Here is a 53,340-nt window from a genome sequence, read left to right on the forward strand (position 1 = left end):
ATCCAAATCGCTTACCACCGAGCCATTTTTTCAGGTTGGGAAACAAAAATAAATCGCATGGGGTCAAATCTGGAGAATACGGGGGGTAAGGCAATAGGGCGTAGCGTAATTGTGTTAATTTAGCCATCACAACTCTAGACGAATGAGCTGGTGCGTTGTCGTGATGAGACAGTACTTTTTTATTTTTTAAATGGGGTCGTTTGACCTTCAACCCAGCGTCAAATTCATCCAATAAATTGGCATAGTACTGCCCTGTTATCGTTTTCCCCTTTTCTAAGAACTCAATATGTATAATACCCTGCGAATCCCAAAAAACGGTCGCCATGACCTTTCCAGCCGATGGAACGATTTTTGCTATCTTTCGCGCAGGTTCACCCGGTAAAATCCACTGCTTCGACTGCCCTTTCATTTCCGGGGGGTAGTGGTGACCCACGTTTCGTCTACGGTCACGAAACGACGCAGAAACTCCTTCGGGTTACGTTTGAACACGGCCAAACACTGCTCCGAAGTAGTCAGTCGGTTCCGTTTTTGCTCCTCCGTGAGTAAACGCGGCACCCACCTCGCCGATACTGTCTTCATACCCAATTTTTCTTCTAATATGTTTTGTACCCGCTCGATTGGAACATTTACAGCATCAACGATTTCTCGAAGTTCAATTCGGCGGTCGGCTAAAACGATATTTTCAATTTTCTTAACCATATCGTCTGTAGTCACCTCAATTGGGCGGCCTGGGCGATCCTCATCAAAGACGGTTGTTCTCCCCCGCTTAAACACGTTAAACCAGTATCTGACGGTTGTCATAGAAGGAGCACATTCATGGTAAACCGCTAGCATTCTTACTTTTATTTCATCACATGTTTTTCCTTCCAAAAACAAGAATCTAATTACAGACCGATACTGCTCTTTCTCCATTTTCACAATTTTAAGTTCACGCTTTCACTGAATCGCTGTCAAATGAGAAAAAACCAAAAGAATGCTGTTTTTTTTTTAAATTTTCCCACCTCTGAAAAATGGCTTAAAACGATTGTATACATATTTTCGGCCCGTGATATTAATACATTTGGAAAACGGGTACTTATCAAACAGCCCTCGTATAGTAACGGCTGGTGAGAACCAAATTTCTCGGGTATTCTTAATAAATATTTTTATTTTTGGTATTATCAAAGGCCAAGCTGTTAATAAAAACACTCGGTATTTTACATCTAGCATAAAGCAGACGCAAAAATATAACCGGGCTTTGTTTTATGTACCTATATCCTATATGCTATTTTTTTATTGACACGAAATTTACGTACCGTAATGGAAAACAGATGTGGTAATTTTCATGGTATTTTGCTGAAACGCAACGAGTGTTCAAGATAAGACATTAATTTTGCTGTTAAATGCCAATAGAGCTATATAAACACAGACTCTACCCTCTTGATTGCACTTTAGTGTCAACAATTAGTGCAATTAACGTCTTCCCAATGCCATCATTTCATTAAGCCCGACGTTTGTATTGCAATCAAGGGAAATTGACTTCCTTTATATGGTTTGAAGAAAACGACAATCGTTTTGTTGCGCTTTTGTGGCAGAGAAGATTAGTCATGGAACGACAGACCTGGGTGTTCCTTATGGTACTTGCTTTTTTAGCTAATGGATGCGATGCTGTAAGTTTATTCAACTACATTTCCTAAAATTGCTTTTATAATCATTTGTAAGAGGTAAATAAACTTGAACTTTAAGAGGAAATAGTAAACAATATTCACAGTCAAGTATTTAGACGATATCTATTTTTTAATGTACCTATTGAGCGTAATTGGTCTCAAATAGGTATATTAAGTAGGTACTTTTACACACACACAGCTTTTAAAACAACATTGTCACTCCTGTGTACAATATACAGCTTATATGCGTATATATTTTTATGATGATGGTGATGATGATACTGATACGGAACCCTAATAAAAAATGAGTTTCCACTACCTATGTTGATAAGGGTAGAATTAGGGCCTTAGTAAGCCTTTACGATGTCTAATTTATGTTTGTGATTCCATTAAACACACTAATAAGTTTTTATTAGAAATTATTTAGAATACAAGTCTATAATTACAGTTAACCAAAGCGCAAATGAAAAAATCTGCAGCAGCGTTCAAAAAGAAGTGTATGGCCAAAGAAAATGTCTCAGAAGGTATTTTTTTGAGTGATATGTTAATTTTAACTTTATTGTGCAATAAAACTAAGTAAAACAAGCTACGATTTATTCAAACGGTCGTAGTCGAATGCGATGCTTATAGTATTTATTTCACACGGTCATTCAAGTACCTAAATATTTTTGTATTTTTCAAATGCAGTAAAATAATATGGATTTCCTTTACAGATATGATCGGAGACATAGAAAAAGGAAAGTTTATCGAGGACAAAGGAGTCATGTGCTATATTGCGTGCATTTATCAAATGGCTAATGTCGTAAGTAAGGCTCATAATTAACCTTTTCACCGCCACTTTATTAAAGTGTCATCAACGCCATGTCAAAAAATTGCACGTAAACAACCCGTATAACATATCAAGTCGTGGCGCGTGGGGCACGAAATGTACCGTCTTTATATCAAGTCAATGGCGGCAAAAAGGTTATACCCGATTGGGGATATGCACAAAAATACAACAACTCAATTCATCACTTAAATATTGGTTTCAAAAATAGCGCAAATCAATATTGCTCATTATTTAGAACCTTACTGCGGTTAACCGCAATTTCGAACCTTAAATTGACTGAATATTGCGTGAAAATTGCGCGGAAGCTACATGCACATAGCGCTTCACAGAAATATGTGCAATTGTGCGTTATCTCAATGAGAAATATGTAGGTACTGTAGGTAGGTTAACTAAAGTGTCATTCAATAGAACTTGCTAACTATGTAAACAAACCGCCATACTAAAATTGACACTGAATGTCAAATTACTAGTAACTTTTGTTTACATAGTTAGCAAGTTCTATTGAATGACACTTTACATAGTCTTACTCTTAACTGCATCTCTCCCTGTGTTTAGACGAAGGTAGTGAAGGTACGCATATATACGACTCAGAGTTATTCATAGGAGAAACATCGTCCTTTGCCAGCGCGATAAAAAATAAAAAGTTATCCAAATATCGTCATGTCATCCCATGTTATTGAATATCCAAATTAAACAACTAAATAACCTCATAGATATAATACAGACAAACTTTTTTGGGTACTAATTGTAGGTACGTTAATTACAGGTTAAAAATAACAAACTAAGCTATGAAGCATCCATAAAACAGATCGATATAATGTATCCCGCCGAGTTGAAGGAACCTGCCAAAAAATCGGTGGAAGCATGTAAGGACGTATGTGAGTATCTCTACCTAATGATTCATGTTGTAGTATTAAATACGATCAACCGGGGTGAATAGGGATGGCTAGGGTGAATAGGCACAAAACTTAAAATGTGGTTTGCCTGACACTATCTTAAGATATACCCACACATATTATATCGTAAAATAGCTACAATTATTTTCAATCGAATGATACAATTTGCGTAAGTATTTTTTGAGAAATTGTCAGGTAAATCACGTTTCAAGTTTTGTCGACGGTATATAATATTATTATTTAGATACAAAACAATGCTTCGTAAAGTGTGTTATTCGATTTTCATGTTATTGATTTGTGTTTCGAAGTTCACTATGCATATCCAATTGTCCAGTGAACTTCCAAAATTCACTTCTGATATCATGCCACGATGCTGTTATGATTATGACGCTTATGACTAAACCCTCAAATTGTTAGTGCATAGCATATAATTATTTATAAAGTTAGTTTTGATATATACCTACCTACTTATTTATTTAACTGTAGATTAACCTGGAGATAAAAAACGCACCTATCATATTTGTAATAAATGTTGTGCCTTGAATTTTGGTCTGGGCTTGGACAAGGTCGAACTTAGGTCGACATTTATAATAAATACATCCAATGTTATGACCAAATTATTATTGTATTTTAATAGGTGTTCAACTCTAAAGCTACTCGAACTGAATAAGCACATTTCCATTAAATGCATCCACCGTGAAATTCATGAATATGGATAATGTAATTTTATTAGTTTCATTTAAGTATTACATTATATTTTTCCTGATTGTCTTTTTATGACATACGTTCTTATACTTAGGTATGTAATGCTCGTAACGTATGCAGGCCCCTTTAAACCCGCTGCATGGCCATGGCCGTACATAAGATACAGTCAGATAAAAAGGTTCCAAGTTACGCTATAGCAGTGGTTGCTAACCTGGGGGTAATTACCCTCGTGGGGGTAAAACAGGTATTTTACGGGGGTAATAAAAGCTAACCTAATATTACAACAAACGTACACGTTTTATTTTTTATTACCATTGGGAGGAGGGGTAAAATCAGGTAAATAGTTAGTCATAGGGGTGATCAGACTGAAAAGGTTAGGAACCACTGCGCTATAGCCAACCATTTTGACCCTTAGGATAATTTAGTTATTTCCAGCGATTTGTCACTCTTATTTAACTTAGAAAACATAAGATATAGGTAGCTAATTGAAGAAATTAGGAACATTAGGTATATTTTGAGAACAGAAGCTACATAGTTTTAAAAAAGCGGCCAAGTGCGAGTCGGACTCGCCCATGAAGGGTTCCGTATTTAGGCGATTTATGACGTATTAAAAAAAAACTACTTACTAGATCTCGTTCAAACCAATTTTCGGTGGAAGTTTACATGGTAATGTACATCGTATATTTTTTTTAGTTTTATCATTCTCTTATTTTAGAAGTTACAGGGGGGGGGGACACACATTTTACCACTTTGGAAGTGTCTCTCGCGCAAACTATTCAGTTTAGAAAAAAATGATATTAGAAACTTCAATATCATTTTTGAAGACCTATCCATAGATACACCACACGTATGGGTTTGATGAAAAAAAAATTTTTGAGTTTCAGTTCGAAGTATGGGGAACCCCAAAAAATTATTGTTTTTTTCTATTTCTGTGTGAAAATCTTAATGCGGTTCACAGAATACGTCTACTTACCAAGTTTCAACAGTATAGTTCTTATAGTTTCGGAGAAAAGTGGCTGTGACATACGGACGGACAGACAGACGGACAGACGGACAGACAGACAGACAGACATGACGAATCTATAAGGGTTCCGTTTTTTGCCATTTGGCTACGGAACCCTAAAAATAAACGTATGTTTTGGGGGCACTCTATAGATACCTATAGGTCAAAATATTTATAAACAGGCATCAACATTTACCGCTCCGAATTTCGCAGAAAATTTAGAACTCGCCTTAATTATTTACTTTTCGTTTACAGCGAAGAAATATAAGGATTTGTGCGAGGCCTCCTTCTGGACTGCGAAGTGTATTTACGAGGATGATCCTAAAAACTTTGTATTCGCTTAGAACGACTGTCAATAAAAACTTGAATATAATATTCCGTGTTTCATTATCCTTATGCATGCGCACTATGCAAATATTCATATAGTAAGCACCAATCATGAAACGTTTAACTCGTTTAAGAGAAAATTTGGAGTAGGTGCCTACCTAATTTTTATATTTCACTGTAAAAATCATTATCAAGTCTCAATCTTCTCCAATCTAGCATTTTCCCGGTCTAGTGCAAGGGTCCGTTTTCCTCAGGTGTGAGATTGTTCTCTTCCATATCCGCTCTCACGACGTCCAGCCAGCGCTTCTCAAGGGGCCCACAGATTACCTGTTCACCGAACGATATCAGGCTGTCAGTTAAACGCAAAAGGTGACAGTTCCGAACAATTGACAGGCTGATATCGTCCTGCGAACTGGTAATCTGTGGGCTCCTTTAATGTGACAGTCCATATCCAACGGCAGCTGCACTGCTGTTCATTTTACTATAGAAATTGATAGTAACAGCGACGCGTTCAGTACCAGTAGTGCAGCTGCGGTCAGAAATGGAATTACCCTTAAGCCTAGCGCGTGATCTAGGGCCTTGGACAGTGAGGTCGAGGCATCTATTTCCTACGTACATCAACATTTACCATCAAATCGTTTTATCATCAAATCTCAGTAAATAAATTATTCACAATGTCAAATAATAGTAGGTATAATGATCACTACGGAAAAATTACAAATATGGTTACAATTATACCTAGGTATCTCGTAATGATCGTCAAATGAAACAAGGTATATTGCAAAATAAGAATAAAATAACAATTATAACTAATATATTAAAATAAGTCAGCAGAGTAAGGCTGGAAAAAACTGGAGAGGAAATACCAATAAGAAAGGGAGTAAGACAAGGAGACCCCTTATCACCTAAACTTTTCATAGCTGTACTTGAAGAAATCTTCAAAAAAATGAACTGGAGTAACCAAGGACTGTGGATACGGGGCAAATATCTCAGCCATCTCAGATTTGCAGATGACATTGTCATCTTCGCTGAGTCATCAAATAAACTGGAAGAAATGATGCAATCTCTGGCAAATGAGAGCATGCGCGTTGGACTGTACATAAACATAGAAAAGACCAAAGTGATGACCAACTCTAAAGCACGGATAATAAAAGTAGATGGAAACGAAGTGGAATACGTAAACGATTATATTTATCTAGGCAAACAGGTGTCCTTCAACAAAAAACATAATGAAGAAGAAGTCGACAGACGAATAAACAACACATGGAAAAAATACTGGTCTCAAAAAGAAGTACTTAAAGGCGACTACCATCCAAAGTTAAAAAAGATAATAATGGACACTTGCATACTACCTTGCCTGACATATGGTTGTCAAACATGGACATACACAAGTACAATAAAAAATAAAATTTCCACATGTCAGCATGCCATGGAAAGGAGTATGTTGAAGCTAAGACGAATACATAAAGTCAGAAATGAAGAGATCAGGAAAAAAACCAAGCTTGTGGACGCCCTAAAACAGACACTGCGTCTAAAATGGCAATGGGCTGGCCATGTGTCAAGATACACGGACAAAAGGTGGACTAAAATTGTGACTGAATGGACAGGACCACCAGGAAAAAGATATAAGGGTAGGCCACAAAAGCGCTGGTCAGACGACATAGTTGAAGTAGTTGAAAAAACGGGAAAAAATTGGATGAAACTAGCTACAGACAGAGAACAATGGAAGGGACTCGAGGAGGCTTTTACCCAACAGGGATCAGTGAAATGAAGTAATAAAACAACATAATAAAATAAACAAAAATTATATTATATTAAAAAAAAAAACAAAAAAAAAACTGCTATATTACAAACTGTACACTTTTCGCTGAAATAAATAAAGCTGTAATAATAATAATATTAAAATAAATCCATAACATATATTCATTCACAGAATATAATGGATTGTCGCATCATAAAAAGGATCTTAGGTCTTTTTGTCTATGCGAGCGACTGCGTGCCTTTTATCATATTTCGAATATGTGACCTCCTAGTGTTGGCCGAACGTTAATTGCAATTGACCATTAACCAGTACAAATTGAACTCATACAACTTGCAGGGTGGGGCATCGATTTAAATCGTTAGCAAAAAACGTTGCAATGCTTAGGAAGATTTGATTTACGTAAAAAGAAGCTATTAATCTGTCTTTTCTTATATATTTGCGTTACGAGGATCTTATACGCTTATTTTTAAAATAAATATTATATTCGACCTTTATTTAGTTATGAACGGCTATTTTGCAGTTTGAGGTTTTTTAGGGTTCCGAACCCAAAGGGTAAAAACGGGACCCTATTACTAAGACTCCGCTGTCCGTCCGTCCGTCCGTCTGTCCCCAGGCTGTATCTCACGAACCGTAATAGCTAGACAGTAGAAATTTTCACAGATGATGTATTTCTGTTGCCGCTATAACAACAAATACTAAAAACAGAATAAAATAAAGATTTAAGTGGGGCTCCCATACAACAAACGTGATTTTTGACCGAAGTTAAGCAACGTCGAGCGGGGTCAGTACTTGGATGGGTGGTCGTTTTTTTGCTTGTTTTGCTCTATTTTTTGTTGATGGTGCGGAACCCTCCGTGCGCGAGTCCGACTCGCACTTGGCCGGTTTTTTTAAAGATGCGGCCGTGTTTAAGTAATGAAGACAAAATGAGGAGAAAAAGCATATTCAATAAACTATAAAATTTTGGATGTAGGTACTAATTAATATAATGAGATTACCTATTTTTATACGACACAAAGGAATAAAATTCATTGCTATAAACTTGCTCGTCATGCAGATTTGCACATAAAGTAATTACCTAGGAAGGCACAACGTCATGGCCGGCAATTATGCTCCGTTTAGGCATTAAACAATGCATTTTTCTCGGGTATCTCTGCTGAATATGTTATTACGTGACGGGCGCTACAAAATCGTAAATAGTCATTTACGTAGTAAAGGTACACCTTTACCTACAGGTATACAGATTAAAAAAATATCTTCATTTCTTGATCTCAGTGCATTACACTTTGTTTAATTAAGGTGCAGTAGCAGCAGTAGGTGTTATTAACCCTTCGGCCGCGCTCGCAACCAGAGCTTCGTAACTACATAGTTGAAATGGAAAACTTTTTCGTTTTATACGTAACCAGTTACGATCGATTATTTTTTTGTTTTTTTACGAAATCTCTCGACCGTTCATAAAACCAGCAGACTTTCTTATCATACGACTAGTACTTAATGTACACGCTAAACCTATACAGGTACTAGACGTATTCCTGGTTGTGATTGAGGAGCTAAAATGCAAGTTGAAACAAACTTGACCCCTTGTCTGGCTAAAAATCTATAGTTTCCAAGATTTTTAATTTTTGTATGAATTTTATGAGTATTAGGTAGGTATTTAAACGTCATTAATTCAATAGAAGTTTGACGTTTAAAATAATACTTGCACAGTTGGGCTATCAAAATACCTGCCAACTTAGTTTGGTCTAACTCTAGACGTTTGCTGAAGATTCACGTCATAGTACGTAAAATATTTTTACAGTACCCATTTTAGTTTGTCAGTGACAATAGTATGAGGTCTCTAGTTATACTACTTTCATATTGATTGTCACTGTGACAAGGTACGAAATGGGTCGGAAATTAAATTATTTGACTGTACCTATATGTGTAAGTTTCCTAGGGCAGTCAGTTGAAAATATTTTTGTATGTAGATACAATTGCAACAATTTACAAGACCCAATCAACCACAAACTTAACGTAGCGCTTCGTTTAATTTCATTATGTAAGCTAAATGTGTACAAAGGAATAACTACTTATTTACTGAAATTGACGAGAATCATTCATGTACATACTAATATTCAAGGACAACATACAATGTTACAATAAATTGCTTTACTCATTAGTCTGAGTGTCAGGAAATAAATTACTGTATGGGCCCGTAAAAATTATTCAATTTAAACTTACAGACACAAACAATAGAACCTTCGACCTAATTCTGTATGTCTCAATCTAAATTCAATTCAATTTGATTGAATGGGTACCAACTGTCAAAATGATATTGCAAATGTTCTTAAAAAAGCTGAATTTGTATTTTGTTTCATCCCGAATGTGTTAGAAATGGGAAACCTGAAATTAAAAACTTGTGGATTAAAGCTATAGGGAAGGTTTTTGTCTTAAAATAGCCTTCTAACTGTATAGGGTTTCCACCCATATAACTGGAAAATATCTATATATCTGGAAGAGCGCCATATACAATAAGAAGTGTGTGCGATTGCGAATACCAACTAAAATGTTTGTACAATCTAATGAATAGGAACGCCATATACCTACGTCAAATTTTTTATTCGCGAATTAATTTTCTGGCCAAAACGGACTACGGAGTTTGTACCCTGTCGTACTTGCTTATGCGAATGTGGTGTAATCGAGTTCCTAGATAAACCAATATAACGTGACCTTACTGTCCGTCATAACTTTAAGTAATCAGAGAAACAGCTTATATCGGTCGACTGAAAATTCGACTCGCTCATGTTGGGAGAGCAATTGAAATAATGCTCCAGTTGCTAATGGCTTCGTAGATTTGGCATCAATGTTTTCCCCGTACAGGTGTTTGTTTACAAAAAATAAGGCTGGGGTTATATATAAAGGACGACCGGTAGAGTCGAGTCACAATTCGTTCATCTCTCTCAGAGTCGGGTGCCAAATTTGGGAAAGGAGCATTTGTTACCTATTTTGTACAAAAGATGGCCTTCTATTACTCCGTGCTGGTTGTGGCGATTGTGGCTGCTTCTGTAAACAATTGTTCGGTGAGTACTAATCTAATACCTTTAAACGAGCAATTCTTGTTTATATATATATATATATATATATTTCGGGGATCTCGGAAACGGCTCTAACGATTTCGATGAAATTTGCTATATGGGGGTTTTTGGGGGCGAAAAATCGATCTAGCTAGGTCTTATCTCTGGGAAAACGCGCATTTTCGAGTTTTTTTATGTTTTCCGAGCGAAGCTCGGTCACCCAGATATTATTATTATAAGTCTCTAAAATATATTACCTTCGGATTCTTAAGAAGTATCGACCCGTGAGACTATTTGGGACCATTTGAAAAAATGAAAAATATTTAATCATAAAGACCCGAATATTTTATGCCATGTAGCAACAGTAATAAAAATTATATTTTTTTGCAAGCTTTTATTTTCCGTAAGTACCAAAGAGCCTCGCACGCCGGTAAGTTAGGTCATAGATATATTAGTATATGTTATTTGAGTTAGGTAGGTACTTACGGTCGACATTAAACATATGTTTAACTAAACATTTGTATGGGACAAATAGTATTTTAGAATAATTATTTAATCATAGAAAATGTATTTTAGAGAATAAGTTCGTATTAGATAAAACATTTTTTTTGAAGACATGAATCACATGTGTCTTAAATATTTTACAAAGGTGCTTAACTTTATAAACACCATGAATTCCAACGCTTATTTTTTACTTCAGGCTATAACAGAAGAACAGAAGGAAACGCTAAGAGAGAAGCTGAAAGCCAATGCGATAGCATGCGGCTCGGAGCTCGGCTTCACCACTGAACAGCTGAAGCAGTGGCATCAGGAGAAGACCCCCAACGACAGCAACAAGTGCTTTATCGCGTGCATGTTCAAGAAGAGTGGCCTGGTAAGTTGGTCTGGACAATTTCTGTAATTTTACATCCATAGAGCCTATTTATAAGTTAACACAAAGATGGGCCAATCCTATTCCTCACTTAAAAGGCTGGCAACGCACTCACAAACCCCTCTGGTGTTGCGGGTGTCCACGCGACTGTGATTGCTTACTATCAGGAGATTCGTCAGCTCGTTGGCGTCCTATATCATAAGAATAGGTTCAATTTTTTTAGGAGAAATCTGATGTAGGTACCTTTTATTTTTCAGATTGATGACCAGGGCCTGTATTCGGAGAGCACCGCTCTCGAGAAGATTAAGCCTTACGTCTCGGAAGCCAGAAAGGACGAGCTGAACGCATCAATCAAGGCTTGCAGCTCTGGTGAGTGACACAACACGTGTTTCCTATGACTAGCGGACCGTATTGATAAAAGCTTATAGCGGACTGGATGGAGAAATGAACTCTACGCTTTTTTTACTATAAAATTAGCAGTTTCATAGCCGTTCTTCCACAGTTAAACAGAAAACATCATTAATAAGTACAGTAAACATAAATACATAACTTAAAGTAAATACAAAAGTACCTAGAATAAATAAACTCTGCGTCAAAAGTATCTATCATTCTCTAATGACTAAAATATAGTGATATATTATGTAGAACAGTACTTTTGAACGCGAATTTGGAAAAGTCAAGAATAGTATTGCAGGGTGGCAGATACTTTTGGCGCGTTGTTTCGTTCGCTTCTATTGAGGCTACTGTACGTAGGTACTTTCATGGGAGTCCTAAGGGGCAAAGGGATGCTGTTGCCCTTTCTGATGGTTTTTAATTTTGAGACATAATGGTAGTGTATTAGAGTATTTAAACTTAAGTCATGTTATCTTTTGGGCATTAGCATGTAGACCCCTAGGACGTTTACCTTACTTAGGTATTTAGGTACCATGCTTGAGTTGAGTTTTATCTACGAGATAGACACATAGGTACATAAAAAGAAAATAAACGTTACGACTGTGAGGGTGTAATTTGTTGCAGTGAACGAACAATCCGTGAGCGACGGCAGCGCTGGCTGTGACCGTGCTGTACTGCTCTACAAGTGCTTCCAACAGCAGAAAGAATTGGTATGTTTCCGTCTCACGTAATCAATGTAGGATAGCACAAGCCCAAGACTATTTTAATCAACTAGAATAACTATAAGTCTGTCTAGAATCGCCCGTAAATATTGAATTTAGGTACTCACTATATTCCATTGCCGATTTTAATGAGATGAAACCCAGAATTGCCAGTGTGATAGTGTGACACTCAAGAGGCCAATTTTTTATAAACAATATATCTATTTTTAAAATGCACGTGTCTACACTGCCTACATCCACGTCTAAATTAATAACTAAATATGTACCGCAGACTTAAGGGATACAAACATTGTGAATGGGCGTTTTTTTAAAGTTGTCCCCTACACTTTTTTTCAAATTTGGGATTTTTTATGTTATTTCTACTCAGGATCACGAGCTCTTTCTATCCTAATAGGAGAAAAAGTGTCCCAAAATTTCCATACATTTTTCGATCTTTTCATTCCGCGACCGCCATACAAAGTCTTTGAAAAATGGTGACGGAATGGAAATAAAAACCTTAGGACACTTTTTTTCTCCTATTAGGATAGAAAGAGCTCGTGATTCTGAGTAGAAATAACATAAAAAATCCCAAATTTGAAAAAGAAAGTGTAGAAGACAAACTTAAAAAAAAAAATATGCCCGAATTTACTTTTGTTTGTGTGCTTCGAGTTAATATTTATAAAAGACGGTAGGCGGACCCATACATAGCCGATAATATGAAATTATTTTTGTCGTTATCAATTCCTGAATATTGCCTTTTTTAAACTTTATAACTCACTTTACTTTTTGTTTCAGCTTGGCATCTCACTGGACTTCGTGATCTAAACGTGGATATTAAATACATTTTCCTGTTTTTCTATGCTGTGACTAAATATTTTACATGAATTAAACTAAGTATATTACGATATGATGAGTTCAAGCATTTTATTAATTTCCTTTATTAATACCTCCATAGACACACTATTTAACTTTAAATGAACACGACGAAACCTACCTACATAAGAACGGATATGATGGTCGTTCTTGTCTACGTGACAGCGTGATAAAACGGTGTCCGTCACTTTCTTTCCCACGGTGTTAAACAGTGACAGTTATTTTATCACGTGGATAAAGCTATCCATAATAGGCTGGCAGGACGTACCTACATCAGGTCGGTTATCATTATCACACAGCCGCCGCAGGAAGCGACGCAGCCAAATGGGCAGGAGTCCGATTCTGATTGATGCATGCGATCGTCAAGGTCTTATAATAAGATCAAAAACATAACAAAATGTTAAATCTGAACCGGGCTCCTGGAGTCACATCCAAACTTTATAATAGGAGTAGGTATTAACTTAATAATTTGGCAGTGCATCTCGAACCATTGCCAAATCAAATTGAGTTTCGACGAAAAGTCATTATGGCATATTATGAATTTCAATGGTCGAATAGGGGTTTGCAATGAAGGGGAAGAACAAACAATAGGAAAACATGGACATGGCCAAAGAAGTAGTAACGGAGAAAGACTAGTCAATTTTGCATTAGAAAATAAACTTAGTATTTTAAACAGTTTCTTCAAGAAAAAGAAGTCAAAAAAATGGACATGGACATCACCCAATGGTAAATATAAAAACGAGATTGATTTTATCCTGACCAACAACCGAAAAATTTTCAAAGACATACATACAGTACAACAACTTAACTTCCATACGGACCACAGGATGGTAAGAGCATCACTGGCAACGAATCAGAAACAAAAAAGAAAACATTTTCAAAATAAGTACAAAACTGCCTTGGTGCTAACTGGTAATAAGGAGTCACTTCTTGAAAATTTGAATACTACAATAAACAGACACGCGACTATAAACTACAAAACGACTCAAGAACGATACGACAATCTACTGGATATACTCAAAACAGGAACTACTAATACAAAAAAGCAAAACAAACACACAGAAAACACACTATCTTCAGAAACTAAACAATTGATTAAAAAGAGGAAAGAACTCATACAAGAAGGTAAAAACAAGCAAACTCGCGAAAAGATATCAGAAATAAGCAAACAGATACTCGTTCACATAAGACAAGATAGAAAGAATAAACGACTGAACCTTATCAAAACATCCATTGAAAAAACTGGAGGACTAAGGAAAGCGTTAAAACGACTTGATCAAAAGAAAACCTGGATGCCAAACGCAAAAAACAGACAAGGAAAGTGTACAAGCAAAAGAGAAGATATACTAGACATTGCCACAGACTATTACAGAACACTTTACCAAAAACAAACAACACTACCGGAAGAAATCCAAATGGAGATATTTACAGACACCGAACCAGTACCAAATATACTACAGGAAGAAACGATAAGAGCAATCAACACACAAAAACAAGACAAAGCACCAGGCTCAGACCAAATAACGAATGAGTTACTAAAACACACGTTACCTGTGATTGGCCCAAGACTAACAGAAATATTCAACGACATCCTAACAACCGAAAGCATACCTAAAGACTGGATGAAATCGACTATAACACTTATACATAAGAAAGGAGACAAGGGAGACATGAGCAACTATAGGCCAATAAGTTTAATGGCAAACATTTATAAGATATTTTCAAAGATAATACTATCACGTATCACGGTCAAACTCGAAGAAAATCAACCTAAAGAACAGGCGGGCTTTCGAAGCAAATTCTCCACGATAGACCACATTCACGTCTTAAGACAAGTGCTCCAAAAATACAGGGAATATAATAAAGTCTACTACTTAGGATTCGTGGATTTTAATAAAGCATTCGATAGCATATATCATGATAGCATCTGGAAAGCGTTAACAATACAGGGAGTAGAGGCCAAATACATTAGAATACTCAAAAACATCTACTCGAACAGTACGGCCCAAGTTAAGCTGGAAAGAACAGGGGAAGAATTTCCACTCGAAAGAGGAGTCAGACAGGGCGACCCAATCTCACCGAAATTATTCTCTGCGGTATTGGAGATGGTCTTTAGAAACCTAGAATGGGATCGAAATGGAATCGATATCTACGGCGATAATCTTAACCACCTACGTTTCGCAGACGATATCGTCCTGTTTTCTGAAGACCCAAGTAACTTAGAAGAAATGTTACAACAGCTATCTGATGAAAGCGCCAAGGTAGGTCTCTCAATGAACACCTCCAAAACAAAGGTGATGACAAACTCAACTAGAGTAGATATCAAAGTAAATGACGGACAAATACAATATGTAAATGAATACATATATCTAGGCCAACTAATAGCCCCAGAAGACACAATGGAAAAAGAAATAAACAGAAGGATTACAAATAGCTGGAAACGATTCTGGTCTTTGAGCGAAATAATGAAGGACAAAGACATGCCTATCAAAGAGAAAAGAAAAGTATTTGATACGTGTATCCTCCCATGCTTATCGTATGGATGCCAAACATGGGCACCGACCGAACAACAAATAAATAAAATAAAAGTATGTCAAAATGGAATGGAAAGAAGTGTTCTAGGAGTAAAACGCAGAGATAAGATTAGTCTACAAATTATAAAGAATAAAACGAAATTCAAAAACATACAATCTGTTTACAAACGATTAAAATGGAGATGGACAGGGCATATGTTAAGGGAACGTACAGAAAAGTGGACAAAATTAATAACGGAATGGTACCCATGGGACGGGACAAGAAACGAAGGAGGACAATTTAAACGTTGGGAAGACGACATAAGAAAGATAGCTGGCCCAACATGGAGACGAACTGCAAAGGACAGAACAAAATGGAAAGATTTAGAGGAGGCCTATGTCGAAAGACAAGCTGTAAAAAGGAAGAGACGAAAACCGGTTGCCGATTCACTTAGTTAAGAAATATAGATATATAGTGTAGTATTAAAATAAATATTGTGTAAAGGTACCTACTTAATACTTACATTGTTATGGTGTTAAACAGCAATAAAGGCTTATTTTATTTTATTTATTTATTTATTATTATGAATTTAATTATAACCAAATATAAAGCGTTAGTTACTCAGATTTAATTTTGGAGGAAAAAAGTTACCACTACTTGTAAGGTTATAAAACTTATCAAATTTCTATTCTGAAAAAAAAAACCCGGAATATAATGATTAATGAAAGACCTTCAAGATCTGTCTTCACATTATCCATGGTGCGGTAAAAAATAAAAAAACGTACGTTGGATTTTTTTATTTCCAGACTAATCATGATACATGATGTAAGGAATTTACAAAATTCTAAATACTATTTGCTATCACATAACGAGCTATAATAAAATATGTAGGTATTACTAAACTGTATCCTATGGAAATAAATAAAACATAACATATACTTGGTCAAACAAATCTTGTCAGTAAAAAAAGGCGCGAAATTTAAATTTTCTATGGGCCGGATTCCTTTCGCGCCTATATTTTTCAAATTTGCCGCCTTTTTCTACTGACAAGATCCGGTTGACCAGCTATACTTAACATAATTATGAAACAAAGTACATATTCATAAATCTGTGTAAAATGAGTTCGAGCATAGTTTTATACTTACATAGTGCCACGACTTAAATAATGCCATATTATACACCTACTTAGTAATGTAGAATAAGACAGTGCACAGCAAAAGTATCCTTTTGTGACCTTTTTCGCTTGTCAATTAAGCCAATTTCTAAATGCACTTGTATGCAAAAGCCCATTACAGACAACCAATAAAGTGGAACCTTTTGCTCTGGAGCCATATGTAATTTTAAACAAATTCATTTCGACCAAAAATTCCAATTTATTTTACCCTGAGGATATATTGCTTATTTAAGAATTAAGTGCTCCTCAAATTATAATTTTTATAGTAAGTCGTACTTTTTGCCTGCCTCGTATGAGTAATACTAACATAGTTTCATTAGATAATTCGTGCTAAAGAACCCTGAAACTAAAATTATGGATCCGAAAACAGATAAAAGCGAAACACAAATGTCTAACGTTACTGCAGTGTTGACACTCACAACACTTTATTACTTTACTATATTGCTTTGTACAAAAGATCTTACTAAATGACAAATCCACTTTCTTTACTATTTGACAATAAAATAAAAGTTTCGTTACTATGGTTTATAATATAACCGAAGAAATGTTTATTTTCCATTGCACCATATTTGAACATTTTATTATTGTTAATTTACCTATTAAAATAAAATATCTGGGTGACCGAGCTTCGCTCGGAAAACATATAATGACTCGGAAATACGCGTTTTCCCAGAGATAAGACCTAGCTAGATCGATTTTTCGCCCCCTAAAACCCCCATATAGCAAATTTCATCGAAATCGTTAGAGCCGTTTCCGAGATCCCCGAAATATATATATATATATATATATATATATAAATAAATAAACAAGAATTGCTCGTTTAAAGGTATTAGATAGATATGTCTCAGAACACTGCAGCACAATAAAATTGAACTAAATGATGTGTGCAAAATAGCTCTTTAAATTACTTTACAATAGTTGTTCTTAAAACTATCCTAATTATAAGTACAATATAATTCAGTAATTAGGACTAATTTAAAATGTATTAGACCGTATTGATCAGTTGAGCACTTGAGTAAAACTTATGATAATATTATGCTTTTATAGCCTTCAATTATGGAAATTTTAGTACGATGAAGCTACTAGGTTAAAAATCCAGGAATACGGCAGACATTAATTGATATTTAATTTAGTTTGCCATAGGCCAAAAAAATATTGACCCGTTACGCTTGCCAACCTTTAAAAAAAACTGCATGGAAATATTAACTCCTTTTTCTTATTATTTCGCAAAATTGCTTATAATCAGCACGGTATTCATATTTGACACAATATTTTGGTTTGGATACAACCATAGAGAAATATAATAAGACAAGAGTGCTCACTCCATGCATCAGTTAGACTATTAATTTCAGTGTCTATATAGATATATCGAGTCTTATGCTGTTGAGATAAGACTTTCCGGTCGGTGCTACATCTATTGTCAAGTAGCAGTACTGTTTGTTCCGCTACTCGATGCTAGATGCTAATAGTCTTTTTGGTACTAAAACTGATGTATGGAGTGAGCAATCTATGTATTTTTTCTCTATGATACAACTTAATTGATAAAAAGTCGATTCCAAGGATGATATTTTTTTGATTATATACAAAATACAAAAGATATGTATTAAGGACTAGTAGGTAATTAATTATACATAATTACACTTAAATAAAAATAAGTTCAATATATTATTATCATTACTTATCACTAATTATATTATATACCTTACGATGATTTAATTTATCTTAATAGGCCTAATTATATTATAATAAGTCAAATATTTCAATAAGTTACAAGGAATATATCCGAATGATTTGTTATTAAACATAATAATACAATTAATATAGCGTGACTAAGAAACAGAGTAGGTAAATAATAAAGCTGGAAAAGTGATAATATCTCTACTTGTCTATTTTAAGTTTGTAAATATCGTTCAAAATAGACAAATAAGATTTACTACGTAGAACTAGTAAAATAATTTAATGTCCACATCAATAGTTATAAATTAGCATCACATCCAAGTAAAGATACATGATGGTCATACTTGTTATATACCTATGTATTATACAGACTGATGTGAGAATGTGATAGGGCTATATTGCACTAGCAAGAACTGACTTTGATTTTATTACACATCAGATAAAATAATTATAATATTAAGCTTGAAAGTAAAATATATATGGCAGATAAGCTAAGTCGGAACTTCTGAAGTGTTGGTAAATTAGAATATTATTAATTTATTATGCTATTTTATGAGTAAAATATATAATAAAAATAATACAATTTAAAAAAATACAAAGACACTAAAACTACCTTAAAAAAAATGAGTAAAATAAATATTATAGGACATTTTTACACAAATCGACTAAGCCCCACGGTAAGCTCAAGAAGACTTGTGTTGTGGGTACTCAGACAACGATATATATAATATATAAATAAACTGTTTAGACGACAACGGTTTCACTCACTTGAATTTTTAGTCGCTATTGGCGACTAAATTTAGACTATGTCTCACGAAAGTTTAATATCGAATATATAAATACATAGAAAACAACCATGACTCACGAACAAATATCTGTGTCATCACACAAATAAATGCCCTTACCGGGATTCGAACCCGGAACCGTCGGCTTCATAGGCATGATCACTACCTATTATTAATAGCATTAGAAAGATGGTAAACAATCTTGACGTGTCTTTTTACTAAATAATGTTGATAAACGGTTAAAAAAAATTGTTTATATTACTCATGAAAGCAAAATAATCTAATTTGATGTGACTTATTTTTCAATGATGGTTTTTAATAAAAAGACGTGTCAACATCGCTCACCTTTCTAATGCTCAAAAAAAACGAACTATAGACCAGACCGGTGGAAAAAGAATAATAACATATTATTGTGCGTTCTTAAACTTATACCAGGGATCAGATACCGGTATTTTTTGTATGGGAACGGAAACGGTATTTATTCGTTCTTTGCTAATTACTTCATTTCTTATTGAGCAATCTAATAATACGAAGTCGTAACCTAAAAACACAACTGAGTCCTACATTTCGAGTATAAAATAATTCAAAAAATATGGTTATTTCTAAGTTTTTGCAAAAAACCGGTTCCAATCCCTCACATCTTGGTATTATTCGTAAAACTAGATATTACATCAAAACATGTAGTGAATCAATAAAAAATTAAGGTAGTAGTGTTAAATCATGGATTAATATTATACAACACATACTTGGATGATAAATGTAAAAAAAACTAGCATATTTTTTTATACATATAAAATATACCTATATTTAGCTACAATAGTAACACAAGTTAATTAAGAGGGGTCTATCGCAAAATTGTAATATTGCAGTTTCAATGTAAAATGGGTAATGTAAACTTGAACGAAAGAGCAACTCTTACTTCGCAGTAAATATGTATATCCGCTTCCTAAATATACATATATAATTGGTTACATTCTTATATAATCGCTAGCTTTTCTAACGTAAAAGACTAAATATATATAATACACAGTACAGCCAAGCGATATTTTAATATATTAATACTGAAAACATTGAGAAGATATGGAATAATTTGTTCTATATCAACATTTACACGTATTATTCCTAATAAATAATGGGATTATTGTGACTTTGATCTATTTGCGGTTATTTTTACAAAGTAGATGTCTTTAGGTAGTACAATTAAAAAGTTTGTACATTACAGTAGTCATATACCTATTAAGTATTTTTAGTTTTTACTGGTGCATGATACATTTGTTTATCCTTGAGGATAGTTGCCAATTAATTTAATTGTGTACACATGACTTAGTTAGTTTACTATAAAAATGTAAGTTAAAATTAAAATGTTTTTTGTGACAATTTATTTTACAGTTATTTTTGCGCGACTTATGTTTAAAACTGAACTAGAAGAAAGTTGAGAAATACTATTCAGAGTTAAAATTATATCAGTTAAATATTAATATTATCATAGTTCATATCCAAATCCAAGTAACACACCTACATTGATGTTAATTATAATATTTATAATTACCAAGTGCGATTTTCAAAGAGAACTAGTTTAGGTAGCGCCTATTCGTTACGAGTAGCGTTGCCTATTTATAGTAGAACTAAGTTTAAACTCAATCGCAATTTATTTCGCTTTCACTGTGTAGTTTGCACAGTGAACATTACATTTTGTTGTTTCTACTTAATAGTTATGGAATTCTTGTGGTAAGATACCTATTGGGTTGCTACGAAACATACTACACAACCAGGTACGTTTTGAACCAACATGCGTTGATTACAATACGTTGATGATGATGAATGACAAATATCCAAAAACTAATATTAAAATGCATAATTGCATATCCCAACACCTGGCAATATAATGCACTGATAGCAATATAGTGCAGTTTAACTCGACTTACTTTATTGATAATTATAACATATATATCGTATACCCAAACTAAGTGTAAGCCGAAAGATATAATAAAAAGGTCACAGTAGCAAATTTTGCTAAAACGCTGACACGGAATAAAAATAGGCCAACAAACACCCTTGGTTGGTGACAATTTAAACTAGGTACTGTCAAATTTTGATTTTTCGTGTATGGTTATCGACGAATTTTCAATCAAACGTGACTTAAACTATTTTGATACATTATGTAACCCTAAAATGTCATAAGTATCAGCTCTAGTAGCACGGTCGCATTTTTATCATTTATCACCATGCCTGTCACGTTCTAACAAGTATGTAAGTGCGAAAGTGACGGGCTTAGTGATAGTGGATAAAAAATGGATCCGTGCTGAGCCCGCAGGTCATGAATGACTCATTTACCTCCCGACATTTAGATTAGTAGTGCATGAGACTGTCTGCCTAAATTTGGAAATTGTGAAATGAGATCACTTTAGTCATAATAACTGCTAATTGGTAGGGCTGTAGTCAACATTTGGCTAGTATTATACTGAATTTGATACGTACTCACATTGTCTTTTTATCAGGAAATGTTTTCATTTAACACCTGGAAGGAGCACAGCTCATTGAAAAAATGTGTCGAAATCCCTTGGGATTCTAAAAACAAGCGTTTGACGCTCAGCGTAAAACCGATATGATGATTACCGGAAACATTTCAAACCTCGATGTGGTCGTCAGGGACCAGAGGTTTTTTGAGTTTTTTCGGGTTGAGTATGGCCGGTTTCTGGGTGCGCGTATGCCATACATATACCTTAGTGCAGTTGTCGGCTAGAGGCTCTAACTCCTGTTGGGTTACGACGTATTTTAGTATTTCACTTTCCTGAAATAGAGAAATGTATAGGTAAGTACATGTTACTTGTGATATGATATGAGGAAATCGAATCGTTCGTTTTGCAAGAAAATGCGTTTGCAGATTTCGTCACAATTTGATTCACAATGCTGGTTTTATTATATGTATATTTCAGCATAATATTATGTAATAAAAACAGCATTTTATTCAGTCAGAAACTTTTTTATCTTCGGCCTGCGTAGTTTTGTGGTATAAATCCAGCTTAATTCAAAAGAATTGTACATTAGCATTTCACTGACATCAATTTCCTGAACAACAATCTAACTGTGTCAAATTACAAATGTACCTATGGATGTATATACCGCGTTTATTCTACTTTAGGTTGACATAGTTTACTTATTTTATGGTTTACGAGTAACTCATTATCATATATGTATGATGGACATTATTTCATTATAATAGTAAAGAAGCTATTAGCTAAACAGTAGATATCCAGCAGTGTATGTACTATTGGGCGGCGTGCTTTAAATAAATACATATGTACTTTTTTTTATTTGTATTACGGTTTTGAAATAAATGTTTAATTCGGTAAAATTTATATTTAAAATAAAAACACTGATAAGTAGTACTAATGAATACCACTTAATCTCATTGATTTAATTTGTTGATCGATTGTAATTGTAAGTAACTACTTTGGACAACAGCCAAAACTTCTATAGAATTGGATTTCCGGCTTCCCTACTTTAGGATTATCGCATCTTATCTTACTGCTCTTAATGCAAACATGAGACCACTGTCATATGATTATAAATACGGAACCCTAAAAGTAGTAAGCCATAAGTTATTCCCACCTATTGAAATTTTAAGTAGTAAATCGAGAAGTAGTGTTAATCATTCATTTAGGGGGCATAAAATTATGTATTTAGGTAATGTAGGCAGTCATAGAAAAAGCTTCTACAACTCATTAGGCAAGCTAAAGTATTGATTTTGAAATATAATGGTTTCCGAGCGCCAAGGTTAAAGAAGAAATTTTGTCGCATAACTCTTACCGATCTTTTAAGCTATGGAAAGTATGGCATGTGTAAGCTACTCGACTCTTATATTCGTAACGATTGTAATATACACGATTTTAATTTTTTGCAGTATATACATATTTTTTGTGATTTTTTTTAACCGATATTTTAACAGAACAGACCTTCAAAAGAAATTGTTATATATGAAAAAAAAATTAAGTTGTTGTATGGAGTTGGAGAACCAAGTACATACGTGTATTGTGTATGAATATAAAATCTAGACCCGGTCCAGAGGATGTGTATCGATACCGCTTCAAAATGCAGCACTGATAACTGAATAGGTATCTCGCCCGTATACTGTTATCGCCGACAATACTGTGCTCGGTCAATTGTATCCTTTACGCCATTTCATTGAAACTATGTTCTCTCGGCTGGTCCATTTCCCTTTAAATAATTAGTTAATATGCGAAATTAAAATGCGACCTACTTTACACATATGGTTTATAAGCGTATATGTAAAACATAAAGATAAGATAAAATATAGTTTATTCAAGTACTTAGGCATAATTACAATGGCTCCAACCAGTGCCCCGAGAAGATTTAATTCCCCCCTCAATTGGAGGAGGGTATCCCAATATGGGACCGGCAACAAACTCCGCGGGACACATCTTTTAAAACAAAATACATCTTATAATTAACATGTTTTACGAGAAAATAAGGAAAATAACTAGAAATAATGTAGATACCTTTAGCCGCCCAGAGACCTATAAAAAGGCCTCCCATTCCATTGTATATTGAATCTTTATTTTGATATAATCGAACTTGCATTTGTATTGGCTAGTTTTGATTCATTTGCATGCATCCAAGAGGATAATGCGGATTAACAACCAAAGCACAAGATAATTTTAGATTTGCTTTCGAGATGTAACGAGTCTGCTTTGAAGATACCATAAACAAAAATATATTTTTAGATCACGTGTAGTTTCTACCAAAGTGTATTGTTAGCCAGCTCGGTCCAGATAAGGACGCAGAATCAGATTTAATATTATGCAATGTAAATATTTATTTAAGATATTGTGTTACAGCTGTTTCCTGCCTTACGGAGTTGATAACAACTTTCATACGTTGATACATTCATTCACATCACAGTATAAACAATGATATTATACAAACTATAGATAGTTCGTAGTTCAAGAAGATTATTTAAACCCTTCAGAACCTAGCCACTGAGCGCTGTAAGGTTAAAAAGCTCAACTTGTTTGTTTATGATATGGTCCGAACATAATATAATTATGATGTGGGTTTGAATAAGGAATTGCTCTATATGTCCATCATTTGACATGACTCGCACCGTAAGAGGGTAGTTGTAAAAAACGGTTTCAAACAATCATGCGCAAAAGAGAAAAGCTGGCCTCCAAAGTAGTAGCTGAAAACACTATATAAACTAATAAAAACAGATAAACTAACCTGGAATCCAGACTGCACTTTCCTGGAAAACTTCGCCTCAGGAAAGTCCAGGAATAGCGTCGCGTTGATGGCGAAACCCGCCATATCGATGGGGAACGGCCGGTACGGCTTCCACACTGCGTTGTATCCAGACACCTTGCCGTCCGTCACCAGGGGCATCTCCACACGCATGCCCCCGACTATGCCCACCGGCCAGACACCTACTTTCTTGATCTTTCGCATCTGAAACGATAATAATTTGATTGAAGTGTATACCAGGGATCGGAACCGGTTTCTTGCAAAAACTTAGAAATAACCATATTTTTCGAATTATTTTATACTCGAAATGTAGGACTCAGTTGTGTTTTTAGGTTACGACTTCGTATTATTAGATTGCCCAATTAGAAATGAAGTAATTAGCAAAGAACGAAAAAATACCGTTTCCGTTCCCATACAAAAAATACCGGTATCCGATCCCTGGTGTATACAATACCTTATTGTATCTTTACAATGACGATGTTAATAAATAATATTTTTTCTCTCTCTTTGACATTATTATTTTCTCAAAAATGGACGGCAAAGTCGACGTTGCCGGTTAAAAAATTGGTCGCGAAGTGCGTAGTTTATGGTCATCTTAAAATTAAAAAGTTAAAAACATTGCAGTCTCGATTTCGGGACTGCAATGTTGCATACAAATTCCATTATTTAACGAGTTCCAAACTTTTTAAACCTTTAAATGGCCATATCAAATGAAGGCATAGGTCCATTAAACAGCCAAACAGATGATCAGCACTTATTATTATAATGTTGGTACCGCGACTATTTAGGTGTCTCAAATACGTTGGCGTATTTTCAGCAGAAAATACACTTCTTATTTTTTAAAGGCGGCCAGCAAATCTTTTTAATGGTTTTACTTTTTTCTGTGAAAATTAGAACGTTGCTTCTGTAAAATATTTCTATTTCTTGCACCATTTTTGAGAAAAGCACTATATATGACTCGGCTGGAAGGCTACTTGCTGGCATCGGATTCAATTAAACGGACTCCCAAGGTCGTCCGTTTAAAACGAAATCTCAGCCTGCAAGTAGCTACTTCCGAACCTCGACAATAATGTACTATTTTTACACTGACGTCGGATGGGCTCTAACTTGCAACCAGTATGACCGAACATACGAGACACAAAATAGACTACACCAGGCAACTTGAAAGCCCTTCGGCGATTATGATCATATTTTAACGCCAATATAGAGAGAACAAATACGAATATATATATGATATTTATTGTATTTTTAACAACAATGACGAAAGTTTATTATTTACGCTTCGAGCTTCATAACAGTAATAAGAATGTTTGTCACAAATAAATAAACAAACCACCAACGGCACCAACACAATCTAATCCCAGAAGAGTAAAGTCATATTGTGTTACAAAAATCATGTTTTCCTTTGGTTACACGCAGTATTGAGTTTGGTTAGTACTTATACTTACGTTTCCTTCGGCAAATAATTGACTTTCTTTTGGTTATACGCAATATTGAGTTTGGTTAGTACTTACTTCATTCGGCAAATAATTGTAGATTTATTAGGATTTTTGTAAGATTTGCATGCTGTGCATGGAAGGCTAAGAGGACGGACTTTCTTATAAATATAATGTACCAACTTTTGTAACTCCTTTTTTTGCAAATAAAATATTATGAATTATGAATAGGTGCGGTTCTCATGGTAAAATAATCAGCATCCTAATGGAGCTTATTGAGCTCATTTTAGCACTGGAATATGCTTCAAGCATACCATTTCCATTTTGGGACGAGGGAATGTCAGACTATCCACTGAAAACCAGCGGTTTACTCTCAATGCGTTAATCTATGACACGCCGCGGGATTCAGATGAGCAAACATTGCACGATCCTAAGGCCCAAGATACACTTTAAGTTTTACTTACGTAAGTAGGGATACAGCTATACTACAAAATGAGATGAACATTGTTATCTCATTCTAACAAATAGCTTTGTAAGTTACAAAGCTAAGTTACAAATTGTAACTTACGTAAGTAAAACTTACAAGTGTATCTCAGACCTAAAGGATCCGCTTGGAACCTACTTTCAAAAATCGCACGGATTTTAATACTTAAGAGACTACTCCTACATTTAGACATACTTTCCTAGAATTGTGTGTGCCATTATGGCAATGAACGAAAAAAAAGTGAATTATAATTAGAAGTAAAAATATGAATATATGTTACATATTATTAGACAAAAAAAGAAATAATACAAACGCCGAATGAGTGTCGACTTTAAAATTAAGGTTAAGTAGGTAAGTTGAGTCTCTAGTAATTAAATCGATCAATAGGCATGATTCATTATTATGATTTTCTGTATTGTTGATAACGACTAAAAGTGTAATTGTCAAGTTTTTATGGTTTTCTGTAATTACCGGAAAGTCATAAAAACATAATTAATTCTTCAAATAGCTACCTACCACTTAATTGTTTTAGGAATGCCTTATCGTAATTTTGATTTGATTTATTCTGAAAACGGTCTTATCTGACATGACTCTAAACAACATTTAAGGGGCCCACTGATTAACAGTCCACCGGTCGGTATCGGCCTGTCAGTTAGAACAAAAATTCGACAGTTCCGAACAACTGACTGGCCGATATTGACCGGCGAACTGATAATCAGTGGGCCACTTTAGTACTGATTTCACCTCTTGTAGGTACGGTAGAATTTTGGTTTCGCGCAACACAACACTAAGCTTTTTCAACCTTTTACTTGCATTGTATGTAACTATGTTTGTACGGGTCAAATTTTGCAAGTTAAATTTAACCCACTTTTCCTGGTTTCCGATGAAGCTGAAAATTAGCATACGTGTGTAAGTCGGGTGACAATGTAATATTATGATACCATGGAGCAGATCTGATGATGGAGACAGGAGGTGGCCATAGGAACTCTGTGATAAAACAACACAACCTAATTGTATTTGGGTTTTTAGAATTTTCTCGATGAGTATTAGTTGTCTGTGGAAGGAAAAGTACAGTCACCGATAAAAGCTTGTACCATAAATGAAATTTTTGCCAAAATCTAATTACATTTGACTTGACCTCACGCATGTGTGGTGCCGCGTTAGCAAAACAACGGCAGTCCCTAAAATGTCATCCTAATATCATGGACCTAGAATATTACGGACGGACTGTCACCTAAGACAAACTGTGACACTGCAATGGCGGACGGTTTGAATGTGTGCGTCTAGACGAGTGTTACCATGTAACACAAATTCTCCCCTAATGGTGAAACAATTATTTTTAATATCGTCCTTGTTTTCAAATAAAAAAATTGGGACAGTTTTACGTTAGACAATAAAAAAGGTGTGTACGTATCTGATTTTATAGGTCTTGAAATTCGCAATATTGCACAATTACTTTGTGCAAACATAATTTTCAATTACCTAATGATACTTAGCATCGTAATGAAATCAGTTCGTCATGTTTTTTTTAATTTATACATTTAACTGGAAACATATCTGGTTTTCAACAAAAAAATTATAATACATAACAAACAAACGTTAACTATCAAACATGCATGTAAGCGTCTAATCTCCTTAGTATCGGGAAATTACCATACCGACCTAGTTTGAAATGCACAATCAATAATTTAACCCAGCCATTCTCAAAGTGTGTTCCGCGGAACCCTAGGGTTCCGCGACACCCCTGCAGGGGTTCCGCAAGAATTTAGAATTATGCTTATTTAATAAAAAAATACACTTCTAAAAACTATTGTTTTATTGTAGGGTTGCATCAAGTATTTCGCTTTCCAAAAGGGTTCCGTCAAAAAAAAAGATTGAGAACCGCTGATTTAACCATTTACCTAAATGATCTCTTAATACATAATGATTTAATAAGAAGGGTATCAATGACCCTACTTTCGGGAAATTACCCTATTCATGTTACTGGTCACACTCCTGTTTTGCAGTTTGATAATTTATAAACAACAAATTATCGTGATTTTACGTACTAATTGATAAACTTAAGTATGAAAAGTTATTTCGTGACTTTTTTTCTTTCGATCGGTACAATTCTAGCAGGATTTAGCTACGCATGCCGGCATATTTTATATTTTTCTTCGACATGTTTACTTCAATGACGTTTCGATTCGTCTGACGGCAAACTGGTGGATGTGGGCTGTCAATGTGTATGTGTCACGCGTAAATACTATGAAACTGGTGGATGTTGGAATCACAGTTGTGTTGTAAGCGAAATTCTGTCCGTAATATTATAGGTCCATGCCTAATATCATATTGGTGGTAAATGCAGCATAATAATACATAGGTATTGATAATGTTTTTTGAAGTGAAAACTTCTTTAGCGGCGCTGGGCACTTTTTGAGGTGGGGAAAAAATGATAAACTCGAGACAGCGTAAGGCGATCACGTGACCGTAAGGGGCGTAAGGCGATCACGTGACCGTAAGCCCCGTAAGGTGGCCACTCATAATTTAAATGGAATTTAAATCATTAAAGAAAAACTCAATGTTGTTTGACATTTATGTTGCGGACTCCTTTTCAAGACTTTTTACCTATGTTCAAATATTTCGACTTTGTCATGGCAGTATGTAAATAAACATGTCAATGAAAAAGTGTGATCTTATTTGAGAATGATAATAATATCATCATCATCTTCCTCGCGTTGTCCCGGCATTTTGCCACGGCTCATAGGAGCCTGGGGTCCGCTTGGCAACTAATCCCAGTAATTGGCGTGGGCACTAGTTTTTACGAAAGCGACTGCCATCTGACCTTCCAACCCAGAGGGTAAACTAGGCCCGTATTGGGATTAGTCCGGTTTCCTCACGATGTTTTCCTTCACCGAAAAGCGACTGGTAAATATCAAATGATATTTCGTACATAAGTTCCGAAAAACTCATTGGTACGAGCCGGGGTTCGAACCCGCGACCTCCGGATTGCAAGTCGCACGCTCTTACCGCTAGGCCACCTAATAATAATAATATATTATAATAAATAAATAAATAAATAAATAGAATACCTCCGCTAAACGTATGTATCGTGTTACCGGGCGTCGGTAATATAGTGAGGTGAGTCTTCACTTCTATCGGCACTCCCGGAGTGCAACCGTTGTTGCTTGTTTTTTCAGTAAGGCCTTTTCTGCAGAATCTCTTTGAAGAAACTGTGTCGAGCTGCTTGACATATTTTCGTCGAAGCAACATATTGCTCGCTTGGCTGAGGCGATAAGTTTTCCAACTTTTTATCTATGTAGGTACCTAAAACCTAAGTACCCTCGTTATCTCTCCTTCGTTTCAATATTACGACGGTCAAATACCTATAACATCTTTGCAAAGAATATCAAAACGATTTGTGTTTTTATTTATTTAGTAAGGGAATTGCAACGTGTGACGTAACAATCTGTGCGTCACAATACTCACAATAAACCTCTTTTATATGAGTTTTTGCTAATCATAAAAACATTAATAGTGCAAAAATTTGTATTTTATGTGTATTTAGTGTATTTTATTCAATGTAAAAAAAAACTGTAAAATTCAAATGAAAAAAACTGACGCAATTGGTAAACTATGTTTTTTTAGGATATCTAATTGTTAATTACTTATCCATAAAATGACAGAAATCTTTTAAGAAAGAAAAATGAATGCGCGTAATGTCCTTGGATTTCGACTACTATTTGTTAAATTTGACTGGACGCAATAAAAAATGGAAATGTTATTACGAAAACATCAAAATATATGTTGCTAATCAGTAAGTTAATTAAAGCGACGTTGCCATTAATTGGTGTTTTAATTGAATGTTCCCGAGTTAGTGCGGCTGCTAGTCCTAACAAATTTTAATCGTACGATCCCACCCGGAAAGTATACCATTAAGTATACTTTCCTTTTCAAATTATATAGCCAAATTTCATACGAGCGATGTTTTCCTGAAATAAAAAAATAATACACAGTACGGGTGTGACTTGGGAAAAATCAAATAAGCAAGAATGGCACAGGCATGATACGGGCTATAACTTTAAAAGGGAATCAAATGTCGATCCTTAGATCCCTACCCTCACCAATAAACCAATTATTGTTGGACCCAGAGATGGGCATCATTCGAATAAACTTTTATCGGAATAATCATTCGAATAAACAATAATTCACGATTTTTTTATTCGCGGATGATTCATTCGCGAATAATTCATCCGCGGATGATTCATTCGCGAATAATTCATCCGCAGATGAATCATTCGACCACTTTGCAAATGACGAATGATTCATTCGTTATTTCATTCGAATAAATCCACGAAGAATATTTAAGTTTTTTGGCTTATTCCATTCAAATAAACAACATGAATAATAGCACGTTTCTTATGACTTGTTTTTACTGTATATTTGTTTAGAAGTTGAAGATTGTTAAGGGTTAAAAGATAAGCCCAGGTAGTATAATAAAATAAGGATTAGCGTATGAACAATGAATACTAACACACAAATTTAGTAACTTTCTGGCCTGACCTAGAAAGAGATAGCTGTATAATAAAAGAGTGGGAACACCAAATTTTCTTAACAGTTGTTTACTTCAGAGCGAATCTCACAACGCATTTATATTTACAGTAACTATTTAGGTAGTTGCATTGCACATCACAGTTGCCAATCTTTCTAAACCGTGAAAAGTTAATAAGGTATCCAACTAAACAAATTATTCGTGGCAATTCATTCGACGAATAAATTATTCGCGGATAAATTATTCGACGAATAATTTATTCAAATAAGAATAATCATCCGACATTTTTATTCGTCATTCGCGATAAATTTTGTTATTCTTATTCGTTATTCGTCATTCGAATAAATTTTGCCCATCTCTGGTTGGACCTATGTCTCCGACGTCGGTCATAGTGCTCGTACACTGTTGTACGGCAGAACAACGTTTTGCACCATTTGCACGAAGTATTATATGAATACTATAAATCCTTGTAACATCCTTACAAGACACTATAGAGATTTAATAAAGTACCTATATTGGCAGTTACATAGTAACTATGTATAACCGTTTTGTAAAAAAGAATGAAAAGCGAATTTAACTCAATTAATAATTAACGAGTTGTTGAATTTTATATTTATGAATTTTATGAAGTCAAGGTCTACAGTACAGTATGTATACGGAATACGGATAAAGGTTCTCGCTCAGTCCGTGTGGATTTTTTAGAACTTAACTGTATCTATAAAAGCAACATGCATGCCATTGCTGATATGTAATTAGAAATCATAAACTCGCCAAGAGCTTAATGGCTTATTAATGCATTATAATGAGAGGTACATGTTAAACTGAAGTGGTCATAAATAAGATTGTTTTCCCTAAAAGGTTTTATTGTTATCATCTGTCGTATACGAACATATATACGAAAATAACCAGAATGACTAATAAATATACCTAGTCATATAATTGCCTATATACAACGTTTAATTATAATTCTCGATTCTCGACTTATAAAATTAATTTGTTTAAATATAGTATGGAAATAAGTAAGGTATTGTACCTACATAATTAGTGTTGAGTCGCTCACTCGTGAGGCACCTCATTTGTACCACTCATTTTGTTAATTTGTCGCAGTACTTCGTACCGCAAGAATGTTTTACTTCACTCCTCTATTCATTTTACTTGATTCTAAAATTATCTTTCTCCTAAAAGTTCTATTCTTAACCTCCAGAATTGCACTCCAATTAAATGTTACTATTTATTTATTTATAAAGGAAGTGATGAATACATAAATATACATTAAATATTTTTGTCGCCGTTGGAATTAATGGAATAGTCGACGCTGAAAATATGCTAGTACCTCACCTCATTTGAAGTAAGACATTGTAACACCTCATTTTAGAAAATGAGGTACTCATACAAACTCATTTTAAATTGATGTCCTACCCATCACTATACATAATAAAAACTGAACCGAACGGGAAAGATGATGTAACAGTAGCGAGGTGAACTGTAAACAAGTTTAGCCAATCTCACGATACTCTCTTATCCAGGTATCCAGGGTATCGTATCCAGCAGGTATATTTGTTGACATTTCAAAATTACCTAAGCCGTAATAATGCGGTAAACTGATTTAACTTTTATTCCGTTCGTAAAGTTCGTCGTAAAGTTAGTTGGTATCTACTTGTGTAGGGTTTTTGGTATTTAGCATACCTATTTAATTCGTTTTTAAAGTTACGGGTAGTTTGAAATAAGACCTAGCATACCTACTTAATAAGTTTTTAAAGTTAAGGGTAGTTTGAAATTGAAGACTGTTATTGGTTGGGTATAAAAAGAAAGACACTTGGCGGACAGCTCTCTTTGGTTGTTAAGTCGTGCTAGCAGGCGGTTGTCAAGAGAAGAGATTATTGTGAATTGGAAGAAGACAAGAAAATAAATGGATAAATATCTTCAAGGTGTTGTTATTTTTACACTTCAGAAGTGTGCAGAACGTAAGTACACGCCTACTGCTATTACTTATTGATTTAGTGAGATAACTGATAACATGACCCTTATTCTGAGCTTGGAGATAATTAATTAACTATACGAAATTCTAATGGATTACGTAAGAAATATGGTACTGGTAACATTTTTATTTAATTTAAATGAGTACCTGCATCATTTATTAATAATATTATGATGATCATGATTATAGGCTATCTAATTGCATATCAGTTAAACTTAGGTTAGTTTGACCCATAAATGTAATTAAATGGACATAATATCAATGTGTAATCATAAGAATATATGCGTCAGTTGGTCGAGAATTCAAAGTATTTAACCACCATGCCACCGACAGCTAGGCATAATAATGTTCAGTTAACAAAATCAAGTACACGTGTTCTTCTTAATAAATAGATACGCGACTGTAGTTATTAACTTCTTTGCTACTTACTTACCCACACACATGTGGGAATTAGGCAGAATATGTCAACACGTGGGTCTTGATATGTGTTGGTTGGAGTATTCAAGGGTGCCTTAATTTTCATTATTTCTTCACTACGGCGCATAGTTTCAGAGATAAATTGATATTTATGATTTATAACCAGGTCTCGCAATTTAATTGAAGATTTTGATCCTTAATGTTAAAATTTGTGGAATATAAGTAGATGGCTTACTATGCAAACGGGGCATTGAATTTTCAGTCATTTTTTTTGCTACGACCACAGACTTGTCATTTTCGCGCTCGCGCTTGACAGACAGCTGAAGTGTGCGAAAGGGAAGCCATCACGTATATGAACATACCATGAGTGCGAAAGAGTCAGACTACCAATGAGAAAACGTGACCACTTTTGACTTTGACGACGGCCGCGGACGGCCAAGAGCGTATCACAGTAATTTTCAAATTGAAAAATATACACGGATTAGGACGAAAAGTATTAAATAAAGTAATTCAGTGAAGATTGTGTCTTGTAGTGTGCCGGATTTCAGTGTTACAGTGCCAATTAATCCAAGCAAACACTTATTTCAGAGGATTTATGATATTCCTAGCGAAATTTTCATAACGATATTTTGTCAAATTAACAGCGTAAAAAGTGTAAGAAGCCGGTTTATAAAGTTCATTATAAGTTTTTCTTCCTTTGTGCGCTAATATTTTATCATATTAGCCTATAATTTAAAATATTTTGTGTAAAAACATAACCTGTTACTTTACGCTAGGGCTTGACAAAATGTTCATATGACAGTATCGATAACTTGTCGGTATATTAATAGCTATGTAATTATTTCTTCACAAGACATCATTAAGATATTAGCTTTTATAACCGACTTCAAATAATAACGATTGTTATACCTTTTTGAAGGTGCTCATGTTTAGCGGTAAATTTAAACTTCACTTTCCAACACAGTAAGAGTTACATTAAGATAAGTCTGCAACGATTTTGATAGTACACGCAGTACATAGACAATTTACGCACACACTTGCATTTCATTTTTGGTCGCACTTTTGAAGATTGACAGTTGTTCTAGTCATATTAATTCTATGGCTACGACGCATAGTTTTTGAGATAAATGTTTATAATTTGAACTACCATTAAACATTATTTTGTCATATAATTCCTTTATAGGTTAGTATTATGATATAGTATATAGGTATATGTAACACCGGATACTTTTACGTTTCATGCCGAGTTGTTGGAGAATATGGCTGACGATGACTCATGATGATCAACGGCGCTTGCGAACACCAGAAGCCTCTGTCTTCGCGAAAGGGAATGTAGCTGGAATAACAGCGGCAGTGAAAAAGGAATCCAGACCGAAGCAGAGTCTTGTTGTGAATGTCAGGAATAACCCCGCTTCGACAGCCTTAGCGAGAGGCACGCGCCACTGGACATCAGGTCATGTACACCTACTTTTACTATTATATTATGAATGATTTGATATGGTAATGTGTGTTAGATACCGTGAATTGCTTGACTTCATCTCGTTCATCGACATCTAGCACATATAACATAAGTATAAGATGAATATATTGCCAGAGGATAAGTTGAGAAAAATAAATTTGATGAACCGATAGAAACTATTACTTACTTGTGTACCAATTATGAGAAATTTTTGCCTAAATATGTCAATGCGATATAATAACGCGTATATATCTTATCTTACGAAATAATAGATACGATCTATGAGTGGTTCTCAGCCGGTCAGGCCTTTGACCAACTTTTGTGATTTCTATTTGAACTGCAAGGAAGCTCCACATTTATAATGCCATCTGATTATAAACAAAATTGGACAATAATTAGCTCATTAACGGCACATTTTCTGTGAATTGATTGATTTGTTGCTTTGTTTATTTATTGGTCGAGTATCGAGTATCGAGTATCGAGTATCGAGTATCGAGTATCGAGTATCGAGTATCGAGTATCGAGTATCGAGGATCGAGTATCGAGGATCTAGTATCGAGGATCTAGTATCTAGTATCTAGTATCTAGTATCTAGTATCTAGTATTGATAGTCATTTGGTTTATTGAATTATGGAGTCATTTGGTTTATTGGATTATAGAGTCATTTGGTTTATTGAATTATAGTCATTTGGTTTATTGAATTATAGTCATTTGGTTTATTGAATTATAGAGTCATTTGGTTTATTGAATTATAGAGTCATTTGGTTTATTGAATTACAAGGTCATTTGGGTTATTGAATTATAGAGTCATTTGGTTTATTGAATTATAGAGTCATTTGGTTTATTGAATTATAGAGTCATTTGGTTTATTGAATTATAGAGTCATTTGGTTTATTGAATTATAGAGTCATTTGGTTTATTGAATTATAGAGTCATTTGGTTTATTGAATTATAGAGTCATTTGGTTTATTGAATTATAGTCATTTGGTTTATTGAATTATAGAGTCATTTGTTTTATTGAATTATAGAGTCATTTGTTTTATTAGAGTCATTTGGTTTATTGAATTATAGTCATTTGGTTTATTGAATTATAGTCATTTGGTTTATTGAATTATAGAGTCATTTGGTTTGTTGAATTATAGAGTCATTTGGTTTATTGAATTATAGTCATTTGGTTTATAGAGTCATTTGGTTTATTGAATTATAGTCATTGCTTTATTGAATTATAGTCATTTGGTTTATTGAATTATAGAGTCGTTTGGTTTATTGAATTATAGTCGTTTGGTTTATTGAATTATAGTCGTTTGGTTTATTGAATTATAGATTCGTTTGGTTTATTGAATTATAGAGTCGTTTGGTTTATTGAATTATAGAGTCGTTTGGTTTATTGAATGATCGAGTCGTTTGGTTTATTGAATGATCGAGTCGTTTGGTTTATTGAATGATCGAGTCGTTTGGTTTATTGAATGATCGAGTCGTTTGGTTTATTGAATGATCGAGTCGTTTGGTTAATTGAATGATCGAGTCGTTTGGTTTATTGAATGATCGAGTCGTTTGGTTTATTGAATGACAGAGTCGTTTGGTTTATTGAATGATCGAGTCATTGGTTGATTGAATTAAAGTCATAATTTATAGTCATTGGGCTTGAATTATAGTCATTGGGCTTGAATTATAGTCATTGGGCTTGAATTATAGTTATTGGGCTTGAATTATAGTCATTGGTTGATTGAATTGTAGAGTCGTTGATTGAATTGTAGAGTCATTGGTTGATTGAATTGTAGAGTCATTGGTTGATTGAATTGTAGAGTCATTGGTTGATTGAATTGTAGAGTCATTGGTTGATTGAATTGTAGAGTCATTGGTTCATTGAATTGTAGAATCGTTGGTTGATTGAATTGTAGAATCGTTGGTTGATTGAATTGTAGAATCGTTGGTTGATTGAATTGTAGAATCGTTGGTTGATTGAATTGTAGAATCGTTGGTTGATTGAATTGTAGAATCGTTGGTTGATTGAATTGTAGAATCGTTGGTTGATTGAGTTGTAGAATCGTTGGTTGATTGAATTGTAGAATCGTTGAATTATTGAATTGTAGAATCGTTGAATTATTGAATTGTAGAATCGTTGAATTATTGAATATCGTTGAATTATTGAATTGTAGAATCGTTGAATTATTGAATTGTAGAATTGTTGAATTATTGAATTGTAGAATCGTTGAATTATTGAATTGTAGAATCGTTGAATTATTGAATTGTAGAATCGTTGAATTATTGAATTGTAGAATCGTTGAATTATTGAATTGTAGAATCGTTGAATTATTGAATTGTAGAATCGTTGAATTGTAGAATCGTTGAATTATTGAATTCTAGAATCGTTGAATTATTGAATTGTAGAATCGTTGAATTATTGAATTGTAGAATCGTTGAATTATTGAATTGTAGAATCGTTGAATTATTGAATTGTAGAATCGTTGAATTATTGAATTGTAGAATCGTTGAATTATTGAATTGTAGAATCGTTGAATTATTGAATTGTAGAATCGTTGAATTATTGAATTGTAGAATCGTTGAATTATTGAATTATTGAATCGTTGAATTATTGAATCATATTTTTAATTCATAGGTTACTGCAGTTAATGTTGCAGCATTACATTGAAATGATTTTAATATGATGATTTTAATATAAGCGATAATGAAGAGTGCATGGTTGAACCTGTAGAACTCACCACAATTAAACCGAGATCGAGGAGGATTGATGGCCTCTTATTGGTTATATTATTATGTTTAAATATTATGTTTAAATTAAGACTTGATAAAAATAGATGTACAATAATAAACATTATCTCATTACTAGATAAGCTGATATATTAAATAATGCATGAACTATAAAAAACTCGTCAAATAATAGTAGATTACCATTGAGGCAGTTTTTAAAAGAGATAATTTAATAATAAGAGATATTAATTTCAACTGGGAGGTTATTAAAGACACGTATTGCGGTAAAGAATTCACTTTTATACTTTTACTTATTGCCGAACTTGAAATTTGTTAATTATATTTATACTAGTGCGCAAATCGTAATTAAAAGATTTATTCTTAATATTTTATGTTTACAAAAAGGCGAAGCTCCAGTATGTAGATCTCAATTAACGCAAGTATTTCCTTGAAGAAATCTCTGAGTGGATATTGGTGATACATGTTGCGTGGGCAGTTTTCTTACAACCTAAACATAATTACAACGTCGTCGTAATCACCCCAGTAGTTAAATGATATCATATTTCAGTTACAAAATATGCGATTCCATGGTATACATTTTTGATTGTATTCTAGAACAAGTCGGAAGGTACGGATAGGTAAAACATCAGGTTTTTGCAGTTCTATCGTTTATGTCTGCCATGTAACATTTGAAACGTATAATTTATTTAATTCAACGTGTAGAGAGAATATTATTGGTCCTTTTTCTGCGGAAACACGCCTATTTAGGTGCTATGTTTATTCCCGAACTGCGGGATTTGGTATGCTGTAAAGACGTTTAGTGAATTAATATACTGTTCAAGTCTTTCATAAAACAATATGCATATTATAAAAAAAATCTAATAGTCTGAAAATCCCAACGCGTCTTGCAATTGATGGACTAAGTACTTTGTCAGCTTGGATAAATCCTAACAGGCTAGAATATACGACCTTCTCTGAAAACATTGGGAGGGGAGCTATTAGGTATAGGTTTTTAGTACCAGATGATTAATGCATTGATAATGGGAACATAATAGGTCAAGTTGTACACAATAATTACTTAATTATCGCTGTTATTCATCATAGTAATATTTTATAAATTATAGTCAGGGTTAAAGTTACTGAAAGGTTCTCGGGAAATATTCCTGTCTCAAGAGTGAGGTTTATAATTGAAGATTTCTTGACATGATAATGGAAAATGATGTTGAAGCCACGAGAATTTGATTTGATTCGTGTGCTGACACAGCTAAGTACTACCATTTTAGAAAAGATTTGAACTGGTTCATATTATATATGGCAGGAAGATTGATAGTGCTTCAGTCACGAGAATTGAATTGGTTCGTGTACTCTGTTGTTTCAGTCACGAGAATTGAATTGGTTCGTGTACTATCTACCTGCAGATAGAGATGATCATTACTCATGAAAATCGAATAATAAATGGCAATTAATGATCTGTTACCCTGAATTACTAGTCAAGGTGTACACTGTTGTGATTATTAACCCAATGTTGGATATTTTTAGCAAGTTGAGCGCCGCACCTCTACCGGCGTCCCCCGCCTCGCGCCGCCAGAGTCCGATGCGAGCCGTCTCCAGCAGGAGCCCGCCTCGCGCCGCCAGAGTCCGGTGCGAGCCGTCTCCAGCAGGAGCCCGCCTCGCGCCGCCAGAGTCCGGTGCGAGCCGTCTCCAGCAGGATGTCTCCGGCAGAAGAGTAACAATTTTAACCCTTCGTATGCTTTAGTCAAAATTTACCACTGAATTAATAACCTTGAAACTGTAAATTCTAGTCCAAATTGTGTGGCAGGCATACGAAAGGTTATTTAGATGATGTTTTTGAGATTTTGACTTGCTGATGCCTGATTGAAACTGTTTCGTATCCTATGCGATTAGTGTATCCACTGTTAAGTAGTATACGTAGTCTGTCGGCCAAGTGTAGGGTTTCCACCTGGCACGTGTATGAGGACATACACGGAGTCAGGATGGACGAGTGTAGGGTTTTTGGTATTTAGCATACCTATTTAATTCGTTTTTAAAGTTACGGGTAGTTTGAAATAAGACCTAGCATACCTACTTAATAAGTTTTTAAAGTTAAGGGTAGTTTGAAATTGAAGACTGTTATTGGTTGGGTATAAAAAGAAAGACACTTGGCGGACAGCTCTCTTTGGTTGTTAAGTCGTGCTAGCAGGCGGTTGTCAAGAGAAGAGATTATTGTGAATTGGAAGAAGACAAGAAAATAAATGGATAAATATCTTCAAGGTGTTGTTATTTTTACACTTGACAGATGGTTTTAATGAATTAGATACATTAGATTTCAATATTTATAGAGAAACGCTCTCAGTAAATATCGAGGTAATTTCAAACAAGGTACGAAATCAAATGTCTAAAAACTAGCTCAAGCAGTCAAGCACACACTAAAGACATAATTGATATTCAGTGGCGGATTTGCAGTCTTTGCCGCCCTAGGCCCAGACCCTGTAGCCGCCCCTTCAGCATCAGCACCCATCATATTGACTACATTTAGGTCAGGCAACGAAAAGGTATAGAGGGAAATGCTTGGGGACACATTTTTAACTTAGTAACTTTGTTTGGACTCGTTAGGAGGTGAAAATATCAAAAGTCCCCGGCCGTAGCCCTTGAGCGGGGGTAGGGGGGTTTGATTTGAAGGTTCCATTTTTCGGTTTTGGAAATTTAATGCAAAATTATAGACATTCAAGAGCGGCTATCTCAAAAACTAAACAAGATACCTATCGAAAAACTCGACTGTATAAAACTTGTAGTAAATTTAATCAGCTTTCATTTTGTACAATGATCAGTCGTTAGAACGCATAGTTTCAGAGATATAAGCGAAAAACCGAAAAATAGGACCTTCAAACCTCCCTCTTCCCCCGGCTCAAGGGCTACGGCCGGGGACTTTTGATATGTTCACATCCTAACTAGTTCAAACAAAGTTACGAAGTCAAAAATTGTGTTCCAAGCATTTCCCTCTATACCTTTTTTTGAGAATTCGTTGCCTGGCCTAATTTTAAGTTATTTCTTGTTATCATCAGCGATTTTTTTGTCACAATTTGCCGCCCCAAATATCTCGCCGCCCTAGGCACGTGCCTACTGTGCCTTATGGGAAATCCGCCACTGTTGATATTAAGTAACGGTATCGTACCTCATCGAAGACCTTCAAAGAGTATGTGTTGTCGTCATCCATGAAGAATACGACACCCGAGGTACCTTCTGGAGACCTCAGGTGCGCCCGCAGCCAGTCCAATGCCTTATTTCGCTGCTCCACGCCACTTGCCTGCAAAACATAACGTGGTAATATAACACTGACCGATGATTATCATCCAAAAGTAGTTAGCACGTTAACTACTGAGGGGCTACCGCGAAAACCGAAATTCGCAAATTGCGGGAATCTTTCTCTTTTACTCTAATAAAGGCGTAATTAGAGTGACAGAAAAAAATGCCCGCAATTTACGAACTTCGATTTTCGCGGTAGCCCCTCAGTGATTAGTGCTGAAGAAATGCAACCAGTACGGATATGATGGTCGTTCTTGTCTACGTGACAGCGTGATAAAACGGTGTCCGTCACTTTCTTTCCCACGGTGTTAAACAGTGACAGTTATTTTATCACGTGGATAAAGATGGATAAAGCTATCCATAATAGGCTGGCAGGGCGTAACCGAGATGACAACCGTACATCGACAAACGCCAAACGAATAGAAAAAAATTATCGGGATGACAGATGCTACGAAAGTCACGTGACTATTTCCATACATTATTTAAGTTTAGATTGGCGTTTTCTATTATATCAACGATTTTCATCTCGGCTAGCGTGAGATGCCTCATAACACGATTTGAGGTCGTATCATGAGATAAAAAGTGTATCAAATTGCGAAAACAGAATTAGCCTGATTAAGAACATATTTACCATCTTATAGTACTGACAAGTGTTAGGCCAATAAGAATTTTCAAACATTATACCATTCTAAATTAAAAAAAGAAATGTTACATATGAGGATTATAAACAGTCGCATGAAGAGGAAGAAACATAATGACATAATATACAACGTTTTTTAACCAGTACGGATATGATGGTTGCACTTTTGCCTATCACGTCAACCGTCACTTTCACACTTAAGTACATACTTTATTAGAAAGTGATGGCCTCGATGGCAGTATAAAAGCGCGACCATCTTAGTCCCACACAAAACACAACACACAATTATAAACCCTCTTATTTTGTATTAAAAACCAATTCAAATTGTCAGGTAATGAATTGTTACGTAACAGTTTACTAGCTTTCTGCCCTCGACTTCGTCTGCGTAGAATTCAATTATCCATATAACTTCCATAATAAATTCCACCCTCTTAAGGGATGGTTTCTGGGATGAAAACTATCATTATGTCCTTCCCCGGGACTCAAATCAAATTGTCTTCATACGAAATTTCATCTAAATCGGTTCAGCAAGTGTGAAGATGTAACAGACAGATAGTATTACTTAACTACAAAAAGTTTTATTTTCAATAGGTATGTAAAAAACATCGTTTTTCAATGCATGGGAGGGTTAAAAGAAACCCTTGAGATGATTCAAGTTCAAAACCTACACGCTCATACTTACGTAATAAGCGGGAAAATTCCGCTATCTCAACGACGCATACTTATTATCATTAACCTAAGTTTGTGTATTAATTGTTAGTTACACACAAATTGACATAGTTACACACAATTTATTTTAGATAACAGGAAAGTCTCGCTAGCAAATCAAATAAGACAGTTATGAAACTCAGCAGATACAAGAAATTTATACCTGAAGCTGAAAGTAACACACACACCGACACCTTCTACCATCTTACTGCTGAGAGAGACAGGGATAGAACACCACTATCTGTCCCTCTCAGCAGAAAGTCAATCCTATGAAAAGGTAAATGGAATAAGCCCTTAAGTACTTCTTAAAACTAATAGGACTGTTCAAGGCTACTTAGTAAAAGCTTTGACTTGAGCACAGAACAAGTTAGAATGGCGATGCGAGCAGGGTACGTGTCGCCGCCGGTTATGAGCAAATGCTCGCATGCTAGTACTCGCCCACGCTGACCGAAAAACGTAAACATGCCTTTTGCGCCACAATAACGTTCAGATTAAGAAGCCAGACATCAAATCTGAAAAAGGAGGCGTATCCATTCACCAGGCACACAAGTTTTTACTACCGTTGCGCGAGAAATGTGGTAATGTGGAGAGGAACGAGCGGCGACACCGGTTCCGATACTAACTGCGCGCGATAGCCGTTCTAACCTCTTTAATATGTTCTGTGGACTTGAGTATAAAGGTTGCTGCTTACATAAAGTGATTCTGACATTTCTGACCCTACATCGACGAGGGAAATTTTTATGGCGTCATTCATAAACGGCTGCTAACTTAATCAGTTGATGACCGTCGTTTGTCCCTATCTGTCGTTATGCCATAGAGAGGGACAAACGATGATCATCTGCTGATTAACTTAGCAGACGTTTATGAATAACGCCGTTAGTATGTAACTAAAAAAACTCGACCCTAGATGGTCCTAACGATTTTAATGCCTGAACAAACGTGAACTAACGTCGCCCGATGACTTCACATAGTTAGTTTGACTGATTTCGGGGTGGGGTGGTTAGCGTGAAGACAGCCACCCCACTTTAAAAAAAAATAAAAAAATTAAGGAATCGGGTCCAAACGATTCCAATGCCTAAACAATCATGAACTAACGAATATCTTGCTATCTAGACCAGAAAAACTTGCAAAAAGTGGTATGGGGTGGCTAGAGTGAAGAACCCCCATTTTGTTTAAAAAAAAATCGATGTTTGAATCGGGTCCTTACGATTTTACCTACTGAACAAACGTGAACTAACGATGAACTAACGATATAGATATGCCATTTGCGGGCAAACGATATGGGGTGGTCAACTTCACGAGCATGATGGTACAAATGGTGACAAGCTTATGTATGTAGCAACCTCAACTTCTCATGTCAAATCTTATTTTAATGGTCAGAGCACGCCTTTTGTTATCAAAACTGAAAGAAGTGCAACACAAATGTTCAAGAAACCAAACTAATATTTTAAAAGCCTACATACGCAATACGAACTTGTGTTGAGGTTTTTATTCTTCAGTAAACAAAAATTTACACTCATAACCTGAAAATATAATCTTATTTTAATATGCCGCATATGTGTAGTTTAGGTACATAACAGTTTATTCAAAACAAAACGTATAAGTACTTATACAATTTATACAATGGCATTTTATACAATGACTAGCTGTTATTCTATAGAATACCTAAGTAAGACCTGGTAACTATGACTACTCGACCACGAAGTCTATTTCCCTTAAAATAACAAAAGGTAATTCATTACCCAACCTACGCTCTTGAGTTGCAGGCGTTCATAGGGTACGATGACTACTTAACCATCAGGCGGGCCGTATGCTTGTTTGCCACCGATGTGGTATAACCAATCTGGTAAGGTAAATGTAAGAAGAGCGGTATATTAAATGTTTGTTTGGGATGACAGTAATAGGGTACCACCTACTCTCACTCTCGCAGTGTTGTGAATAAAGATTCCGTCACACAGGCGCGTTTTCCGGGCGACGCGTGAGCGTTATATGTAAAAGCGGCGCGCCCCGCTCATGCCCCGCCCGGAAAACGCGCCTGTGTGACGAAGCCTTAACGCTTATTTTTAGGCTTACTCGAGCCCTCAAGAGTCTTAAGTCTTGAAGACTCGACTATATTTGAGAATTGTATTTTTTTATTTTACTCGTATATATGTAAGAAATCGTCTTTGCCGCCTTTGAGGCGTTAAGCCTCGAGAGTCTTAAGGGTTCGAGTCTTTAAGCCTCGAAATGAGCGTTATTCACAACACTATACTCTCGTATTTGTATAAGTACAGGTAGCAGCAGCAGAAGTTGCTAAGCGGGCCAGGTCGCTATGGCGTGTAAGCGAGACAACGCAAAACTATATAGCGATGTCCTGGTCGCACATTGGAAACTAGGTAGGTACCTAATATTCAATACAATGATTGCAATATGCACTTACCGTACTGCCATTACCATGGTTCTAAAATACAAAAGGGGAATATATTCATTATGATTTTTTTGTTTACCTACCTATTTGATGCGTGTTCTACTACCCGTTCGTAAGTTAGCCGTTACCTCCCGGCCTGCTTCCCCGTCCTACCCTCTCACGCCTAATCCATTCGGCTACCTGAGGGCCTACCGCGAACCACATTCGACGTGTTGCCTATCTGTCGCACTTGTAAATTCGTACGTAAGTGTGACAGGGAGGCAACACGTCGAACGTAGTTCGCGGTACGCCCTCAGAGCTTTACAACTACTTTTATTACTTACCGACATTTTATACAATCATAAAGTAAGCATAGTACGAAATATTTTTACAGTACATATGGGGCTACTTTTCCGCACTAGTGCGTAAAATAGTACTTTTCATGCGTATGTCGAAAGTTTTCGAAACTTTAAAGTGCCATATGTACTGTAAAACGTTGTTCGATACACGTGCGAATAGGTAATTCGCAACTCGTGTCGATTTAAAACACTCCCTTCGGTCGTGTTTTAATTTATCGCACTTATTATTTATTATTATTATTATTTATTCAGGTAATTACAACACAATATCTAATCTTAATTACAAAAGTATCGGTAAACCAGTAAGGTTTGTCTCGATACTCCATCCGCGGTAGATTTTATACAACAATAGAATATCATATCTTTTAACTTAAGAAACTACTTACATTCATAACATGCTCAACTTAATCTATCATTTAAATTACAACAACCGACACCACTGCACTGAGCGCTAAATAAATAACATTTTTCCTTATCCTATTGTTCTGCCGACCGGCCGCTCTGGCCGGACCGGACTGCACTCGCCTGGGCACAGGATGCTCCAATTTTGTTTGAGTATTTAATTATTTTATTACGTACCTATAGTTAACTAATAACCCTACCAATGATTTCAAATTTTGTAGTTTAATATTTGAAATTAATTACTATTATTACTTATACAATAATATAAATACCTATAAGTGCGAAGTTGACTCTGCCTGTCGGTCTGTCTGTCAAGTCATCACGCTCTAACCACTGAACCGATTTTGATGAAATTTGATATGGAAGCTATAATTCTTAGGAAGCGAAGGGTGGGGGGGGGGGGGGGATGCAATACGAAAGTACTAATTCTAATTCTACAACTAATTTTCTTACAGCTGATTCAATAATGCTCTTTTAAGGTAGTTTGTAATATTGTTAGGTGAAATTTCTGCCTTCCATTCAGTTGGGAGTTTATTTATGAGATCTGGTAGTATAAATTGCGATGTACGTCGTCCATAGAAGTTTTTAAATTGAGGTTTCTTTAGCACGCTATTTGTAACCCGCCTGGTCGTTTTTGGATGATCAACTATATGCTGTATTTCGATCCTAAAATATTGTTCTTTCAGCATTTGGTATTCAAATTTCGTGTGTACTGGTAATACTTTGCACATTCTAAAGAGGTCTTTGTCAGATTCACGATTATTACTTGTATCGATAATATCTATTTGTTGACAATACTAGTAATTGTACCTGTGACGTTATCTATCATAGAACGGTCGCCGACGGCCAACTTGAAGCGAACGGGTACTAGGTCTGTGTTGCGAACGCAACCTTTTATTTGTATAAACTCTTAATACCTACATTCCTAAACGCAGCCGTCGGGCTCGGCTAGTATTTGGAAGCTTTTTAATAAAGCACCAATAGGAGCGCTCCACATACTCTGTATCGCGGCCAATTAGAGGCACCCAAGTTTAAACCACCTTTTGTATTGATCAAATATTGCAAATCACTCTTTCATCAGCCTTCATACTATAACCACCACTTCTACATTTAACCGTTTTGGCAAGAACCCTTTGTAACCAGTATCTTTGGAAGATTATAACAGTTTAGTTTAAAACGAAGCTTTTTATTTAAGTCGTCGAGATCCTGACCTGCACGGCGGCGGCTACAGTCTGATTATTATGATAGTTTTATTATCTCTTTATCTATACCAACATTGACCAATCAACAAAACATAATCACACGGGTTTTCCGTGAATTTTTTCACAAAGTAGGTACCTAAAGGAATTTTAAGATGCAGCAATGCTATTGGTTGATGGGCATCAACCAATCCAAAGCACGTCTACACCTCAGTGGAGAGGCAACCTAAATCTTCCTTTTAATCATAATCACAAATTTGACCAATTTCCTTAATAGTTAATTATTCTTTATTTATAGTTTCTACTTACCGATGATCCTTTAGGTTTTTCAGTCTTCGCATTGAGATGTGTATATTTTAAGTTTGATTCCTTGAGCAAGTTTCCCACTAGCTTAGTCTTTGTCTCCGAGTCCTCTATGACAATCCAATGAAAATTCTTCACTAGCATCAGAGTTTGAGATAACCTGTTAAATAAAGAAAATACAAATCTTTAGAAGGTATTTTAGCCCATCTTTTACTAACCAATCACAACTTTATTTGTGTAAATATTCAAAGCTGCGTGTGGGGTATATTTATAGATAACTTACTTAGGCCCACTTGTACTATCACACTAACCTGGGGTTAAGCGGTTAAATCGTTAACCTAGTGTCAAATTGTACTGGTAACCATGGTAACTTTAGGATTAACCGGTTAACCCCACGGTTAGTGGAATGGTGCAAGTGGAGTCCCACTAGTTGGTTCTACATACATAACCTTATCACTGTACGAGGGCTGTTTGATAAGTACCCGTTTATGAAAAAAATAATCAGTTGTTTTTGTTTATATGCATTTATTTTTCTTCATAGTCTCCTTTTAACTCTATACACTTGTTCCACCTATATTCAAGCTTCAATAAACCATCCAAAAAGTATGATTTCGGAAAGTCATTAAAATAGGCCTCTGTGGCGGCAATGACTTCGTCATTTGATCCAAATCGCTTACCACCGAGCCATTTTTTCAGGTTGGGAAACAAAAATAAATCGCATGGGGTCAAATCTGGAGAATACGGGGGGTAAGGCAATAGGGCGTAGCGTAATTGTGTTAATTTAGCCATCACAACTCTCGACGAATGAGCTGGTGCGTTGTCGTGATGAGACAGTACTTTTTTATTTTTTAAATGGGGTCGTTTGTCCTTCAACCCAGCGTCAAATTCATCCAATAAATTGGCATAGTACTGCCCTGTTATCGTTTTCCCCTTTTCTAAGAACTCAATATGTATAATACCCTGCGAATCCCAAAAAACGGTCGCCATGACCTTTCCAGCCGATGGAACGATTTTTGCTATCTTTCGCGCAGGTTCACCCGGTAAAATCCACTGCTTCGACTGCCCTTTCATTTCCGGGGGGTAGTGGTGACCCACGTTTCGTCTACGGTCACGAAACGACGCAGAAACTCCTTCGGGTTACGTTTGAACACGGCCAAACACTGCTCCGAAGTAGTCAGTCGGTTCCGTTTTTGCTCCTCCGTGAGTAAACGCGGCACCCACCTCGCCGATACTGTCTTCATACCCAATTTTTCTTCTAATATGTTTTGTACCCGCTCGATTGGAACATTTACAGCATCAACGATTTCTCGAAGTTCAATTCGGCGGTCGGCTAAAACGATATTTTCAATTTTCTTAACCATATCGTCTGTAGTCACCTCAATTGGGCGGCCTGGGCGATCCTCATCAAAGACGGTTGTTCTCCCCCGCTTAAACTCGTTAAACCAGTATCTGACGGTTGTCATAGAAGGAGCACATTCATGGTAAACCGCTTGCATTCTTACTTTTATTTCATCACATGTTTTTCCTTCCAAAAACAAGAATCTAATTACAGACCGATACTGCTCTTTCTCCATTTTCACAATTTTAAGTTCACGCTTTCACTGAATCGCTGTCAAATGAGAAAAAAACAAAAGAATGCTGTTTTTTTTTTTAATTTTCCCACCTCTGAAAAATGGCTTAAAACGATTGTATACATATTTTCGGCCCGTGATATTAATACATTTGGAAAACGGGTACTTATCAAACAGCCCTCGTAAGTCCACAGTGATATGTGAAAGCTAAGTGTGAGCATAGAGAAAAAAATACATAGAGTGCTCACTCCATACATCAGTTCAGACTATTAATTTCAGTGTCTACATCTAGCATCGAGTAGCGGAACTATCAGATCAGTACTGCTACTTGACAATAGATGTAGCACCGGAAAGTCTTATCTCAACAGCATAAGACTTTCCGGTCGGTGCTACATCTATTGTCAAGTAGCAGTACTGATAGTTCCGCTATTCGATGCTAGATGCTAATAGTCTTTTTGGTACTAAAACTGATGTATGGAGTGAGCACTCTATGTATTTTTTTCTCTATGGTGTGAGTCAAAAACTGATTTTCTATATATATATTCTGTTGCTGGAAGCTACTTATCAGAATATTGTGTTGATATTGTTTTTATTTCCCGGATACCAAAATGACAGTTGTTGGGCTGATATGTCCAACCAATCTGTCATGCCAAAGCAGGATGATTGAGTAGTAAATTTAGAAATCAAACTATCAATTTAGTATCAGTAATATAAAAACACAGCTTAGGTTGTACTAAAGTCTTACTGAAAACTAATATTAAATTCTAACAACACCATTTTCCAATAAGATTTCAACAATTATTCTTAAAATACCTATACAACAAAATATGACCTGTAGTCATAAGTCCACCACAAGTGTGTCTCAGGTACAAGATAGATTACCCATCTTTTTCTAGCTGTATTCATTAGGAAGGGATGGGTAGCCTATCTCGTGCGCGAGATGCTACCGCGGCACACTCATGTTAAGCCTACTGCTAACAGTAGGCTTAACATGAACTTAACAGTAGGCTTTCCTAAGAATTGAAGACTGAATGAAAAAAGTAAAATTACAATACAGTAAGGTAAATAATCAATAACTGGCAAGTGGCAACCCACTCCATAATTTAATGCTGCATTAGAAATGCTATGGGTCATTAGTTACCGGTTAGTAAGACATAAAACTTTACAGCCATTTCCATGCAGCATTGTTGCGTTAAGGCTTTATGTATGACAAATTATAGCTGAAATATGAACTTGAATTAATAATTTCTTTAGAAATTGTTTTAGGAATTACGTTAACTATGGTGCACTAAAATTGGGATGATGAGACATGTTGAAATTTATAACAAATTCTGGTTAAATAGATAGATAATGAGCAATTGTCAAGACTAAAGTCTATTTTTTTATTCGGTAGACTGAAATGACAGTTCATAGTATGAACATAAAATGTCATTTTAGTCTACCGAATAAAAAATACACTTTAGTTGTTTCTGATTTTTGTATTGCCTTAATGCAATGGGACCCATTTAGACATTGGGCCCTCAAAGCCGGATGAAAAAAAACTGGTCATTCGACCTATTTAAGTAACTTTGCGTTTGGGCAACACTGTTTATGAATGAAATGCTTTGAATGTGTTCTTGTGAAACACCTAGAATCTAGATGATGTAGACTCCCTTAGTTTGAATATCGTAGAGACAACATTTTAACTATTATAATTAAACATTTGAGGAGGTGCACCTACCATTTAGCGTAAAAAAGATTTTGCAACTTTATTAATTTAACCAATCACATTAACTTATTTGCATAAGGGTGGCATAAGGTTAAAACAATTGATTGGCTATGATCAAACCTAAATATTGAGTTTTTAAGAATTTCATCAAGAAATTTCATCCAGAAGCGGTGGTGGCCGAGTGGATATCACGTCCGACTTTCAATCTGGAGGTCGCGGGTTCAAATCCTGGCTCGTACCAATGAGTTTTTCGGAACTTATGTACGAAATATCATTTGATATTTACCACTAGCTTTTCGGTGAAGGAAAACATCGTGAGGAAACCTGCATACATCAGCGAAGAAATTCAAAGGTGTATGTGAAGTCCCCAATCCGCATTGGGGTAGCGTGGGGACCATAGCCCAAGCCCTCTCGCGCGTGAGAGGAGGTCTGTGCCCAGCAGTGGGACGCATATAGGCTCACATTATTATTATCATTATAAGAATTTCATATGAATTTAAAGATACAATCATTAAATTTTAACACTACTACACATTGTACTTGTCCAATCAAATTATCACAGGTTTGAAAAGTTCCCTAAATACTAAACGCTACAGAAACTTTGTATGAAAGATTAACTGCACACATTCACCTTAAAACTTATGGATAAAGTGTCAATTACTAAATATTTACACATTTTAAAGAATTTTTGCATCGGAAAACTTGTTACCTAAATGTTTATATTTGGTTTTATTGACAATAAACTTTACATAAACAATAAACTTTGGCTATAAAACGGTACTTAACCATCTACATAAAGGAAGTAGAAAATTTCTAAAGTTGATGACAGTACAAAGCCAATTAATTTAATTTATAAATGAGCGAGCCTCATTGCCAAACGCGTTAGGCAAATAAACGCGGTAGTCCGTAATCAAGGGCAAATGCAACACGCGAGATGAACTCTAAAGATGACCACATACCTTGTCAGGTCAGCCTTCTGCGCCAATCTTGCGTACGTTGGCGTAATCCCGTATATTGTCGGCAAGTAGGCCGCTGTTTCCGGGGTTAACTGACACTGAAACGCGGGTTTCGAATTAAACAAAAATAATACTACGAAAATCAACATCCCGAGCGCTAAGTATTGCTTCTTGATAATTTTGAGATTGAACAAATGCATTTTATTGTCACGAAATGCGACGTTCGGTAGCTGGTTGTCCAAAGGGGATTATTCGATATTATTGTTATAAATTCCACATATTAAACGTAAACGTAGCCGATGAGCAAATCGACTCGACTGCAGACGCGCCGCGGTGCAAAATAGTTTACTGTCAAAATCGAAACGTCATTAACGTCACCGCATCACGTCAACACTGAATGACAGATGTTGTTTTGCCATATTAAAAAAAATAATTTCCCACAAAATCGCTGTCTGCGATAATGGACTCGCGCCGCGATTCACGCACGAGTGTGGAGAGTGCTTAAAGAAAAAGCTATATTGGTGAATTTATTAACTCACTACTTTTTTTAAAGGCCCAGTACACAATGGGCCATCGCCGGCCACTCCAAGGGACGCAGCCATGCGGTAGAATGAGATAGCAATATCACTTGCTCACTCTAACGCATACATTTTATGCGTCCCTTGGAGTGGCCGGCGATGGCCCATTGTGTACTGGGGCCTTTGAACAAGGCAAGGTTGCGCCAAACGTCCAAATCAAGTCAGCCATAGAGTCCATCCAATAAAAGTCTGCAGCGGATTTGATAGCCTACGCAGTGCAAGTGTTATTTATACGTCATAATTTCATAGAAGTTTGACGTTTTAAATAACACTTGCACTACGTGGGCTATCAAATCTGCTGCAGACTTTTCTTGGTCTGACTCTAGTAGATTACGATTTTGCATCGATTTATCAACGGCATGGTATAATAATATACTCCGCCTGGTACTCTCTTCCGAGATTCGCGAATGACCTAACTATCACTTGCCTACGTCATCATGCTGTTTACAGGTTCTCAAACTTTAAAATGTGGGAGAATTTTAACCAACGGTGAAAACTATTTTAACGGCATTAATTTTAAGTTATTCATGTAAAAACATAGTAAAATAAATCAAATCTATACTGCCCTTTTCACTCCTACTCTTACAGTTCCGAATAGAACAGCCAACCATTTTCGTAACAAAACATTAATTACCAAGCTTACGACGTGAAAAGTTTGGAAAACACTGCGACTGCTGACACTGAGCGAGAAGGTAATAACAAATAACACGCGTTCGACAAGGATGACGGTCAGGGACAACATGGCGGATTGTCAAATGTGACAGCGCTATCCTGTGTTGACAGTAGTGTAAACAGAATTACCCGAACGTCTGAAATTTCTTTCGTGAATCGGAAGATATTGCTAACGAATAATTAAAAATGACGTGTTATTGTAAAATTTAAGATAAAATACATATAAATGAAAATTATAAAATTATAAAGAAATATTTTAACTTATTAACCATAGGTATAATGTACCCATGTAACATGTTATGTTGAAATAAAGTGGCAATGTTATTGTGACGTAGGCAAGTGACACTCTGGGAAGAGAAGACCATGTTTTATTAGACTATGTATCAACGGCAGCTCGTTTGACAATTTTCGTCTCATTCTAACTATCCATCCATCTCATTATATTCGGTTGATAAATTGCAATAGTCTATGAAGCCCTTAAGGCAAACGGGGTTGTATGTTGTATGGATGGTCAAGCAAGTCTTGTCAGTAGAAAAAGGCGCGAAATTCAAACTTTCTATGGGACGATATCCTTTCACGCCTACATTTTTCAAATTTGCCGCCTTTTTCTACTGACAAGATCTGCTTGACCTAGTATATTTGGGGTCCCGTTGTTTCCCATAAAGTTTAAAGTCATAATGTATTGTTTGTCATATGATCATTAGTCATAAAACTGAAACCGTTAACATTTCAGGATTTTCGTTAGGTTATCCTATAGATAGGTTAGGTTAGGTTAGGTTTGTTTTATGCACAGAACAAGTAGAACGGCGATGCGAGCAGGGTACGTGTCGCCACGGGGTTTTGAGCAAACGTTCGCATGCTACTCGCCCGCGCTGACCGAAAATGAAGTAAACATGCCCTTTTGCCACAATAACGTTCAGATTAAGAAGCCAGACGTCAAATCTGTTTAAAGGAGGCGTATCCATTCACCACGCACACAAGTTTTTACTACCGTTGCGCGAGTGTTAGTAAATGTGGAGAGGAACGAGCGGCGACACCGGTTCCGATACTAACTGTGCGCGATAGCCATTCTA

The 53,340-nt window shown here is 35.6% G+C and overlaps 3 protein-coding genes across 4 annotated transcripts; 2 read left to right on the forward strand and 1 right to left on the reverse strand.

The window, feature by feature from the left end:
- The first annotated feature begins 1,502 nt into the window (after positions 1–1,502).
- Positions 1,503–3,415, forward strand: LOC134653710 (general odorant-binding protein 72-like). Its single transcript, XM_063509102.1, has 4 exons — positions 1,503–1,649; positions 2,095–2,170; positions 2,360–2,448; positions 3,242–3,415. Exons 1-4 carry the CDS (start codon positions 1,587–1,589, stop codon positions 3,413–3,415), a joined length of 402 nt encoding a protein of 133 aa, XP_063365172.1. The 5' UTR covers positions 1,503–1,586.
- A 6,653-nt stretch (positions 3,416–10,068) lies between these two features.
- LOC134653479 (uncharacterized) lies at positions 10,069–13,096 on the forward strand. The gene is made up of 5 exons (XM_063508848.1): positions 10,069–10,224; positions 10,919–11,092; positions 11,347–11,458; positions 12,107–12,192; positions 12,979–13,096. Exons 1-5 carry the CDS (start codon positions 10,162–10,164, stop codon positions 13,006–13,008), a joined length of 465 nt encoding a protein of 154 aa, XP_063364918.1. The 5' UTR covers positions 10,069–10,161; the 3' UTR covers positions 13,009–13,096.
- An 8,452-nt stretch (positions 13,097–21,548) lies between these two features.
- LOC134653457 (galactosylgalactosylxylosylprotein 3-beta-glucuronosyltransferase 3-like) lies at positions 21,549–51,440 on the reverse strand. Of its 2 annotated transcripts, XM_063508820.1 has the most exons (6): positions 51,021–51,440; positions 46,789–46,942; positions 44,553–44,573; positions 40,655–40,786; positions 24,448–24,669; positions 21,549–21,997 (listed from the first exon to the last, which is right to left on the reverse strand). In XM_063508820.1, the coding sequence occupies exons 1-6, from the start codon at positions 51,215–51,217 to the stop codon at positions 21,833–21,835; spliced, it is 891 nt and encodes a 296-aa protein (XP_063364890.1). In that variant the 5' UTR covers positions 51,218–51,440; the 3' UTR covers positions 21,549–21,832. The 2 variants fall into 2 exon arrangements, with proteins under 2 accessions (XP_063364890.1, XP_063364891.1); XM_063508821.1 differs by lacking the exon at positions 44,553–44,573 and having other exon boundaries at positions 21,550–21,997.
- Positions 51,441–53,340: the final 1,900 nt, after the last annotated feature.

The sequence above is a fragment of the Cydia amplana genome, chromosome 13, assembly GCF_948474715.1.
Source record: "Cydia amplana chromosome 13, ilCydAmpl1.1, whole genome shotgun sequence".
Taxonomy (NCBI): Eukaryota; Metazoa; Arthropoda; class Insecta; order Lepidoptera; family Tortricidae; genus Cydia; species Cydia amplana.

Excerpts from the sequence above, each read along its gene's own strand:
- LOC134653710 (XM_063509102.1), top strand. The coding sequence starts at position 1,587 with ATGGAACGACAGACCTGGGTGTTCCTTATGGTACTTGCTTTTTTAGCT. Across the intron at positions 2,171-2,359 it reads CAAAGAAAATGTCTCAGAAG|ATATGATCGGAGACATAGAA; the intron begins GTATTTTTTTGA and ends TTTCCTTTACAG. Across the intron at positions 2,449-3,241 it reads TTTATCAAATGGCTAATGTC|GTTAAAAATAACAAACTAAG; the intron begins GTAAGTAAGGCT and ends CGTTAATTACAG.
- LOC134653479 (XM_063508848.1), top strand. The coding sequence starts at position 10,162 with ATGGCCTTCTATTACTCCGTGCTGGTTGTGGCGATTGTGGCTGCTTCT. Across the intron at positions 11,093-11,346 it reads TGTTCAAGAAGAGTGGCCTG|ATTGATGACCAGGGCCTGTA; the intron begins GTAAGTTGGTCT and ends TTTATTTTTCAG. Across the intron at positions 11,459-12,106 it reads AATCAAGGCTTGCAGCTCTG|TGAACGAACAATCCGTGAGC; the intron begins GTGAGTGACACA and ends AATTTGTTGCAG.
- LOC134653457 (XM_063508820.1), bottom strand. The coding sequence starts at position 51,217 with ATGCATTTGTTCAATCTCAAAATTATCAAGAAGCAATACTTAGCGCTC. Across the intron at positions 44,574-46,788 it reads AAAAACCTAAAGGATCATCG|AACCATGGTAATGGCAGTAC; the intron begins GTAAGTAGAAAC and ends TTTGTATTTTAG. Across the intron at positions 40,787-44,552 it reads ACCATGGTAATGGCAGTACG|GCAAGTGGCGTGGAGCAGCG; the intron begins GTAAGTGCATAT and ends TATGTTTTGCAG.